General features: G+C 38.5%; 7 protein-coding genes across 15 annotated transcripts in view; 5 read left to right on the top strand and 2 right to left on the bottom strand.

The window, feature by feature from the left end:
- Positions 1–882: 882 nt before the first annotated feature.
- Positions 883–15626, top strand: LOC122279670. Of its 6 annotated transcripts, none has more exons than XR_006229653.1 (8): positions 883–1175; positions 1391–1830; positions 1924–1976; positions 12514–12551; positions 12738–13056; positions 14145–14461; positions 14529–14645; positions 14883–14990. XR_006229653.1 is itself a non-coding variant. In XM_043090447.1 (8 exons), the coding sequence occupies exons 1-8, from the start codon at positions 1153–1155 to the stop codon at positions 15127–15129; spliced, it is 1476 nt and encodes a 491-aa protein (XP_042946381.1). In that variant the 5' UTR covers positions 883–1152; the 3' UTR covers positions 15130–15626. The 6 variants fall into 6 exon arrangements, 5 of the variants coding, with proteins under 5 accessions (XP_042946381.1, XP_042946373.1, XP_042946397.1 ...); XM_043090447.1 differs by having other exon boundaries at positions 1394–1830; positions 14604–14645; positions 14883–15626; XM_043090439.1 differs by having other exon boundaries at positions 14604–14645; positions 14883–15626.
- Positions 15627–17854: 2228 nt separating this feature from the next.
- On the top strand, positions 17855–20902 carry LOC122279664 (O-fucosyltransferase 36-like). Its single transcript, XM_043090424.1, has 3 exons — positions 17855–19341; positions 20038–20287; positions 20461–20902. Exons 1-3 carry the CDS (start codon positions 18131–18133, stop codon positions 20635–20637), a joined length of 1638 nt encoding a protein of 545 aa, XP_042946358.1. The 5' UTR covers positions 17855–18130; the 3' UTR covers positions 20638–20902.
- A 1348-nt stretch (positions 20903–22250) lies between these two features.
- LOC122279649 (uncharacterized protein C23H3.12c) lies at positions 22251–27266 on the top strand. 2 transcript variants are annotated; one of them, XM_043090412.1, is made up of 8 exons: positions 22251–22933; positions 23032–23096; positions 23190–23288; positions 23721–23768; positions 25035–25104; positions 25266–25337; positions 25998–26126; positions 26946–27266. In XM_043090412.1, the coding sequence occupies exons 1-8, from the start codon at positions 22724–22726 to the stop codon at positions 27078–27080; spliced, it is 828 nt and encodes a 275-aa protein (XP_042946346.1). In that variant the 5' UTR covers positions 22251–22723; the 3' UTR covers positions 27081–27266. The 2 variants fall into 2 exon arrangements, with proteins under 2 accessions (XP_042946346.1, XP_042946339.1); XM_043090405.1 differs by having other exon boundaries at positions 22256–22933; positions 26937–27266.
- A 1026-nt stretch (positions 27267–28292) lies between these two features.
- Positions 28293–32953, top strand: LOC122279640 (26S proteasome regulatory subunit 7A-like). The gene is made up of 10 exons (XM_043090394.1): positions 28293–28464; positions 29452–29533; positions 29999–30090; positions 30175–30252; positions 30683–30744; positions 31106–31250; positions 31380–31598; positions 31698–31879; positions 32036–32211; positions 32460–32953. The coding sequence occupies exons 1-10, from the start codon at positions 28378–28380 to the stop codon at positions 32615–32617; spliced, it is 1281 nt and encodes a 426-aa protein (XP_042946328.1). The 5' UTR covers positions 28293–28377; the 3' UTR covers positions 32618–32953.
- A 493-nt stretch (positions 32954–33446) lies between these two features.
- Positions 33447–43758, bottom strand: LOC122279625 (protein STRUBBELIG-RECEPTOR FAMILY 7-like). Of its 3 annotated transcripts, none has more exons than XM_043090374.1 (17): positions 43538–43681; positions 43149–43270; positions 40124–40256; positions 39949–40020; positions 39798–39863; positions 39635–39706; positions 39484–39555; positions 39071–39142; positions 38918–38983; positions 38746–38808; positions 38357–38655; positions 36583–36866; positions 36174–36445; positions 35313–35445; positions 34665–34801; positions 34391–34547; positions 33447–34192 (listed from the first exon to the last, which is right to left on the bottom strand). In XM_043090374.1, exons 3-17 carry the CDS (start codon positions 40237–40239, stop codon positions 34046–34048), a joined length of 2028 nt encoding a protein of 675 aa, XP_042946308.1. In that variant the 5' UTR covers positions 40240–40256; positions 43149–43270; positions 43538–43681; the 3' UTR covers positions 33447–34045. The 3 variants fall into 3 exon arrangements, with proteins under 3 accessions (XP_042946308.1, XP_042946317.1, XP_042946298.1); XM_043090383.1 differs by having other exon boundaries at positions 43149–43273; positions 43538–43676; XM_043090364.1 differs by lacking the exon at positions 43149–43270 and having other exon boundaries at positions 43538–43758.
- Positions 43759–55709: 11951 nt separating this feature from the next.
- Positions 55710–59317, top strand: LOC122279617 (triacylglycerol lipase OBL1). The gene is made up of 6 exons (XM_043090351.1): positions 55710–56050; positions 56207–56702; positions 57133–57380; positions 57522–57555; positions 57684–58450; positions 58915–59317. The coding sequence occupies exons 2-6, from the start codon at positions 56297–56299 to the stop codon at positions 59170–59172; spliced, it is 1713 nt and encodes a 570-aa protein (XP_042946285.1). The 5' UTR covers positions 55710–56050; positions 56207–56296; the 3' UTR covers positions 59173–59317.
- A 162-nt stretch (positions 59318–59479) lies between these two features.
- LOC122279611 (ATPase 10, plasma membrane-type) overlaps positions 59480–60948 on the bottom strand; it is an 11353-nt gene continuing 9884 nt past the window's right edge. The window contains exons 19-22 of the mRNA XM_043090339.1: positions 60809–60948; positions 60475–60657; positions 60195–60358; positions 59480–59995 (exon numbers count right to left, since the gene is read on the bottom strand). The exon at positions 60809–60948 is cut by the window's right edge and continues 34 nt beyond it. Coding sequence (XP_042946273.1) covers positions 59899–59995; positions 60195–60358; positions 60475–60657; positions 60809–60948 — 584 coding nt within the window. The 3' untranslated portion in view covers positions 59480–59898. The remainder of the gene's footprint in view (positions 59996–60194; positions 60359–60474; positions 60658–60808) is intronic.

Genomic DNA, 60948 nt, shown 5'->3' with positions numbered 1-60948 from the left:
TTAATACCAAAACCTTTATGTTGTATTGTAATGAATATATATATATTTTTATTTTATCATTTTGTGTTGATTTAGCAGTGAAAGTTGTACATTAAGCTTTCGACCATGGTTCATGTCTTTGGGTGCTACAATCTATTATTGTTGTAGAAGACAACTTGTTATATTCCAATTTCTTAGACATACAGTTGTTTTAATACAATTGCTATATTTTTCTTTTATACTATTATTTATTTTCATGGAAAAGTTTTACATTTATATTTTGCCTCCACTAGGCAAACGTCCCTTGGACGTTTTAATTCTACTAGTTATATATATATCACTAATACTAACACTAATACTATTAGTAATCAACTATATATAAATAATTATATAAATCACTATTGTATTAGTATAACATATCACTATATAATCAATTACATATCACCGTATCACTATAGTATAATTATACTAACTATATTATCCACTAATACTATACTAAAACTAGAAAAATATGACAGAACCGAATCGGAACCAATAAAATCGAAAATATCGGTTTAAGGGTATAATTAGTGCAGTATCAATTTTTTAAGTCTCAAAACTAATGTATACCGGTTTGATTTAAAATATGTTCAAAACCAGACCGAATTGGATCAGTTATACCCCTAAGTTTAATAATTAAAATCCAAACAATTTATGATTAAAGTGTTTTTAAAATTATTTAAACAAGTCTTAGGTCTGGTTTGTAAAAAAAAAACAATTTCATTTCATTTAATCTAATCATAAAATTTAAAAAAAAAATTTAAAAAAAATTTAAAATTTTAAAATAAAAATAATATTACGAAATTATCTTACAAAATTTTTTATCTTTTGATCTCATATCTATCAAACGAGGCACGAGGCGTTAAGGTTACCTCCGAAGCCCAAACAGATATGTAGTCGGCTGCAGTAGCATCGTTCTAACTTCTTCCGTTATCCGACGCTGCAGGCTGCGTGGCTCGCTCGCAGTGTTTATTCTGTAGAGACCCAGGTCGTCCCAAATTGTCTCTCTCCTGGTAACCATTGTTTCGAAAAGGGATGATGGTTATCCCCTGAAAATGGTCCGCTTTCTTAACAAATGCCGTGCCGTCTCCACGTTTCACTAGCCTATTGACATTAGAGTCTGGATTTGGCTGAATGAGCTCCCATGCCTTTACTGGGTACTCTCTTCTCTCCTCTACTTCTACGAGTTCCTCTTTCTTCTTTACTTTCTCATTTCTTCAATCTCACATTCAGTTCCCTATGAATTCTATTTGAAGTTTTTGTTTTTGTTTTTAAATTAAATAAGAAAAAAGAAAAAATTAAGTGTGGTGTGAGAATGATGAATAAAATTTTTCTATGCTAATCACTGGGACTGTTATTTTGTATCTGTTAGCAGAGATTGCTACTCTGCAGCCTGCCTGCAAAGTCGTTTGTGTGCAATCAGGGCTCAAACCCTTATTCATGGTAAATTTTCATCAAGTCCGTTTACCTCTGCAAACGATAAAAGACTGTCCTGTGCTTGGAAATCTTTGCGACTGCCTAAAGAACTAAACGTAAATGTGAAACCCGTTGAGGTGCAAAGGAGTAGACTCCTGATCAATGCAGTCGCAGCTCTTGAACCCAAGGCCAAGGGTTTAGTTCAGAATAAAAATGGACAAAAGGGTTGCGATGTTACACACTTTGGTATCGATTCAAGTCTCCCGACAATTGAACTCAAGTATTCGAGCGAAGACTCGAAGGAATTGGATGAGAGAGAGAGGTCGAGAAGGCTGAGAATATCAAAAGCAAATAAGGGTAACACACCGTGGAACAAAGGCAGGAAACACAGTGCTGGTAAAAATATATTTATAGATCTTGGCTTCTGGATTTGTCAGTCTGTTTCCAGTATTTGTTTTACATAAGCTCAAATCTCTATATGCTGGGCAGAAACCCTTCAACGGATTAGAGAGAGAACAAAGTTTGCAATGCAGGATCCTAAGGTGATGTCGTGTAAGAATAATTTTACATGTACTTTTGAAATGACCTTAGTTTGTTTAGAATGAAGACGGTTATTTTGATGGAACTTTCAACTTTAAAGTCTTGCTCTTTCAATTGCACCTATTTCATCATATAAATGCTTAACTGGATCATGTACTGATCTCATGGCACATGTGACGCCCCCAAAATCCCCACGCCCGAATACGGGGAAATTGAGACGTCCGGATAGTGACAACCCGGGTCACCATCCCATCGACGGGTGCCGAGTGTGTGCAAGGCAACAGATGTGTACAGAGAAACACGCAGCGGATAACGAAAGTCATAACTAAGTACCAGAATTTTTCTTAACGTAATACAAGCTGTTTAAAACATACATAGATAAAATATTACAAAACACAAATACAGATTTGACAAATAAAAAGATAGCATCAGCAACCCGGTGGAGCCGCATCCTCGGGCTCAGCCTCCTCTTCTTCGTCCTCTAACTCTGCACCAAAAGCTACGGTACCACGAATGGTACCGCAGGTAAGTAAAACCCAAACACTACCAGATAAAAACACATAAAACTCAAACAAGATGCATGAACCATGCCCAATGCCTAAAGCCCAAAAACACCAGTTTTCCACACACGCCAAAAACCCTTTTGGCCCAAAAACACATCCTTTCTGAAAAACACGCCAAAAGTCACATTTGGCCGCCAAAAGTCCATTTGGCCCAACATCTCGCCAGAAGTCCATCTGGCCCAATATCTCGCCAGAAGTCCATCTGGCCCACGCCAAAAGTCTCATTTGGCCTCATAAACCATTATCCAATTTTAACCGTATGCACCATGACCTCCCCTGGGGGTCATCCGCACACCCTGGCTCCAGTGTCACACCGTAGAGTACCACCACGCATGTGACACCTAACGAGCGATGCCCAGTTCCGCGCCCCGCGCGTGCGTAGCCAAGCATCCTCTAGCCCTCGCCAGCGAAGGGCCACGGAGTCGGTGAGTAGGGCGATGCCCGGTTCCGCGCCCGGCGCGTTCGTAGCCAAGCATCCCCTAGCCCCGCTCCCGTCATCTCTCTCGACAACTCAGGGGACATCACTCAGTTTATTCCGCTCCCGAGTGACCAGAGGAGCTCCACCGAGATAATAACTCATCCCGGCTTGGGCTCGTGATACACACGCACCCGTAAAACCACTCACGCCAATACACAGGCTTTTCACACAATTCCACAAACACACGTGCATGCACCATGTAATGCCATAACAATGCATAATAAAATAATCAAACAACATAAAACAATTAAACAGACAACTCCGTCCTCCATCCATCCGACCCCCGAAACTCCTCGGACTCAGTCCGGAATCAATAACCAACAACAGTAAATAATTGAATGAGCAATATATATTAAAATCTGAAAATAGGGTTTGGAAAATACTTACAGCGCTATACGGCAATTTTAGAAAATAAGCGGCGTTGCAAACGACGGAAAAACAACAACGTCACAGTGAAAATTCACTGTGGCCGTGGGTTTGAAAAACCCACTTTTGAACGGGGACAAACTAGGACACGAGATTGATAGGGAATGGTCTAGGGATGGTTGTGAAACTATTGGAAGTGGCGAACGGCCGTGGGTGGCGGCGGAATGGCCGGAAATGGCCGGATTACCCAAAACGGAAACTAAGCTCGTAGGAGCTGTTCCGGTGGTCGTTGGAGGCCGGAAATGGGTGGGTTAGGACGGCAAGGAGTCGGTGATGAAGTGGTGAAGAAATGGTGGCCGGAGGTGGAGCGACGGCGGCGGATCGGAGCAAAATCCGTGCGCCCTTCTTGGAGCTTTTCCGGCCAAACGGCCGGCCGGTTGGGGGTGGGCTTTGGAGGGGTGGTGCACCGGAGGGAGAGGAAGAGAATGGGACCGGTGGGAGGCCAAACGGTGGCCGGACAGCTGCGATATGGTAGAGAGAAGAGGACGCCGGCGTGAGGGAGAGGGAGGAGAGAGAGAGAGAGAGAGAGAGAGAGAGAGAGAGAGAGAGAGAGAGAGAGAGAGAGAGAGAGAGAGAGAGAGAGAGAGAGAGAGAGAGCTCGGGGGGGTCCGGATCGGGGAGAGAGAAAGAAAGAAAAAAAAAAGAAAAAGAAGAAAAAGAAAAAGAAAGGAAAAAGAAAAGAAGGGAAAAAGAAAAAAGGAAAAGAGAAAAAAAGGAAAAAGATGTGAAAAGAGATGAGGTCCAATCCTCACTCCGGGAAAACGAAACAAACCGCCGAAAAAGATTAAAACCACAAAACAACTTAAAGAAATAAAACACAACCTCAAATAAATTAAATTAAATTAAAACCCAATTTTTAAAACGCAAATAAATTAAAATAAAATAACTGATATATTAATTAAAATAAAAACAATTATTTCAGCGAAAATACACTCAAAAGCGGGTCATCACATCCTCCCCTCCTTAAAAACAATTTCGTCCTCGAAATTGCAAATCAACCACCAACTTAAAGCAAGCCACATAAACGCTCATAAACCAACTGAGATCAAGATTAAAATACATACCTTCATCATTCGAACAAATACGGGTACTGCTCCCTCATGTCCGCTGCTCGCTCCCAAGAGAAGTCTTGAGCTAACGGATCTCCCCAAGCCACTTTAACTAAAGGTATCGCCTTGGACCTCAACTGTTACTCCTTCCAATCCAAAATCTGCGACGGAACAACTTCGTAAGTGAGATCCGGTTGCAACTGAATACCTGCTGGGTCGACGAAGCGAGGCTCTTGCTGTCCAAAGCTCTTCTTCAGGGATGATACGTGGAAGACATCATGAACATCCCCAAAATAATCTGGCAAAGCAACTCTATAGGCGACGGACCCTACTCTCTCCAGAATCTGAAAAGGGCCGACGTACCTCGGATCTAATTTCCTTTTCTTACCAAAACGCTTAACACCTCTCATGGGAGAGACTTTAAGATAAACCCAATCACCAACTTCAAATGACAATTCTCTCCTCCTGGTATCAACGTAGCTTTTCTGGCGACTCTGAGCTGCCGCCATTTTGTCTCTGATGATCCGGACTTGGCTTTGCATTTCTTGAATTATTTCGGGTCCAATTACCCTACTCTCCCCAACTTCATCCCAACACAAGGGCGACCTACACTTTCTCCCATAAAGAGCTTCATAGGGAGCCATCTGAATGGTCGCATGGTAGCTGTTATTGTAGGCAAACTCAATGAGCGGCAAATGATTTTCCCAACTCCCTTGGAATTCCAGGACACATGCTCGCAGCATGTCTTCCAGGGTCTGTATGGTGCGCTCTGACTGGCCGTCTGTCTGCGGGTGATAAGCAGTGCTGAACTTCGACTTAGTACCCAAAGCTGCCTGCAAACTCTTCCAGAACTGCGACGTAAACCTCGGGTCTCGATCCGACACTATACTCTTTGGTACGCCGTGTAGTCGCACTATCTCTTTGACATACAAACGGGTCAACTTACCCAAAGAGTCGGTGTTGTTAACAGGCAGAAAATGAGCACTCTTCGTTAACCGGTCCACAATCACCCAAACAGAATTCTTCCCACTAGGTGTTCTCGGCAAACCCACTACGAAGTCCATCGTGATGTCATCCCACTTCCACTCAGGAATAGGGAGGGGTTGGAGCATACCTGCAGGTCTCTGATGCTCGGCCTTTACCTGACGGCACGTGTGGCATTTCTCCACATATAAGGCAACGTCCTTCTTCATTCCATCCCACCAGTAAGTTTTCTTCAAGTCTCGATACATCTTTGTACTGCCGGGATGAACTGAATACGGGGCCGCATGAGCTTCCGCCAAGATCCGTTCTTTGAAATCTGAGTCCTTCGGGACCACTCTGCGATCTCGGAACCGAAGTATCCCATCACTATCCATGCTATAGTGCAACGGCCCTCGAGATTTTCGGACTCTTTTCCTGATGTTCAGCAGCTTCGGATCCTTTCTTTGGAGAGCTTTCAATTCTTCAAAATCTGTTACCCGAATATCAAGAACTGAAGACAAAATCTCTACTTGCTGCGAACTCTCTATAAGGAGCCTTCTCATCCCATAAAGTAACGAATCCATTTCTGACGGTTCGGCTTCATCCTCCAAATGAGACTTCCGGCTCAAAGCATCAGCAACTATATTAGCCTTCCCCGGGTGGTACTTGATCTCACACTGATAGTCACTGATTAGCTCCAGCCAACGCCTCTGCCTCATATTCAGATTTTTCTGGGAAAACAAATGCTTCAAGCTCTTATGATCGGTAAATACCTCGCAAGCTTCCCCATACAAGAAATGCCGCCAGATCTTGAGTGCAAAAACAATCGCAGCCAATTCTAGATCATGCGTCGGATAATTCTTCTCATGGTCCTTAAGCTGACGAGATGCATAGGCTACAACCCGTCCTTCCTGCATAAGGACACAACCTAAACCGAACTTAGACGCATCACTGAAGACTACGAATGGCTTATGCGGTTCTGGGAGTGCTAACACTGGTGCCGTTGTCAACTTGTTCTTCAATTCCTGGAAGCTTCTCTCACACTTCTCTGACCAAACAAATTCTGTATTCTTCCGAGTCAAAGCTATGAGAGGTCCGGATAGGCGAGCAAAACCCTCTACAAACCTTCGGTAGTAACCGGCGAGTCCCAAGAAACTCCTGATCTCGCGTACTGTAGTTGGGCGTGGCCATGACAAAATGGCTTCTACCTTACTAGGATCAACTGCCACTCCACCCCGGGAAATTACATGCCCAAGAAATTTAACTTCTTCCAACCAGAACTCACACTTGCTGAGCTTGGCGTATAGCTGGTGTTCTCTCAATCTCTCTAGTACCAGGCTAAGATGATACACATGCTCTTCAACATCTCGGGAATAAATCAGTATATCATCAATAAATACTACCAAAAAGGAATCCAGGTAAGGTTGAAACACCCTATTCATCAAATCCATGAACGCTGCAGGGGCATTAGCTAACCCAAACGGCATCACCTTAAATTCATAATGCCCATACCTCGACCTGAAAGCAGTTTTAGGCACATCCTGGTCTCTGATTCTCAGCTGGTAGTATCCCGACCTCAGATCAATCTTAGAGAACACGGCTGCTCCTTGAAGTTGGTCAAACAAATCATCAATCCGCGGGAGAGGGTATTTATTTTTGATGGTCACCTTGTTCAATTCCCGATAGTCAATGCACATACGGAGGGTTCCATCTTTCTTCTTAACAAATAAAACTGGTGCACCCCACGGCGACGTACTAGGCTGAATAAATCTCTTCTCTACCAGTTCTTGCAACTGAGTCTTCAACTCTTTCAATTCAGCCGGTGCCATGCGATAAGGAGCTTTATGCACAGGAGCCGCTCCAGGTTCCAAATCTATGACAAACTCCATCTCCCGAACAGGGGGTAGCCCGGGCAAGTCATCCACAAACACATCGGGGAACTCTTCCACAACTGGAATGTCTGCCAAAGACTTCTTCTCAGACGGCGTGGACACCATCTGCACCAAGAATGCATCCGCTCCCCATGCAATCTCTCGTCTTGCCTGAATCGCCGATATAATTATCGGTTTCTCTTTTAACCTACTCCCCACAAATTCCAGACAATCACCATCTGGAAGCTGAAAGCTAATTATCCGACTTCTGCAATTAATACTCGCAGAATATCGGTATAGCCAATCCATCCCGAGGATGATATCAAAACCCAACAGCTTGAACACCACCAAATCCGCATCCAAGAATCTTCCCTCAAAATTTAACGGGCATCCCAAAGCAACCTTGGAACACCACACCATCTCGCCATCGGGTAGCGCCACTACCATAGCCTTCGACAACGGTTCCGTGACCAAGTTACACACCCGAGCAAACGTGGAAGACACAAACGATCGTGAAGCACCGGAATCAAACAAAGTACAAGCATAAAACTCATACAAACGGACTCTTCCTGAACCAAACACACAACCCATGAAATCCAAAAAACAACGAAGAAACCAAATGCACCAAAAATTAAATCCAACTTAAAAAATTAAATTAATCCATACCTGTGATTACTCCAGCATCATGGGTCGCTGGTGCCTCATCATCCACCTCTCCGGGTGTGACAGCATAAACCCGGGCTTGCACTGCTTGTCTCGGGTTGGTTCTTCCACCGTGTCTACCTCCACGGCTTCCTTGAGCTCTAACGGGGCAATCCCGAGCAATATGCCCCACTTGGCCACACCGATAACACTGGGGTCCGCTACTCGTCCGACACTCGCCCTCATGAGCTCTATTACAAACTCCACAAACAGGCATACGTTCTCCTATGCAAACACTTGAGGATGCTTGAGGTCGAGTTTCGGTCCGCTGAACAAACTTCTGAGGCGAACCCGAGCTGCTTCCTTCACCAGAAAAACTCCGTCTCTTTTGCCCTGAAGGGGAGCCCATACTCAGATTATTTTCCCGCTCTATAAGGGTGGCCACATCCACTAACTCCTGAAAAGTGGATATCCGATGGCTGACCACCATACGGCGTATGTCATGACGCAGCCCCTCCTGGAAACGATCTGCTCGCATCTCCTCAGTGGCGACAAGATGAGGAGCAAACCGCTCAAGTTCTATGAATCTCCGGGCGTACAGCTCCACTGTCGCGCCCCCTTGGACTAGATTGGAGAACTCTCTTGCTTTTTGCTTCCTTACCGATGCGGGAAAGAAGCGGTCATTGAACTCCTTCTTGAAACGCTGCCAGGTCACCGTAGCGAAAGATCCCAGTTCAGATTCCAACAGCACTCTCTTGGTATCCCACCAATCAGAAGCGGTACCTTGCAAGAGGTAGCTGGCGTAAAGTACTTGCTGTGCCTCAGTGCACCCACACACCTCAAAAGTCTTCTCCAGATCTTTGATCCATTTTCCAGCCTGAATTGGATCCTCATTTCCAGTGAAGTGTGGAGTCCGATGCGCTAAGAAGCGCTCATAGGTGCATCCGGCTTGCACCATGCTGCTGGACCCTCCTGGATACATCCAAGACCCTCCCTGATATGGCCAAGGACCTCCTGGTTGTGGCCAATACCCTCCTTGTTGCGGACAAGGTTCTCCTGACGGTGGATAAGGTCCTCCTGATGGTGGACAAGGCCCTCCTGATGGTGGCCAAGGACCCCCTTGTGGTGGCCAAGGTCCTTGTGGTGGCCAAGGCCCTGCCTGTTGGGACCTCGCACTCTGTTGCATAAACTCCGTCATCTGCCGAATTGCTTCGGCTATGGAGTCATCTCTGGAGGTATTTTCTTGCGGTTCCTGAGTATTTTTCCTTGGTCTCCCTGGTCTCCCCATATTCCTGTCACAACACTACTCTTGACCCTCCTTTAAGAAAACAAATAAAACCATCAAAACAAAACAGCACTACACAACAAGAAACGAAAGAAACCAGCATGCCAAAACATAACTAAATAATTAAAAACAACCAAACAATCTCACACAAATAAAACAAATAAAACAACTATACTTAACATAATTTTCAAAACACAACTTTAAAAACATTCTGGTACTACCTACGGGATACGTGGTTTTACCCAGAGCCAAACCGCTCTGATACCACCTGTGACGCCCCCAAAATCCCCACGCCCGAACACGGGAAAATTGAGACGTCCGGATGGTGACAACCCGGGTCACCATCCCATCGACGGGTGCGAGTGTGTGCAAGGCAACAGATGTGTACAGAGAAACACGCAGCGGATAACGAAAGTCATAACTAAGTACCAGAATTTTTCTTAACGTAATACAAGCTGTTTAAAACATACATAGATAAAATATTCAAAACACAAATACAGATTTGACAAATAAAAAGATAGCATCAGCAACCCGGCGGAGCTGCATCCTCGGGCTCAGCCTCCTCCTCTTCGTCCTCTAACTCTGCACCAAAAGCTACGGTACCACGAATGGTACCGCAGGTAAGTAAAATCCAAACACTACCAGATAAAAACACATAAAACTCAAACAAGATGCATGAACCATGCCCAATGCCCAAAGCCCAAAAACACCAGTTTTCCACACACGCCAAAAACCCTTTTGGCCCAAAAACACATCCTTTCTGAAAAACACGCCAAAAGTCACATTTGGCCGCCAAAAGTCCATTTGGCCCAATATCTCGCCAGAAGTCCATCTGGCCCACGCCAAAAGTCCCATTTGGCCTCATAAACCATTATCCAATTTTAACCGTATGCACCATGACCTCCCCTGGGGGTCATCCGCACACCCTGGCTCCAGTGTCACACCGTAGAGTACCACCACGCATGTGACACCTAACGAGCGATGCCCAGTTCCGCGCCCCGCGCGTGCGTAGCCAAGCATCCTCTAGCCCTCGCCAGCGAATGGCCACGGAGTCGGTGAGTAGGGCGATGCCCGGTTCCGCGCCCGGCGCGTTCGTAGCCAAGCATCCCCTAGCCCCGCTCCCGTCATCTCTCTCGACAACTCAGGGGACATCACTCAGTTTATTCCGCTCCCGAGTGACCAGAGGAGCTCCACCGAGATAATAACCCATCCCGGCTTGGGCTCGTGATACACACGCACCCGTAAAACCACTCACGCCAATACACAGGCTTTTCACACAATTCCACAAACACACGTGCATGCACCATGTAATGCCATAACAATGCATAATAAAATAATCAAACAACATAAAACAATTAAACAGACAACTCCGTCCTCCATCCATCCGACCCCCGAAACTCCTCGGACTCAGTCCGGAATCAATAACCAATAACAGTAAATAATTGAATGAGCAATATATATTAAAATCTGAAAATAGGGTTTGGAAAATACTTACAGCGCTATACAGCAATTTTAGAAAACAAGCGGCGTTGCAAACGGTGGAAAAACAGCAACGTCACAGTGAAAATTCAATGTGGCCGTGGGTTTGAAAAACCCACTTTTGAACGGGGACAAACTAGGACATGAGATTGATAGGGAATGGTCTAGGGATGGTTGTGAAGCTATTGGAAGTGGCGAACGGCCGTGGGTGGCGGCGGAATGGCCGGAAATGGCCGGATTACCCAAAACGGAAACTAAGCTCGTAGGAGCTGTTCCGGTGGTCGTTGGAGGCCGGAAATGGGTGGGTTAGGACGGCAAGGAGTCGGTGATGAAGTGGTGAAGAAATGGTGGCCGGAGGTGGAGCGACGGCGGCGGATCGGAGCAAAATCCGTGCGCCCTTCTTGGAGCTTTTCCGGCCAAACGGCCGGCCGGTTGGGGGTGGGCTTTGGAGGGGTGGTGCACCGGAGGGAGAGGAAGAGAATGGGACCGGTGGGAGGCCAAACGGTGGCCGGACGGCGGCGGTATGGTAGAGAGAAGAGGACGCCGGCGTGAGGGAAAGGGAGGAGAGAGAGAGCTCGGGGGGGTCCGGATCGGGGAGAGAGAAAGAAAGAAAAAAAAAAGAAAAAGAAGAAAAAGAAAAAGAAAGGAAAAAGAAAAGAGGGGAAAAAGAAAAAAGGAAAAGAGAAAAAAAGGAAAAAGATGTGAAAAGAGATGAGGTCCAATCCTCACTCCGGGAAAACGAAACAAACCGCCGAAAAAGATTAAAACCACAAAACAACTTAAAGAAATAAAACACAACCTCAAATAAATTAAATTAAATTAAAACCCAATTTTTAAAACGCAAATAAATTAAAATAAAATAACTGATATATTAATTAAAATAAAAACAATTATTTCAGCGAAAATACACTCAAAAGCGGGTCATCACAGCACATATGGATGGTGGGTGGTGATTGATCATCAGTACATCATACGTAAAACTCATTTTTTTAATATGCATTGGTAAGTAACCGGCTCACCCTACTTAGAATACAAACTTCAACATGCTAGTATATGAAAATGTTAGGCAATCATGTTGGTGAGGTTGAAAAGCCCCCTTACAACCGTTTGCTTTGCTACCGATTTCAGATATCAGGAGCATGGCCTGTCTTTTGGCCTTAATATCCCTTCAGTTTACCGCTGGTCTACAGAATCTATAATGACATAACATGCTTGTGTCAAAATCTTGCTCATATCCAACAATTTGTTGTTGAATAATTTGAACCTTCTTGCTGCATGCAATGAGATTGTCAGGTTAAGAGTACAACATTATGCTGTATGAACTAATTCTCTAATTCTCTGTCCTGATTTAAGGAGTTGGTGACTGTTCAATACTTAATGCTAGACTAATACCTAACCAGTGTACACACCATGACAGAATCGTAAGCAGATAACTGTCTTAATATTTTTCAGAATATTTTATTTGCCTTTTTTATTTGTGACCTGATAAGCCATCTTGAGTTGGTCCAAATTGACTTTTTATTTTTTCCATCTGTAGTATCCTTGTATCTTTGGAGTAAGCTGTATTTAGTCTGTAGTCTCCTAGACTCCTTGGGTGATCTTTTGACAATAAGTTAGATGGCCAATCCAAAGAGTTGGATATCAATGGCATGATTTATTATGAGGTGTCAAACATATTATGCATTTGTTGAGCATGAGAAAATAGATGTTCGTATTGTCATTACTACAGTCCATTTGGATAGTTTAGAAGTGATTATTCTCTTAACAAAATTTGGTCGTGCAGGTCAGAATGAAATTAAGCAACCTAGGACATGCTCAGAGGTAGGCCTTATAGCATTCTGTTTATTAACTTTTTAGTCTACCACAGACATTTTCCTAACCCAGGCAGCCTCCCCAGTCTTTAATGGCTATGGCAGGGATATCAAGTTCATGAATTTCTATTGTCCTACGCTCCACCATGTCATTTCATAATGTTGTACTTTCTATTTCTTTTAATTGATTGGACAGCACAGAGACAAGGGTGAAAATTGCAGTTGGAGTTCGATTGGGGTGGCAAAGGCGACGTGAGAAGCTGACAGTGCAGGAAGGTTGCTGCTTTGAGTGGCAGAATCTAATTGCAGAAGCAGCAAAACGAAGCTTCGTTGGTGAGGAAGAGCTGCAGTGGAATTCCTACAAGATATTAGATGAACAGCTCAAGAAGGAGTGGTTAGAGAGTTTTGAACAGAGGAAGATGATGGCTGGGCTAAAAGGTAGCAAGAGAGCAACTATGTCCCCTGAGCAAAGGCGGAAAATTTCAGAAGCAATCTCCGCCAAATGGGCTAATCCTGTAAGTAGGTAACATGGTATCTAGAAGAAGTTCCATGATTCATGTTTTCTACATAAACCTTACTTGCCAGTTGCCAGGTCCTATCTTGGAAGTCTTCTATTAGATTATGAGTTATTTGCTCTATCTTAGAATTTTTATGAAGAAATCATTTGCTAAACTGTATCCTCACTTTCTGAAATAGAATTCTGGAAGAGAATGGTTGTCTTATCCATCAAAAATTGGGTTACAAGTGCAAGACTTCGCACATTCCATAACACCTCTATTTCGTTACTAATAAAAAACTAGTCAATAACACCTCACTTCAATATGACTTCTCAAAACAAATGGCTTTGTTATTGCAAATTTGGAATCAACTGATGAGAATTGGTGCATATAGTTCTTATATTAAGTTCTAAGATTTCACCAAGTTCATCTTTTGTTGCTGATCATATAAAACTGAGTTTCATGATGTATATATGTAACATATATTATATAATTATAAAACTTCGTTAAAATAGATACAATCCAAGTGATGCATACAATAGATACACCTAAAGGCTGATTTTCATGACATTGCCCGCGTGTCCAAGCAAAAAAAAAAAAGATCCTTTTAAAGTGTGAAAAAAAATTATAGGAGAAACCTGTATTTTCAAAACCCTTCCCAATTAAAAATATGTTCCCTATCCAACGTCTAGATTGCATTTGAGCTAGACAACTATGAGTTATAGTTTCTTCAAACCTTATGTCCCACTTGAACATCTGTCTTGTGTTCTTCCTTATGTCAATCATCTATAGTAACCAATTGGTTTCAGCTCAAAATTTTGGGATACTCTCAGGTGGGTTGGGTGTTGAGAAGTGTTGAGGAGAGCTGTGAGTAGTAATAAAAAGTAGGTAAAAAGTAAGGAATAGTAGTAAAAGTAGGTGAAAAGTAATAATACAGTAATAAATAGTAGTGAGAAGTAATAATACAGTAATAAATAGAAGCCAAGTTCCCCTTTTTACTGAAACTGATTCTTCTTACCAATGCTACTTCATAGAGTTATGCTTTGTGATTTTTTGTGCACCTGATAAATTTATTCTCAAAGTTGAATTTTCCTTCATTTTATCAGGACTACCGTGATCGGGTCTGCTCTGGCTTGGCTAAACATTATGGGATACCACCTGATGCTGAAAGAAAGCCACAGAGAAGGTCAAGTAGTGGTACACAGACATCTAGAAGGAGCCCCACAAAAAAAAGAGATTGTGCAATGAATAATTCTTCTATGGGTGAGAATAAAATCCAAAATCAACAAATAAGGTTGAGGAAAAGTACCGCACCCCTTTACAAAGATCCCCTGGCGAGTTCTAAGCTGGAGATGATAAAAAACATTAGAGCAGAGAGGGCAGCTGCAGAAACTAAAAAAACAGTAGCTGTTGAACGAGCAAGGTAAGTTCATGTCTCTGTTCTCATACTTAAATTTGGTTAGTAAAGAACTATTTAATTGACCTGTCAGGATGTAGCCTTGCAATCAAAGGATGGGTTTGGGATGAGCTATATACTCAGACATCCTGGGTTTGATTTGCACCAGGAGTTCTCTTGGAATACCTGAGACTATGGCCAGCTCAAATAAGTGAGGAAAAATGGCTTCCAACTCATCACTTAAATGGTTTAATGGTCTGATTACTGATGCCATTACTTTCCTGTCATAGCTTAATTATCATTGCCCTCCCCCTCCCCAAAAAAAATAATGTCAGTCTGAATCAACCCACCTGCATCGAAAGGCAATGTATTTCCATTCTTTGATTGCCATTTGATTAGCTACTTCGAAATTCTTGGAGCTCTAGGTTTAATTTGTGGCAAACTGCAGGCTATTGATTGTTGAAGCTGAGAAGGCTGCCAAGGGCCTTGAGGTTGCTGCAATGAAGAGCTGTATTGCTCGAGCTTCCCTGATGGAAACCAGAAAGCTTATAGCTGAAGCAATCCAATTGATTGAATCCGTAGAGTCTGGTCAGAACACTTCCCATGAGGATGGCGGTTACGCTTCAGTTGCCTCAAAAGGACTAATTGACCAGGTTGAGAAGGATAGGAGTGACAATATTGAAGTTTTTAACTAAGCAGAGCCAAGAGAAGTAATTGGAGCCCCAATGGTGCAACGAAAGGACGAGGACTTTGACTTTAGCAAGTTTGCCTTGCATGATATACTGAACAGTGAGGATGAACTTTTCCCAACCAGCTTGGGTGGCTCTGGTTCGTCTCTTTTCAGTTTTGAGAGTCTAATGAAGCAATCAGGTTCAATAAATCGCCATGAACAACCAGAACTAAACCAGCATAGCGACTATGGAAGACGTCCTCTAGCAAATGGAGACAAAGTTGAGTCTCTGAAAGAGGAAACACGTTCTGAGTCGGTTGCCGTAATAAAAAAATGGGTTCGTGGAAGGCTCATTGAAGTGGAGGCGTAACGACCGGCCCAATAATTTTAAGATTGAAATATTAATAATTTTTATTCAACTTAAATTATATGTAATAGGTCATTTTAGATAAATTTATGATCGATAAATTATTGAGGTTAATTATGAGTTTTAATTAGATTTAATAACTAGGTTAAATCTTATTTATTATTTATTAAATGAGTTAGACTTATTTTAAAATTTAAATATCAGTCATTATAAATTTATTTTAATTTAAAATATCATTAATTGAAGTCTCATATGTAATTTCAGTCACTGTTAATTTTATATTGAATGAACTATTGGATCATGTTTTTAAATATAAATTCTTTTTGAATGATCGTGACTGAGTGTAGCTCGAATTCGAACTCGTTGGCATCTTATTCCAATGTGGATACAACTCTACAAGCTAACTTCACGTTAAAATTCTTTAAATCGAGTTCAATTCAAACTGGTTGTCACTATCTATCAAATCTCTATATAAATATTTGTCTTTCCTTTATTATTTTGAAAAAAAATATGAACCTTCCAGTCCAACACCGTGATTAATTTTGTGTCGAAAATTTTAGAATGCAACATTACAAGGTAAGTAGCTTGATCATAAATAAGAATTAGTATACGTTAGTTAGTTATATATATTATTATTAAAGACAGTTCTTTTGAAACCAGTGCTTACATACCATGCATGTCATGATAATTGCAATCACGTTATTCATCATATTTCATTCCGCATATTATAGTTATGTATGTATTATACATCTTATGCATCTCAAGTTATATAAGACACATAAGCTTTCATAGAATCAAGTATAAGATAAGTTCATAACAGTTTAATTAGATAGTCATTTAGATGTATGATGTCAATGCAGTTTCAGGGTGGACACATAAGCCACAGACTCAAGCGTGGTCTACCGTAGTATACAAGAATATTGCATAATAGGCTTCCTTTGCTGTAACAAGGGAAGTCAGTGCACAACTTTGCACACAGGATTAAGTGTGTTGGCTAGCTATATAAGTCAAATCAATCAGTTAATTCATATAAATCAATCATATGCATAACATAAGAATCAGCATGATCAGAATTAATTTTAAATTCTCAGCATTAAATATTCTATGAAAAATTTCATGTTAAGTATATTTAGGTTATGATGAATTTCTTATTGTGTCATCGATTTATTTTAGTTGTTTTTATTTTTTTAAACCAACATAAGTCATAATATTTACGAACGTAAAGTTATAAGATGAGACTTAATCTAGAGAGGTGTGATAGTGACCGAAATCATATACAGAAATTTTAAGTTATGATTTTTATAGCATAGAGTTTGAAAAATTTTAATAAATATTTTCGTGCACTCTCTTTTATGGTCTCAATATTTTAATAAAAAAATATTTTATTTATAAAATCTTTATACTCAACGCTTTATTTAGAATAAAATAAAATATTTTTTGTCAAGGTTTATTAATAACACTCTGACTCTTGATAATTTTTAAAAATGACTTTATTATTAATTGTAGGAGTCGTGTTATACAAGAAGAGCAGTGTAAACCTCATAAATTATAACACGATTCATATTTCAGTTTGCGGATCATATGAATGTTCAATGCATTGAATGCAAGTCTTGATCTTGGCTGTTTCAACACTACAACCTTCTATCTTATAAAGATGGCCACTGCAGTCTGTAATACTAGTCTAGTTTGGTTGTCAAAGATATTTATTTCCTATAATTATTATAATTTTTTTTAAATTTTATATAAAATATAATAAATAATTTAAATTTTTTAATATGAAAATAAAAATAATATTTTATATCATTTTTAACTTTTACCTTACTCTATCTCATCACATTTTATCTATATAATCAAAAGGAAGAATATTAACATGAACATAGATTAGTTAGAAGCTCAACGCAGCAAGCTGAACGTGTGGAGAGGAATACGAGGATGGGACAAAAGCAAATCCTATACGAGAAAACGATATTTAGAGTCAAGTATACATAACAACACGATACTACCTTAATAACGAGAAATTATATTTATAATTTTAAAATATATAAATTTCATGTATTTATTTTGAAGCAAGTAGGTAATTATGAAATTTATATAAAAATATTAATTTTTAATAATAAATCTTTTTTTTTAAATATATACGAAATTTATACCTCATAAAATTGTAAGTTACATTACTCTTTTTAATATTTTTAATCAACTGGGAGCGTGAATCATGGGAATGATCGGATCCGGATATTTCAGGTATCCGTTCGGAGGGTTTGACCGGTCCGACTACAGTAATATCTTAGTCGGGTCGGGTCTCACGGCCAACAAACGTCGGTTGAAACGTCGTCCAAAAATGGGCTATACATCATTGTGAGGTGGGCCGGTAACGTGTCAATCTCCTCCACCGACACAAAAACTCGGATCATTATTTCTTTCCTTTCTTCCCCATCACTCCTCACCTTCTCGATGAATCCTTGTGCGGAGATATATCAAAGAGTTTTGTGGTCAACTACATCAATTTCGGTGCGTTCAAATGCTTCTGCTTAAATCTCAACGAACACCATTCCCTTTCGCTTTGATTCTCCGGTGATTCTCTAATGCTTTCGTCGTCACTCGGTCAGTGACTTTGGGGGCGGGCGGAGGAAAAAAAAGAAAAAGAAAAGCGAAAGCGAAAATGGAGAGACGTTCGTCGTCGGACGAAGAGGACGACCGCGAGAACCTGATCCCGCAGAACGACGACGTCAAGCACCTCCCTCCCACTACTCGTTCGCCCTTCCACATTGACGATTTCCACTCCACAATGCGCCGGCGATTCCACCTCCACTTCAACAAGAGGTACCTACTTGCCATCCTCCTTCCTCTTCTCATCCTCGTCCTCTACTTCTCCACCCGCAACCTCTTCCCCTCTGGCCTCAGATTCGACCGCATGCGCGAATCCGAATTGCGCGCTCTTTATTTGTTGAGACAACAGCAACTAGGGCTTTTCAGTTTATGGAATAACTCCCAGTTGGAAACCGGGAACCGTTCGTTCGTACAGTCGATCGCATATCTCGACGATCTTAAATCTGCCCTGCTCAAGCAGATTTCCTTGACTAAAGAGATTCAGCAAGTTCTCTTGTCGTCCCATCGATACGGGAACTTGTCCGAGTTCCAATCCAATTTTCAGGACCCCAGTCTAAGCGGTGGTTATGGTTTCGGTAGGTGTGGAAAGGTGGACCAGAAGATGAATGAGCGAAGAACCATTGAGTGGAAGCCGAAATCAAATAAATACTTGTTCGCAATTTGCCTGTCCGGGCAGATGTCAAACCATTTGATTTGCTTGGAGAAGCACATGTTCTTTGCGGCTCTGCTTGACCGGCTTTTGGTCATTCCGAGCTCCAAAGTGGATTACCAGTACAATAGGGTTTTGGATATTGATCATATTAATGAATGCTTTGGGAGAAAGGTTGTTGTTTCGTTTGAGGAGTTTTCCGAGGCTAAGAAGAATCATATGCACATAGATAGTTTTAAATGTTATTTTTCGCTGCCTCAGCCTTGTTATGTGGATGAGGAGCACATTAAGAAGCTAAAATCGTTGGGAATTTCGATGGGGAACCCTGAGCCTGCTTGGGTTGAGGATATTAAGAAGCCAAACAAGAGAACTGTTCAAGATGTTCAGTCCAAGTTCTCTTCGGATGACGATGTTCTTGCAATTGGAGACATTTTCTATGCGGATGTGGAGCAAGATTGGGTGATGCAGCCTGGTGGGCCGCTTGCTCACAAATGCAAGACGCTAATCGAACCAAGTCGTCTTATTTTACTTACAGCACAGCGTTTTATTCAGACATTCTTGGGAAAGAACTTCGTAGCACTTCACTTTCGGAGACACGGCTTCTTAAAGTTCTGGTATGTCTACGTTTTCCCTGTCCAGTGTCCAAATGGTGATGTGCATTTGTCATAGTATGTTTGACGATTGGCATCGTTGAAGTATGTGGCTTTCTTACAGCTTTGCATATGTTGCAATTGTTTGGTAACAAAAAACTGTTTAATTGTGAAAATTCAATTTGTTTACCTCCCTTTTTTACCTACTTGCACAACAAATATAGCGTTTTAATTTCTCATCTTTGCCTACTAGCTATGGTTATTCTTTATATGCACAGTATGTGCCAGTTACTCCTAGCTTGCGAGGCTCTGAGGAAAGGCAGATGTACAATATGTAAGCATTTGCTAGTGATTTGCATCGTGTTATATCATATATGCATATCTTCACTGTAGATATTGCCATCCCTTCCTTAGGTCGGATGTACCCTTTATCCTTTCTTGAGGGAGATAGAAATTCCGGGTTCGAGTTACTTATGCAATCGTATGACAAGTAGAATTCTCTCTTTTTATATGATAAGCAATATTACTTATCAAAAAAATAATGTAGAAGCAATATTTGCTCATGCTCCAATTTTAAGTCACATTTTGAATGCTTGGAGGTAGGACTAGCTTTTGAGCAAATGTGACTTTTTATTTGCATGCTGTATATGGATGCGTTTATGTATGCTAGTAAGAAAAATTTTAGCATCTCAGTACCTGTAATCTTGTTTAATTTTCCAGCAATGCTAAAAGGCCCAGTTGCTTTTTCCCCATTCCTCAAGCTGCGGATTGCATCACTCGAATAGTTGAAAAAGCAAATGCACCAGTCGTTTATCTTTCAACTGATGCAGCTGAAAGTGAAACTAGTTTGTTGCAGTCACTAGTTGTGCTTGGAGGGAAGGCTGTACCACTTGTTAAAAGGCCTCCTCATAGTTCAGCTGAAAAATGGGATGCTTTGTTGTACAGACATGGCCTTGAGGATGACTCTCAGGTGAATTAAGCTTCTTTTTTACTTATTAAAGAAATTATACTTCCTTTCTTTTCCTGTTTGTATATTTCTATAGCTAGGTTGCGAAGAAATTGTCTGAACCTAATGATCTTAGCAGTCATGGTTGTCACTGAAATCCATGTATTACATCCATTTTCTGGGTTTTCATACTGAAGGTGGAAGCTATGCTGGATAAGACAATCTGCGCAATGTCTAGTGTATTTATTGGAGCCCCTGGATCAACATTCACGGAGGACATCTTGCGATTGCGGAAAGACTGGGGTTCAGCATCTCTGTGTGATGAGTACCTTTGCCAAGGTGAAGATCCAAACTTTGTGGCAGAAAACGAATGAAAGAAGATACAGAAATGGTGTGAGATTGAGTCTTAAAAAGAGGCTATTTCCGTATGTGCCTCTGCACGATAAGTTGGTTTACCCCGAAATTTGTTATCATTTTTTCTAGTGTATGATAATAGCATTCTTTTTTTCATTTTTCTTGTTCCATTTGATGATACGATAGCCTCGGCTGAGTATGATATGTGCGTGGGCAAATGGTGTTTGTAAATCTACCCTCTGTACCTCCTCCTTTTCACCCAGAAATCGATATTTGGGTTGCTCAGACTGCTGTTTCATTGCTTGAAATAATAGTTTTCTGGGTTATGTTTCCTGGATATTGGAAGCGAAAAGAATCATAATGGTGATGTAAAACGCAGCAGTTACTAAGGCCGAAGTGGTTCATCATCACCATTTCAAAAAAAAAAAAGTGGTTCATCATCACAATTTCGACTTTAAAAATTATGAGTTCTATAACTTACAAATCGTTCAGATATATTATTTTTTATCAAACTCAATACGGGAAAAATTAAAATGTTAAAACTTTTTAAGTTAATTGATATATAAAGATGGGCTAATATAAGATTGTGCATAATTAATACTTGTAATTAAGAGAAAACCTTATGGGCGTTTTTCAGCAACATCGGTATAATAAAGTTATCATATTCTCAATTAAGCAACAAGACTTGATTTGTAAGACTCATGTTTTAAAATTTACACTTCAAATCAAATTATGCTGTGTATAAGTATTTCACTATATATGCTCTACACATCTACTTAAAAATAGCATTTTTAGATATAATAATATAAAATAATTTTACTTATCATCCCCACACACTACACTTATTTTATTTTATTTTTTCATTTTTCCTATAACAAGTATGTGATGCATGGATGATAAGTAGAACAATTGAATTAGTTTAACAAGAATAAAAGAAAAATAATAAAAAATACTTTTAAAATATGTAAAGTGTGTAGTGTGGGATGATGAGTAGCATTCATTGATAATATATAGTTAATTAACCATTTTGGTTTGATATAATACATGAGGTATGCTACTCATCATCTCACACCATACACTTTACATATTTTAATATCATTTTGTTATTTTTATTATTTTTATTAAACTAATTAAGTTGTTCTATTTATCATCCATACATCATGTATTTTTTTATAGAAAAAATAAAAAAATAAAAATAGATATAGTATGTGTTGTGTAGAGATGATAAATAAAATTATTCATAATACGAGTGATGTTAAGCACTTAGGCTGCCACCTTGCAATGACTGTTGGGCGTGCCTCCTAGCACAAATTTGGCTTTTTATTTTTTTTCTAATTTTTCTTTTTATATTTTCTTAACATATTTAAATATTTTAAAAAAATAAAAAATTATATCAATATACTAAAAGTTACTTTTTTAATTATTGAATAAAAAAATTAAAAAAAAAATAATAGTACATAACCTCCCAATTTCCACACATCATTTTTTTTAATATATTTGTTTTTAGTTTTTTTTTTCAAATTAATTAAATCTTTGCATTCATTATCCATAACTTAAATATTTGATATAAAAAGAGCGAATAGTAAGAAGGTGCGTATCATTTTTCGTAAAGTAAAGAATAGGGTCGGCTTTGGTAAATGTCCGTTGGGTTGGAGAAAGCAAAGAGTTGGTAGACAGAGAGACAACCCCCACGTGGAACTGACTCATCGAACACACGACACCCACTGGACCCGTAATTAGATTGGTCCACCGCTTCTTAACTTCCCTCCACCGGTAGCCGCGTCACTCACACACTGACACTCTCGCTCGCCGCTTCGTCCACCCCCAACCCCCTCTCTATCTCTCCTTGGTTTCCTTCCTGTATTCTTCGCGGCTGTACCGAACGTCTCAAGAAGCCAGAGCCTTTGTGGGTTTTTATTATTGACTTGGAATATACCATATACAGATCCTTTCCTTTTGATTCTATTTCAATTATTAATTATATCAAAGGGGAATCGGAATTTTGAATGATACTATTGAAAATACGTTAGGTTCCGAGGTTAGGGTTTAAGTGGACTATAACAGGGAAAATCAGGAGAAAGAGAGAGAAAAAGCAAAAAACAAAGCATGAGAGCGAGATTGGTGGTGTTCCCGATAAGAGGGAGGGACTGGTGCTTCTCTAGATCCATTAATCATTCTCTTGATTCTTCTTCTTCTTCCGGTTCCACTTTTTCTCAAACACCTTCCACATTGAAAGATCTGTGGCGGGATATCTCCTCCAATCCCAAGCCCTTCAATGCTAATGCCGAACTCCTCGTCGATTTCGTCTCTCTCAAGGTCTTCTCCTCTCTTTTATCTCTTCCATCTTTGTCTGCTAGTGATGCGAAATACTGATTATTATTATTATTATTATTTTTTGCTGGATTCTAATGAAGATGAATAGAGCTTGGGCTGGTCTGGAGAAAGCGCCTCAAGGAACCATCAAGAACAAGATTCACGGGTGAGCTTCTGTCCTTTTCTTCCATCCCTTTTACCGCGCTTGCGATTAATGTTTTGTTTTTCTTCGCTCACTGTTGATCAGTATATGATTTAGATTGGGACTGCGGCTTTTGGCGCGAGTTAAGCCCTCTGAGATTTTCTTCAAATCTATTACAAAGGACGTCACAAATGTTGAAGTTACCTACCCGTTAAGGTTTCGCCTTTTCCTTTTTTTTCGCGTTGCCTTAACTTTTTTAATTCAACAAAAGCTTATCGCTTTACTCTTATCTTCACTCTGTTTTTAGATGGTCTGCTCTAGCATTGTAAGCTATAGTTCGTTACTCACTCAAACCAGTCATTTGCGTTTGTTGCTCTATCAGAAGGATTTAAAAAAGAAAAAGAAAAAGAAATTAAACCAGCCATTTGCATTTGTTTTCATATCAGAAAGATGAATAAATCTTATTTTTTCCTATCCAATTTTACATTTTTGTCATTGTTTTGATTCTTCACTATTTCATCACTGGCTGACATCTCATCTGAAGAAGGATGTAACTTGGAAAAAGTAAGTTGGCCTAGGGCTTCGTTTTTGCCACCCTTTTTATTTTCTGTAATTCTGCCATGTTGACAATATTTTTCATTCTTGCAGTTTAAATGCACGGCTTGTGCGGCGAAGATTACGACATATTGCCATGAGGTAATTTCTTTTCCTTCTTTTTCTTCTCCATCTAATAAGTACAAAGTTTAAATTCTCTTTTACCAGCTATACTTGTTCACCCCTTAGTTTTTCCATTGCTGGAAAATCTGACAATGAAGCAGGGCTGACCTTGGATCTTCTGAATGAATATGCTATGATGGCTCTCGCTCTGATGACTTTGTCCTCCCTCCCCCTCTCCCTCCCCAGAATATTTCCCAAATTGAGTCTTTAGGGAAGACTAGGAAAGTTGTTGCAAAAGATCAAGCAAAAAAGATGATTATGTCGGCAGGAGATAATCTTTACACATACGCCAAACTAAGATGTAGCATTACTTTTTTTGCAGTATGTCTCAAACCATTCAAAGTGTTTTACAACACTCATCATATGTGAAAAGTCATATTGTAGAGCAATGAAATGGAATTGGGTAGAACAGCCAAAAAAAAGTGTGCATAACCCACCTATAAAGTAGCTTGAGGCATTATTTTCTCAGGGGCTTTTTTTCTTTTATCGGTAAACAAAATTTTATTGATCATAAGAATAGGCAAAATTCCAAGTATATGGGACATATACAAGAGTGTCGCCTTGGCTTGCTAGTTCAGCGATACAAGAAATTCATGGAAACTCATTCCATTGGAATCAATTACAACTGGCCAATGAAGTAAAGTATTGAAAGACAATTTCCAAAGCTCTTCCATTGATCACTCTTGATCTTTGAGGCTTCTTTCATTCCTTTCCCTCCAAATGGACCACCATAAGGATATTGGGACAATCTTCCATGTTGCTGCAATATGGAAGATTGCAGCATATTATTTTCTTAGAGGCTTCTGTGATTTTTTCAAAATTCTGGCCATCATGTCTAATGGCATAGTTTTGTGTCTGAAGATGACTATATTAATATTTCTTGAGCTCTCTTCAGGACATATTCCTCCTGAAGTGGTCTGGTTTTCATGTAATAATGTTTGGAAGGGGGGAGATCTATGATTATTTATTTTCTATTTGCTTGCTTACCCCAAAAAATATCCAATGGCATGGATGATAGGAGTGAAACAAATGTGCTGGATGATGAGCCTTATGTACAAGGAACAACATGAAAATCCATTAGTAAAGCTTCTATGATAATGACCCTCAGAACTAACAAAAAGCTCATTGATGCTTAGATACATTCATATTTATCTCTTGTAGGTCTGTTTAAGCTGTATTTGATTTCTATTGAATTTTATTGGCGAGTGGGAGAACATTGATATTGAAATGCTATCTGATTTACAGGGGAGCTATCATCCACAAGAAGTACTTTTATGGTTCAGTTACATTGCTTCCTGTGACAACTGTGTTTACTGTACGTATGTGTTTCACTTCAAAATGTCAACTCTGCTTCACTGTGATTTGGATTCTCAAGTTTTGAAGCTATATGCATTGATATAGCTTGATATCCAAATCAATTTTCCCATTGTATCACAATGCCTTTTTTACTTATTCTACTTCTTGTTTCTGTTATAGGTTTTACCATTGCCCAACATTCCATTCTTTTGGGTTTTGTTCCGCACTTATTCTCACTGGCGAGCTCTTCAGGTGTGTACATGCTACTTATATTGCAACTTGGAATCTGATTTTTTTTATGATATGTGAACATTGTAAAACTAAGCTTTGGACAATCTAAAATGTGAAATTGGAGTTAATGAATGCACTCGGGGCAGAACCAGAAAATGTAATTTTTGGTAAAACTATAAAAAGACTTCTTTTTTTGGGGGGGATTTTTTTTAATGGAATCTACCTTCACAAAAAACCTTTGAAAATTAAGTTTTAAGATATACTTATTTTTCCAATTTTGAAGGCCCCCCTCCCCCCCCCCCCCCCCCCCCCCAAAAAAAAAACCCAAAAAAAAAAGCCGATGCTTGGGTCCTCCCCTGAAATGCTCTAGTAAAGATAGCCATATGTTTCAAGTTGATTGGCAGAGGACTTAAAAGAATGTAGTTTGAATCGGCATTAAAAAAAAAAAAAGAAAAAAAAAGAAAACTATGGTTTTGTTCTTTTTAACGATATATGTAAGTGACTTTGTTGTATCTTTAGATGGTGACTTTCTGGTTTATATTATTTGCCTTGCCTATAGTTTTGTCTTTCCCTGTAGGATGGTGTTGTTGGCCCTAGCATCAGCTTTTTTTGTGTCCTGCCACTGTATTATCTATTCAATTTTCATCCCATTTTCTTTGTTTCTTAATACTGATGTTTTAGGGAAGTGAGAAGCTCCTTCAGCTTGTCTCAGATAGTTCTTCAACTATGAACTCTACTACAGGGAACGGGAATGAGGACAAGCATGGTGACTCTCTTCATGGGATCCATAATTCACTTGGTTTTCCATGCGTAAGTTCAATTACACATTCTGATATGGTGAAGATGACCAGGTTGCTATTTTGATTGGTATCTGAGATCAGTCATAGCAAAGAACTCTACATTTGTCTTTCATGATCTGAGCCTCCCCACCCCCACCCCAAAGAAAAAACAGAAATCCAAGCTCCACAGCCCCCAACCAAAAAAAAAAAAGTAGTTTTGACAGTAGTTTACTGTCAAAAACTGCCTCGTAGTTTTGAGCCTGTGGATATGGAGTTTTACATATTGATAGATTATAACAAATATACTGAGTTATCTTGTCATCAACTTAGTATATTCAAATACGATTGCATGAGGAAATGGTGCTTTTTGGTATTCAGTGGGGCTATTAATTTAACAGAATACAATTGCATGAAGAACTTCTCCGGCACTTGTAATGGTACTAAGGACTAGTATTTACACCAGTTATCCCCACCTTTCTCTGTGTGAACCGTTATTTTGTTGCTTTGACCATGGTCATGGATATGTTGAGCTTATCTTTTTGTACAAAACATTGACTTAACCAAACCAAAGGGGCTCTTGATAGGCCAACTATGCCTGTTTGGTTTGGATTTTCAAAGTGGAAAATCTTAAAAACTGATTAAACCCATCATTTTGCACATATCTTGGATTTAACCAAACCAAACGAGCTCTTTTTAAGCCAACTAAAGTTGAGTAATTGCATTTTCTAGTTTTCTTGAATAGGACAATTCTGCTACACACACACATAATTGGAAAGATTCAACCGGTGTGGATTTTTGTTGGGGCGGTATAAACGATGTTTTTATGTTTCTTTGTAATTAGGTTTTGCAGCCGTCAAAGGAACTTGAGGAACTTGTTCATCGTGGAGATGGGCATGACGGTCTCAGCAAATGTACCATTTCGGACATCTGCAAGGTCTTTGATTTGAACACAAATGATGTTCTAAAATACAGGGTGTTTATGTAATTAACGTTGTCATATCTACCATCTGAAATGTAACATGTTCAGAGTCCATTTGGTGAAACGAAGTACGTTGTCCTAATTTTATTTTTTTGGCCCTTTTCAATATTGGGTAGTAAAATAACTGTGCCCCATATTTTAAACTATGAGCGATTGAATAGATTTTGAATATACAAGGCACCTTGGATCAAAGCGTCCTAATACCGACATTATTACTGGAAAAAGAAGGAATTAATACGTCTTTATTAATTTTGAAAAATATAATTATAATTGAGATATTATTAGTAGAATTTCCCTCTTACATATGATCAGCTAAATAGAGCTCTCTCTGGGTTTTTTGGTCGTATAGATTGTGAATAAGATTATAGTCTCGGGTATAAAAAGGGTCCAACAACCAAAAAATTGATGGGGAAATTTAGTTAAAAGTTTTATCTTTTACACATCCAATACATTATTGATGTGGAAGTTTTTTACATCGATTATGTTAAAAAATGATTGGGATTTGAGTAAAAAAATATAATGGATCTTAAGATAAGTGGTGTGTCAATATACCACCTTGAGTAGTGTTATATGTACTTATATTTTACTTATAATATTTAATTTTTTAATTTTTAATTTCATGATTTTTAGTAGTATATCAATAACTGAAATTATTTTTTTATAAATTTTTCTTAAATACATTTACCAATTTATATATGACAAAACTCTAGAGCATAGACTTGGCCTAGTCAAATACTAGTAAAATTTGAAATATAGTTTAGTGATACTTAAATGAACTACATTGAACTAGCTAAAGTCCTTTAGGTGAAACTTTGAGCTACATTAAATGGAAATAGAAGTCAAAACTTGGCTAGTCACTCTTCACAGATCAAATCCATATTTAATTTCCAAACTTTTGATTGTTTGCATTTTAATGTTAACACTAATTATATGTTTATTAAGAATTTCATAATTTATAAAATTATTAATTAATAATTAGAGTAATGCTATACTTCTATCTTATTTTCATTATCATTTAATAATAAATATGTCATATTTTACATAATAAAATCAGAATAAAATAATAATATGGTGTATAAAATTTTCCTAATAGAATATTAGGTACGCCCTTTTACTTACAAAAAAAAAAAATGTTATTAATAGAAAGAGGAAAGACCAAAACCGACCCGGATGCACCCTCCGGATCGCCCTTTATAAGTAGCAATGGGTATGACTCAGCTAAGACCAGAAAACATATTTGCCCTCTCGTTTTAACTATTCTTCACTCGCAAGAAAAGCACAGAGACAGCATCGGCAGATCCGTATGGCGCCAGAGCCCGAAGATGATTTGAAGGACGAGAAGAACCCTCGTCCACTTGACGAGGATGATATTGCTCTTCTTAAAACTTATGTATGACTTTTCTTTTCTATTTCTCCCTCAAACCCTAAGTTGTGTCTTTTTCTAACTTTCTCTGATTCATAGGCTCTCTGGTTTAACTTTGGGTCTTGGTTTTCTTTTAATTTAGGTAGTACAGTTACTTAGTTTTGTCGAAGCTGAATCCAGCTGTTCTCAATATTGCTCCGTCACTTTTCTGTTGACATTCTACATAGGATCGTTATCGTCTATTTTGGTTTTTTCGATAATTGAAATTTTTCCTCGTTGCTTCTATTGTTTTTTGGTTATGAAGATTATTCGGTAAAAATAATCCAAAATTAGGCTACCTGTTATCGATCCATGTTAAAGAACGGGTTTGATTTGTTTTCTTTATCTGTCTGGTTGATATAAGAGTTCTTGATTTTACTGATAAAAAAAAGATATACGAGTTCTTGATTTGAATGTATGATTTCTCAGTAGAATACTTATTGTTTTGGATTGATTCACGCTGACAAAGAATGCTCTTCAGAACGGAAGATTTTTGGACTCTACGATAGATTTTGTTCTCTGTCTCACTGTACGGTTTACCTGGTTTTAATCACTAGTAACACGTATTCGCTGGCAATAAACTTGCTAATTTTTCTTTCATCTGAAAAGTTGATAGTGAAGGAATTGGGCTGTTTGCGTTTAATATCCTCCAGGTTGGTTAAATGCAATCTTACCGAGGATAATAGTTTGCAACCTTTTAACCCAAGACCAACATAACCCTGTCTTGAGAGCATCTATCTTAATTTCTTCAACTGTTGAGTCTATTCAGGGGCTTCCTTCCTTCTGTTTCCTTTTAAAATGTGCATACCTCAGTTTAATTATGTATGGGCTGATTTTGTACGTAATCCCCCCCTCCCCCCCTTCTCTCCCACCCACTCACACCCCCTTTTTCATCCATTACGGTCCAGTATTTCAGATGATTGAATTTGGTTATATTTGTTTAGACTATTTTACCAATCTTAATGCTCTGTGCAGGGTTTAGGTCCCTACTCTACAGGTATCAAGAAAGTAGAGAAAGAAATTAAGGAAATGGCTAAGAAGGTCAACGATCTATGTGGTATGCTTCCCCCCCCCCCCCCTCTCCCCTCTCTCTCTCTCTCTCTCTTCTTTTGTGTAATTGACTTGTGAAGGGATTGGTATAGAGGTGATAATTTAAAATGTTGTGTAGCATAATCTTGCATGTGCACATAAGTTATCCAATTTGATAAGTATATGCGAAAAAGATGTGGAATATTAAAAATTGATTGATGAGTTACTTTCAGGTTTACTTACGTGCATCATAGTACCTTTTGATGATTCCTAGTATCAGCCTACTTGGTTAGTGATTTTAAAAATTGTTAGTTTAACATTAAACTCCTTTCAGTTATCAAAATGTGCTACATATGCATTATTCTATATGTTGTATGTGCGTTAGAACTTGATATATGTTCTTCTTTCTGTTCATTGTCTTTACTGCACAGCCTAGCTGTTGCAAAATATCTGAATACTTAAATTTGTAATGTTGATCTGCATTATTTTATAGGCATTAAGGAGTCTGACACTGGTCTAGCTGCACCAAGCCAGTGGGATCTAGTGTCCGATAAGCAAATGATGCAGGAGGAGCAGCCTCTGCAGGTGTGTCTTTCACTTCAGGTTCTGTTTAGCAGTGAGATTTTGTATGTATATAATCTGCAAGCATTGCCATGGTTTGTCAATCAGGTGGCAAGATGCACAAAGATCATCAATCCAAACACTGAAGATGCCAAGTACGTTATAAATGTTAAGCAAATTGCAAAGGTATACTTTTATTCTTAATTCTTCCTTTACTTGGCATGGTACATTGTAAATTATCTGTTAGGTTTAAAATGTGAGATTTTTCTTAATAAACCATAAGGAAATCCATCATTTCACGTTGTCCTATCGTTGAAGTTTTTCTTTTCTAAGCTTGAATTTACCCTGAATTTGAATTAGGATGATCTCTTCTATCTCTCTCTCTCTTTCTTTTTTTTTTTTTTTCCCTTCTAAATATGTACAATATATTTTTTTGATTTAGAACGGTTGATTTTTTTAATGATTCCTGGTCTTTCTGAAATTGCTTTCTGTCTCTTATATTTTATTCCTGGAAAACATGCCAGAACACAAGTTTTTATGGATTATCTCTAACATTTTACCCTGAGCATGCTTTTAACAATGGGACTTGATTTGATTTCCACTTTCGCAACTGCAGTTTGTTGTTGGGCTGGGTGACAAGGTTTCCCCAACTGACATAGAAGAAGGCATGCGTGTGGGGTAGGTTTATTATTTGTTAACTTCACAGAATTTGCTTCAAAATTTGTGTTATGCATGTTTTAATAATCTCTTTTCAGAATATCCATTTTTCTCCTTATTTTGCATTCTTACAACGGTACTATCATGGAGTTTGCTGCCAAGGAGAGATGGTTCATTACTCTTATTTTTTTCATATTTGTATTGCAATTTGTACTTAAGGACAGAAATATAGATTTAAGATGGATGTCTGTGGCGTTGACTTCCAAAATTTTGGCTTTCTTTTTCTGTGAGATGGATAAAGAAAGAGAACATGTGCTCTGTTGTGTTTGTGGAATATAATGTTTGTCTTCTTGTTGAATTGACTTCCATTCTGTCATTGCAGGGTTGATCGTAATAAATATCAGATCCAAATTCCCTTGCCTCCAAAAATTGACCCGAGTGTGACCATGATGACAGTGGAGGAAAAGCCCGATGTGACATATAATGATGTTGGTGGCTGCAAGGAGCAGATTGAAAAGATGCGGGAAGTGCGTAGCCCATGTTATTTTTCATTGATATATTTCTTTCTTATCGAGAGAATCAATATCATTACATGCAACCTAATTAGTCACCTTAGATTGTTTGCTTTCATGCATTACTGACGTTGGTTTCTTTAGGTTGTCGAGCTGCCCATGCTTCATCCTGAGAAATTTGTGAAGCTTGGAATTGATCCTCCTAAGGGTGTCCTCTGCTATGGTCCTCCAGGTACGGGCAAAACACTTTTAGCTAGAGCAGTGGCTAATAGAACTGATGCTTGTTTCATCCGTGTTATTGGGAGTGAGCTTGTTCAGAAATATGTTGGTGAGGGAGCTCGGATGGTTCGAGAACTTTTCCAGGTTACCAATTGTGCAAGCTCAGTAGTTTCAAACTCCTCTTCATTACTCATATTGTTTGAATTGTCAGTCATTTAACGAGTACTGCTATATCTGCTGCAGATGGCACGTTCAAAAAAGGCTTGCATTGTATTTTTTGATGAAGTTGATGCCATAGGGGGCGCACGATTTGATGATGGTGTTGGGGGAGACAATGAGGTTCAGCGTACAATGCTTGAAATTGTGAATCAGCTTGATGGGTTTGATGCACGTGGAAACATCAAAGTTCTAATGGCTACAAATAGGTTGGTTAAGTAGTACCTATTGTTGCAGCACTTCTGGCTGGCAGTGAACTGTGTTCTCTTCTGAAATGGAACTAGTTCTCTCTTGGGATGCATTCACACAAGCTTCTAACAATAGCCTGGCTCATGTTTTGGATTTTGCTTTTCCCTTTTTTTCAGGCCTGACACCCTAGATCCAGCACTTCTACGTCCTGGACGATTAGACCGTAAGGTTGAGTTTGGCCTTCCTGATCTGGAGAGTAGGACACAGATATTTAAGATCCATACACGAACAATGAACTGCGAAAGAGATGTCCGATTTGAATTGTTGGCTCGGCTTTGCCCAAACTCAACTGGTCAGAATTACTTTCTTGTTATGGTTGAAATTCAATTGTCCGTGTTATAAAATGCTTTTCGTTTGTCATGGATTTTGCTTAATATGATGGGATATCTCTACTTTGCAACTTGCATTTGTTGGGTGAGGTTCAATTTCCAATTGTCACCTTCGTGATGTAATTTACCAGGGCTCTGCCTGTTTGTTATTTTTCCAGTAGGCTAGGTATATGTTTGGACATTGGCATTCTGACATGGATATCTCTTTCAGGAGCTGACATAAGGAGCGTCTGCACAGAAGCTGGAATGTATGCCATCCGAGCACGAAGGAAGACTGTGACGGAGAAAGACTTCCTTGATGCAGTGAACAAAGTCATCAAGGGATACCAGAAGTTCAGTGCGACTCCCAAGTACATGGTCTACAACTGAGCCCAGCTGTTTTGCTTCCTTTCCCAAGAAAATGTTGAAAGCACTTTCACATCTTTTAAAGTTGGGATGGCATGAGCCACTTGGGTTCATTTGAGGGCTGCTGTTGACAACATCTTAGTTATCATTTGAACTTGCTTCTACTCGGATTAATATTTGCTGGATCACGTGCCGCATAACTCATAGACCACTTGTGCTGCTGTGAGTTTCGCTTTGTCAAAGTTAATGAAAGTGTTTGAAGCCATGTTTTATCATCTTATGCTGTGAATGTTTTGTTCCTTGGTTGTGGAATCGCTGCAACCTAGAACTACGAGAAATATGTAAGCTTTTTCTAGCCCATTGATCTGTGATCTGACCATTTTAAATTCGTCCGCACCATTTCATATGGGGCATCGGCAAAAAATGAAACCCCTGCATGGTAAATGTCAAAATCGAATCCCACAAAGGATTTTAAACAGATAGAACCCCCACAGAAAAATCAAGAGTAAAAAAATCTAACTGGAAACCGGCATGGAGGGTGAAATAGAAAAAGTTGAAACCCGCGGCCAAGAACCAACAATGTGGCAAAATTTCGTCGACCATGCTCAATCTAGGTGCAGTAGGGCTGCATAAGTAATCTTGAGCATAACTTACATGGAAATACCCTCGATTTGTCGCCTTGAGAAAGACGTAAAACACTCAACTCCTATGAACATGATTAGATACAGTTTACTGTTTAGTACTTTACCCTTGTCCAGTTTTGGTTAGATGTCTTTTTCACTTCAACATGGCAACTAAGGAAGTAGTACGCGACTTTCTTATAAAAAATAAGAAAAAAATATTGCCCATATCATTTTATGGATAACCAAGCTATATAATCTAATTGTGGTGTCCAGACTCCATATCACTTTTGGATTGCAACATTGACGGGTACAAGTTCGGCTCAACTGTGCGTTGGATTGATGAACGAAAAAGCTAGCCACTCAAATTGTAAGAAGGGCGAGAAAGCAACCATTCAGATGGTACTGTAATGTTTTCAGCCATAAGTTGGTACCACTTTGCTCATGTTGTAGAGTCCAAGCATGGCTTCCAAAATCTGTCTGTCCCCTTCGGAAATGCCATATTTATGCTGGACTCACTCACTCAGGACTGCAGGTCTTTCCATTTGCACGATTAACATCGCAGTCAGTTTCAGCACCCGGTTCCATTTTTTAAAACTTTTCAGTAATTGATATAATGCTTAACCATATATAATGTCAACAAACATATAGCACAGGCTTCTACTTCAGGTAACAAATGGTGCAGGTGCAGCAGGCTAAATAACTAGTATGTACAAGCTACATTCAGGGAGTAGAAAGCAAAAAAGAAGGAAAAAGAAGAAAAACCAAGAAACTTTGCTGTTTCTGCTCTGTTTTATCAAAGAAAAATTTTGCAGACATTGGAGGTATGGATTCACTCGTGCGTGTCTGGGTTGATGGCTCTTTGGGAGGATGCTCCTAGGTCATTTCCAATTGTTCTCTTACTCATGTTCGTTCGTTGCACTAAACGAACAAGCGCTTGAACCACTTCTGACATAGGCGGTCGGAACTCAGGCTCCAGCTGCCCCATAAAAACAAAAAATTTAAAGATTAAAAGTTGAATATCAGTGCAGATTCGTGATTATTCTTATATCAATTCCATTAGCTAGACATACAATATAATCCTCCAGAATATGCTGGCAAAGTAAAGACATTTTTGCATAATTCCTGCTACCAATGAGCTTTGAACATGCACTCCAAATTCTAATTTATTCATTACCTGGACGCAAAGTGCGATGACATCAGCAAACCGTGAGAGAGATTTAACAGGGTAGAGCCCTTCAAGGGCCGGATCAGCCATTTTTCCAAGAGCATCAATATCATGGAGCTGAGGTGTTGCCCACCGAACCAAGGACTGCTCAGATCTTGGCCTCGTGCTGTCAAAAAATGTTCATATAAAAACCAGAAAGATCACAATTAACCATACTCTAAAACCTTGAGAAACAGATACTTCAACTTTGATGATATCACACTACGGTATCTTTATGCTTTACCTATCGAATGGTTTACGCCCGCTAAGAAGCTCCAACATCACCACTCCAAAACTGTAAACATCACTCTTAAGAGTAGACTGACCAGACATGTCAACCTCAGGTGCACTGTATCCAGATCCTGCATTCCGGCTCAAAATCTGCAAGTGAAACAAATACATTTGATCACTGTTCTGCACAATTGGCTATCAATTCAAATATGAACCAAGTGAACATGCAATATGCACGCTTCAAAATGTTCCAATACTGAACAGTTGGTTAATTATCTTAATTTGTTACACTCATATCATGAAGTTTCTTTTACAGTAATATAGTTGGAAAGACCAAAAAATGGTAAGCATCAATATATGAACAGGACAGTCAATACTTTCAGCTATTAGATATCTAGAATTAACCTAACAAACATATAGTATACCATCAACATAAAGAAAAATCTCATGCAGAGGGCTTCTACTGTTGGTGAGTAGCAACAATTGAGTGAAGAAACAAACAGAGGCAGACATAGCAGATGATATCATAACCCATCTTGTCTTCAAAAATCATTTGCGCCAGGAGAAGTCAGATCATGAGAAGTTCCTATAGAGTTGTATAATGATACTGGAACATAAAATTATTCACATCAACAATTTGTAAACTAGGCTCATAACTTACCTGATCTGCATTTGGGAAAAGGCTTCCCAGGCCAGAGTCTGACAGGTGAGGATTCAGTTCTGCATCCAGCAAAATGTTGGCTGACTTGATATTCTTGTGAACTACAGATGGAGAGCAAACTTCATGTAGGTACCTGAACAGTTCATGAGTATCAGGCAACTCATTAGCAAGTGTCACAGAGAATAAATGTACAATGTTCTGTAAAAAACTAGGTTGCCCCAGTTTCTCTTTTCAGCATGGCCAAGTGTAACGAATTAACTATTAAATCTCACATAGCATAGTCTGGCTGTATCTTTGTACAGTGAAAACCGGATGTGCCATTGCCACATAGTGCAACTAACTAAAAATGCTAAAAGCAGAAGGATATGACTCTCCTTCCAAATACGATACAAATATGAGTCACCCAAAAAATGCCTAAGAATTGTTGGCAATTCGCTAAACTTCATAATAGCAACAAGTAATGCTCTAATTTGGATCACCTGCCAAAAAATAATAATAAATGGTTTTTCCGGTAATGAAACGGCGAGTCCCATAAGCAGCAATAGATGTCAATGTTGGTAGATGTACCATTACACAATAAATATCCACATTTTTTCCTTTTCCATCTATGATACAGCTATTAAGTTATTATTCATTCAAATGGTGATGCTGAAGCCATATATTTCCAATTGGGATTAAAAAAAAAAAAAAAAAGTGAGAGAGAGAGAGAGAGAGAGAGAAAAGAAAAGAGGTTGGGGGATGAAAGGGGGCATATATGATAGTGAGATCAAGGAACAAGTGAATTAATTGAATTTTTTTTTTTCTTTGCAGTTCTAATGGAAATCATGATTTCTTTTGGCCATTTAACCACAATTAACTTACTCCAATGCACGTGCAGTCCCCAAAGCAATCTTGACGCGGGAGTTCCATGTCAACGGTTTGCTGTAATCATAATATAGATGCAGGCAGTCATGAAGTGAGCCACATTTATGGAACTCATAAACTAGCAGATGCTGCCCATGCTCTGAACAATAACCAACTAGCTCTGTTATATTTTGATGATGCAGCTGGGAGATGTTTGAAACCATCTCTGTGAATTCTTCTGACAATTCAGCAGGAAGGGCAGATGAATCTATTTTCTTCACAGCAAGAATCTTTAACATTTTAAAAAACAAGTAGAGATCAGTACCATCGTAATAGAGTACCTACAACTTCTCAGCTTGAAACATAAATAAGGATGCAACACTGAACCATTGACATGGCAAACGAACTTAGCATTTGAGAACTATACCTTCCCATCATCAAATCGACCTCGATAAACACGTCCAAAAGACCCCTCACCCAGAAGGTTTTCTACACTGAAGCTGTCAGTAGCCATCTGCAGGTCTGCTACTGAATATGATGTTGCATTTATAGGAGCTATGTTAGCTTTCTTGGCAACAATGGGCTTCTGTGGGAAACAATCTTCATCAAATGATTTGTGACGATCGATGGGTGGGGGTCTAAGATTTATTGAGGCATTAGTATCAAAAGAATGTGTCTTGATTACGGAAGAAGTTTGTACCACCTTCATTTCTGTAATAAAATGTTGAAGACAATTTATTGATAAGAATAAAATGTTAAAGTCAGTTAATTTCTTGTTATGACTGAATCCTCATTAATTGTCTCTAACAATATAATGTTAATGTTAAAGACAGTTAAGGAGCATTCAAAGTCAGAACAAGAAGAGACCAAAGCCATCGAAGCAGAACTGCTTGAATGTGAAAAGCATAGGCAATGGCACTGACTATGATATAAGCGAGATTAGTAAAGAGTATTTACCTAGCAGGCAATGAGTTTTAAATTTTGGATGCCTAAATAGGTTTAACCAAGAAACAGGTAAATCAACACAACATAGTTGTTCCCGACTATTAGATATTGTTTGACTTCTTCAGCTATAAATTCTTTTTTCACTGATACAAGTTTTATGGTAATATAGTCAATGGAGAATTGAATGAACTGCATGTACAGACAACAAAATGGATCAGACCATGAAGTTAAGCAAGCATAGTTCCTTGAACTCTGTAGTCGAGCAATTACTTGGCATCTGTGATATCTTCCAATCTCGGGTCAGTATATTTAAAATCTAAATTTCAATTTGGTGTCAAATGGTTTGCAACAGAAATAATAAGTTTTAATAACTTTCCTTTTCTGCTTTTAAAGGTGATCAAGAATTTCACTAAAAAACTCAAAAGGCATAGCCGGCTATATACAAGATAAACCCCTAGTTGGATAGACTCCAATAAAATATCAAATAGTGGAAATAACTCGAGTAGTCATAAGAAAGAAGGTACAGAAGTTAGCAGTAAATAACACTGCCCCATCCATTTTTTGTCTGTCCATCTTCTTATACCTGACTTTAAGAGGATACATACTCATATAAAAGCCATAACTTTCAGAAGCTGACTCTCTAATATTTCAAACCACCTCTATTGTTCATTTATATGCCAAAATAAGTAAAATATGAATCAATGAAAATTTTTTTCAAAGTGCACATCTATATGCAACATCCCATAAAAGAAATAAGAAAAGGTGAAATGGGACGAAAGGGTTAACAGTATTCATCTCTCTATTTCCAATCAGGATAGTCAACAACTGTGTGCACCATAAAACAACCTAAGGAAACAGCATTAACAGCAAGCTGAATCAAATGATAGGACTGAATTTCTAATGATGCTTAACTCATCAGAAATCAGTAAGCATCATGAGAATTTTAGCTCAGCATTTCTACTGATGCTTAACTGTTCTTTGTTAATACCATATCTATATATATAAAAAAAAATAAAAAATAAAAAAAATAAAAGAAAGAGAGCGAACTGCTACATACATAAAGAGATTACACAAAAGTAAACCCACAAAGCAATGTGGTTTCATGGGATCCGTTAGATTTACTTTACAATAAAAGTAAATTCAGTTTGTAGGTTTGCTTTTGTGTAATCCTTTTGTGTCCAAAGTATTTCCAACAAAAAAAAAAAAAAAATGAATACCTAACAATGCTCAACAGAAATGTATGATGCCAATGTTACCTTGGACTGCAATTGAAGCAAGAGGAGCAAAGGGCTGATTATCAAGCTTCTCAATATCTGACAATGGCCTCCTAGATCTTCTCTTCATTAAAAAGAATGCAACTATTGCCCCAACAATAAAGATGGATATGACTATTCCTGCTATGCCACCGCCTCCTATTCCTGGTTTGTTGCCACCTCCCGAACCATCTGATGGGCTTTCATTGCCACCAGATTTGTGATTTGGTCTTTTTCTGGCTGGAGGTGTACCAGGTGGAGGTGGGGGTGCAGGCTCTGAGCTCCATGAATTTCCATTTTTCCTGTCATGAAGATTGTTCAGATTCAAATTGTAGGTTCTTTGTTTTCAAATGAAGAATGTAATACAATTGATGATACTGTGCGATACTTACTGCAGATTAATGTTTTGCAATTGTTTAGGAATCCAGCCAGTGAAATGGTTATTTTCAATATTCCTACGAAACAAAAACACAATTACTTGAACAGATGAAATAAAGGTTGCACCAAGGAAAGAGAAATATGTGAGCGTCCTGCTAAACTGAACTTAAAACACTAATTACTCACAGATTCTCCAGGAGAAGATTGGCAAGGACATCAATATTGCCTGTAAACTGGTTGTTTTGCAAATACCTGTGTAAAGGTAGATAAATTAACCAGTAGAGGATCAGGCTCTTTACCAAGTACCCTTAGAACAGTAGATAATCATTCAAAACTTACATTGAGGTCATACTTGAGAGGGAGCTGAAACTCTGTGGGAGGTTGCCAGGCAGAGAATTGAACGAGAGATCCCTGAAGAAGGAAATAGACATTGTCACAGGCTCTTTCAAGCAAAACCAACTTGAAATATCACAATACCTCACCACACACACTGAGGTGACCGGAACTCATAAAAACTTCAGAAAATATTAAGATAAAAATTATACATGAAAAAAGAACCAATTACACAAGAATGTGGTCAAAATTCACTGAACGCATACTAAAAATATGGTGCAACTTGCAATGAGAGACAGACAGACAGACAGACAGACAGAGGGAGTGAGTTTGCTTGCAGCTTGTCAGTTCAGTCAAAGTAGAAAAAATCTAGATTGCTTTGTTAATTTATTTCATAGGAGGGAGAAAGGAGATCTCACAATGTAGAGAGGGAAGAAAGTTGTCCAAAGGCGTCAAACAGTTGTTCCTGTAGTTGATTGTGACTGATGTTTCTACACCCCCAAAAATGCATGTTTAGTTTGAATGTCGGGAAAAGTTGCCTCAAAAAATGAACAAGAAAAAATTACCCACAGGTATTTAAGAGAAGCCATCTGAGAAATGGAATAAGGGATGCCTTTATTAAATGTATTATAAGCAAGATTCCTGCAGGCAAGAGAACAGCTTCCTAAATCAACATAATCGGACAGGAAAGAGTAAACAAGAGGACAATAAACAAGTGGCATATGAAGCATACAGTTGTGACACATTTGGAGGAAGTGAATATGGTATCTCGCCTCCAAGATTATTATTGCTCATGTCTCTGCCAAATTTTCAAATCACCCAATCAAAACAATTAAGTTTAGAAAAGAATGAGTCAATATGACAAATGAGACTTTTGATCTTACAGGCTGATTAACGAGGTCAAACTTGAGAGACTGTACCCCATCGATCCAGAAAGTCCAAGCCCAGACAATTTACTGACATAAAATTAGAAAAAGAGCACCTATGAAAAGATTATCACTCATATTGATGCCTAAGGACAAACTCTATCAAGGGATGAAAGGGGCAATAGAGAATCACATTTCTGTCACTCGGGATCCTGTGCAAGTAACGCCTTTCCAAGACTGGCCACATGGGTCATCACCAGTTGAACTCCATTGGGTTAGCTGAGGAGGAGAATTTAAACTGCTATACATGACCCTCAGAGCAGCAGCTGTTGATCAAACATGCCACAAGTTGAATAAGAATATAATATAACCTCAAGTCTGAATCAAATTTCTAGACTAGTCAAAAATTGCCATGGCATAGGTGTATACCATGTGCAAGAATAGCTGAACCTACTAAACAATTAATATTATACATAACTAAGCATACTTGAGTATCCATAGAAAAAAAAGCTAGCATACTTGAGTCATTTGATGATAATTGAATTCTATTAAAAAAACGTATGAATGTTAGCCCATTGATTTCTGAAAATTGGTTGAGCTTCTTGATCTTCTCTCCCCTCATTCTCCTTATTTCCATGTTGGTGATGAAAAATATCATGATGTTTGAGTAATTACTTATAGGCTCTTTAGCTTTCTTGAAAAATCAATAAGTTTTATGAATTTACTGCTTATGAAACTGAAAAAACATGTGTTGTGAAAACCAAAAAGCATGAGTTAAAATGCTCTTCAATGAAAATTACCAATGTAATCAGCTATATTATTTTTCGTTTATTAACTTTTGATGTAATTACATATACTATTTACTTTTCATTTAATGAAATATGCACTGAGGGTGAATGATGGAAAGAAAACCATAAGGTCTTTATAGGCAAATAAAATAAAATTAGCAAATCATAATATTTATGAGGGGAATGTGATGACATGACTCAACGGGAGCAAAGCTCTCGTTTCAACAGTTATATATGCTATAGTAGCACAATATCATCTCAAGGTTAAAATGATGTAGGCTGCATACTTATGACACATAGATAATGCATGATAGCCTATCCCATCAGTAGATATGGCTTCATTCTTTGTACTGTAATGTCTGTCCTCCTATCTATAACATTGCATACCCCCCATAGAATGGTCAACAAGTCAATTTTGCTTATAAAAAAATAAAAATAAAATGTACGAGTCAATGTCATCTGTCACCATCTACTCAGATATTTTCTAGAGAGACATATTCCCAGAAAAAAGTTGACCAGCCTTTTCTCAGATCAGCTTTCTAGGGTACGGGTGCAACAGATTTCCCTTTCTTACTAATAATCATCAGCCTTTGCAATAAGGGGGAGACAGATCCATGAATACGATTAATTACCCCACCAAATATCAGTGAAACTACACTGCCTTGTCTCAGAAGTCATGACAGATATAAACCATGCAAGTGCCTTTATTGAGCCTTATCTTCTTACAGAACCAGAAAGCCAGTGGAAGCAAAAGAGTATATATTCACAATAAATGAAAGAAAAAGCATTTGTTAATAAGAAAGTAGTTAGCTGCCATGGATGCCATTGACATGAAAGTGGGTAGAACTATGGACTGGTACAATACAAGTATGCCTTCTGACTGGAATAATCAGAAAATTGAAGTCTTCTCACTTTCTAGGTCAATGTTCATGCATAAGATGTAGCTTTGTATTTGGGATAGAAACTCTTTTAGAAATGTCATTCGTTACTCAATTCGAGTAACTAATGATAGCTGATCGGTTGTTCTGCTTGGCTAAAATTTTTAAATTTTGCATGCACACGAGCCTTCCGTTTTTCTCTTTCCATTAGTGCGCTTTTACTCATTCAAGGAAAATGGAGAAGAACATGTTTTGGGGATAATAAAGTGAAAGGGTCCAAAAAGCAACTCCAACAAACTTGTAGAGCATAGAAGGATCAATCAACATTGTTGGGTTTTGTGGAGCCTAGTTGATTGTTGCGGTGGCCCAACTTGATGATCCGGCCCGATAATGATTCGTTACGGTTTTTTAAGTGGATTTTCGATAAGGCTTGTGCCATGGAGCGTATCGGGCCAAGCCGAAGCCAAGACAAAAAGTTCACTAGATTAGACAAGTTCACTCGAGTCTCGCTCGACTTGGCGCTCGAGCAAAAACTAGACAAAGAGTTTGCTCGATGTGCACTCAACACTCTGCTCGAGTGAATATTGTAGAAAAGTGAAAATTAGTGTTTCCGCCGTGTAACCCTAAAAATATGCTTATTTTGTACAGTATGGCTGTTTTTTAACAATGAAAAATTGTCCCAAAGTGTATCTTGTGACTCCTCTACATAATAAAATCCTCTAAAACTCCGTGAATATAGGCACGTTGCCGAATCACGTAAATTTATGTCATGTGATTGATTGTTTGATTATTTCTTGTTTACTTTTACTTTATTGTCAACGTTTTTTGCAACAAACATAACAATTGTTATTTGACTTCAAAAGGATTAACCAACATATTATCTATCAGTTAGCAGTTTAGGATCATCAAGCTATCAGCAAGTATCAGCAAGAGTATCCCCTGAATGTTTAACATTTCCAACTCTGAAAGGCAAAGGAAAAAAGCTTGGCAATCTTCAATTCAATTTTTATGGAAATCATTTGAAGCGTCATTCACAGTTGTGTGCTTTGGGTTAGCAATTTCATATGACAAAGTATCCCAATTGAATTAAATAGCCCGTTCTAAACCCTGACTATTGTACTCAATACCAATGTGCAGTAGTCATATTGCATGAAGATATATAGCTATAGACAAATCTCCACCTCTCTGTCGAAGACCCACCAAATGGTCCCCCAAAAGACAAAAATTGCAATCCCAAGTCCTCTATTCCATGAGTAAAGTGGTTGCAGTTCTGGGAAATACCCACACCATTCAGATGGGCATGATGTAGCTACATATATTAAATTAATCAATACAAAAATCGAGAATGCCAAGGCTAGCAATTGCATTGTAACAAAACATACTTCGTTGAAATTTTATGAAATTTAGCAAAAGAATTCCTTCCCAACTACTATGTGTAACAGATAAAAAGTTGTCACCACAAGCATAGCCTACCAATCATATCAATACCCAGAACTGACAGCAACTAAAACACTTGCAAATAAAAAGTGAATGATGCAGACAACAATCTCACATCACCAAAGGTAGGCCATAAAGCAAGTGGCTTTGCACTTCTACTACAAGGAAGCAAGTTTCATCATTAGATAACTCCTCTCCAAATTCTTAAGCCCACAATCTGCTCCCAAATTTGCACTTCTACTACAAGGAAGCAAGTTTCATCATTAGATAACTCCTCTCCAAATTCTTAAGCCCACTATCTGCTCCCAAAATCAGTATAGACCGTTTCTAACATGCAAATATGAAAGGAAAGGTTGAACTACAAGAAATCAGTTTAATACTAACTATCAAGCCAGAAATAGTAGAAGACAAATAGAAGCCAGGAGAAGCAAGCAGAGAAGCACCAAGAGAATGCAGGTTTGATTTAAGATTAGCCATGGAGTGGAGATGGGTTGAGGCACTGACCTTCTGATGGGTCTGTGACAGCATCAACGGAACTGGGCCTCGGTCCCAAAATGCAGAGGCTGAAGACCGCCGCCGCCACTCTCCAATCCTTCAACATCTCTCTCTCTCAGCCCAGAATTATCCCACCCAAATGCTTTCTCTTTTTCCTTTCCTTTTACCTCTACTTTAAGACAGATTGTACCTTGTAATCCTACATTTGCAGCCCGTGCCCGAGAAAAGCTGGCAGGCACAACTTTCAGAATAATCCAAAGCCACATAAAGCATTAATGTTTATCACTGTTTACATTTTTTCTTAATTTTACACAATATTTCCCACAACATATTTCATAATTATATTTTAAAATAAGTGATATCATTATAGAATATAATATAAAAATAGCAGCATTTTACGAAAATATTTTCATTTTATATCATATATTGTAAAAATTATTGTGTGTATCATTATTACTTTTTTTTTTATTCCCAATTTGACAATTGACCACTAGTATTTTTTTTCCCCTGGCGTCGAATATTTTATCTCCCATATGCTACAAGACGATATCATTTTCATTATTTTTTTTAAGAAATTATTTTCATTATCTTTGTAACGAAGGAATCAAATAAGATAAAACCATAGGAATTGCCCCAAAAAAAAAAAAAACGAAATTATTTATCGGAATTATTAGCTTTCGTAGCTTTCCAAAGTTCATTTATTTTGTTAATAAATGAATGGCTACGGCAACCTACCCGTAGCTCTCATGACGTAGTCAGATATTACTTCGAAGCCATGACCTATATATATCTTTTCTTTCTTCGGGAGGAGAGTGATGTTGAAGAAATTAAAAATAATCGATTTTTTTCCACCGTGAAGAAGACATGACAGTGAACGCAAGCGAACATGATGTTAGATCTTTTAACTACTGCCACTCTGCCCAAACCAAACTCTTTACTTGCATACCAAATCCGATAGTTTTGGTAATAAAATCTTCCCTTTTCTTGTCTTTATTTCCAAATGATTACGATGATAGATTAGATCAAATAATGATACACATCATTAAATAAAAAAACAAACAATAGAAAAGAAACAGGCTGATCGACAGGTGTTTCTATGGGTGGGACACATGATGTTGTCAATGAGAAATATACCAAACAACCAAAATCTGGTTATAATAAGAGTGATGCCATTTAGATACGAAAATTGAAAGAGGAAAAGAAAGGATTTTTGTTGACAAATATGGAGTGATTGCGAAGAGAGGACCCACGGCTGGGCCACCATTACGGTCAATTAGACCTGTCGGTAGTCGGTGGCCCGTTCCTTGCCTCGGCTTTCTCTCTCTGTCCAAACCAAACAAGTTTGATATGCGTAGTCACGGACAAGGCGTCCTCTGCTGTACAGAACGGATAGATGATGAATATTGCTAAGAAAAATCTAGTTATAAATTATTACGCGTATTAATATATGTATCTATTCAATATAATTAGTCATAAAATAGATTTTATTAAAAATAATATTAATTAAATTTTAAATATGAAAAATTAGTATTAATACACAGATTTATATGTAAATTTACTTTACGTTAGAACTGTTCATCTAAGCTCGATTTTTATTTGGCTCGTTTCGAAACCTGGATATCTGAATTTCGGCCTAGATATAATACGAGTCGGAACCTATATTATGATAACCGGATTTATCCGATCTAGATTCGGGTATGAAACCCAGATTCCATATTCAAAACCCGATTAATTGGATTTGTATATAAGGGACCGAAAAAAAAAAAAAAAAAAAACCTAGCTCTTGCCTCTCATCTCTGTCTCAGAATCTCATCTCCCCCGTCTCTCTCTCTCTCAACAAATGAAACCTTAGCCGCACTTGCACTTTACACTTGGTTTACTCCATCTACACACCCAGTTGGACGGGAATCTCACATCAGCATACAACTCGATGATAAGACAAACACCAATATTGTCAACTATGACCTCTTGCCTCATCCGCTTTTCCTTCTCCTCCACTTTCTCTTCTTGAAGATTCTGACTATGAGACAACTATGGTCTCGAATGGTCGTGATTATTTGCTCAAACCTGCGATCTCGTCGTGGTCTCATTGGAGTAGAAGGTTGTGATTTTTTCTAGATAAATCAACAGATTTGGTGAAAAACTTGGGTTGATTTTGGATTTTGTTGTTCTTTTTTGGTTGTGTTTCAATGTGAGTGGGCGGGCGGGCGGGGTGGTGCAAATGGCCATGGGGTCAATTTGTCCCTCGACATCTGATCGAGGGCACCAACACATGGGGCCAAGGCCAATCTATCCATTGGGTGGGTTCTTTCTAAAGAGAAAAAAATTAGGAGATAGGGAAAATCTAAAATTGTTAGTAGTGAAAATATAACCATTTGTCTCTCAGATTTTTATTCTTTTGTTTTTTATAAAAAAAAATAAAATACTGGATATACATTTAGGCAAGTTTTTTTTTATTATTTTAAGGAAAAAAAATACCCGAGTTCAATCTGAAACTCGGAATCCAAGTTTTGACAAACCCGGATTTCAGCCCGTTTCTAACCCGGTATAACTCGGTCCTAGTTTCAATTTGGGTCTACTCAGATGAACAGGCCTACTTTACATAGCAAAACTATTACTACTATAACTACAAATATCCGTGCAACACCAATCTATCATTTTTTGGAATAGATTTAAATTTTTATTAGTTTATTATTACTTTTCATATTTTTTTTAGTATTATTCCCAATTTCTCTCCCTCTACCATATCTCCATATCTCGATGGATTTTCCTCAACTATTTGTATTATTAATCAATCAAAAGTTAAGAAACGACATTTTAAATTCATATCAACCATTCTAAATCAAATAAAAAAGGGTGTCATGATCAGGCACAACTTCGGTAGGGGCTCCTCCCTCCACTGGTGGGTGTGGAAAGGAAATCAGTTCCTTGACCATTGTTTTTTTTTTTTTTTTTAATTGCGTATTTACTTTTTGGGGTCTTTAATTTTGTAACATTTAAAAATTATTTACATTTTTGCTGTACTTTTATGGGATGACTGACATGGAACTAATTGATACGTGTACGTACATGTTTGTGTTACATGACAAATTTGTTAAAAAATTCTAACGTCTTAGATTGACTGAAGTATCTAATTCCAAACTTAATTCATTAAACCCAACTGCAAGCTGTAAATCTCGAAAATAAAATATTTATAGATTTATAAATTTGTTTTTTTAGAAATGAAAAGTACTCAGATCGAGTAGGGAAAATTATTGATAACGCGGTTTCCTTTTGAAACAATCATTTCTTATTGCTTAAGAATTGTGTCGAATTAGATGCCTTGTATTAGAAATAATTTTAAAAGAATCTTAATTAATTCGTCAATGTAGGACGTTACATCACATGAATTATACATAAGATATCACCCACCACATGTCCACAAAGCCAACCGATATGCTAATAATTCTTATAATATTGGGTTTGCATTGATTAATACAAAATTCATCAACTGTTCTTGACTTTTTCATGCGAGTTGGTTTGGGTTATGACGTAGAACAAATAGCCTTTACTTGCATGGTGAAAAATCGAGTGAAACTTGTTAGAAAATGAGGAAAGAGAGAAGCCCAATTCCAAGGGATGTTCGCCCAAAATGTACTGTTCATGAATTGAACAAAAGTCAGGCCTTCGTGGGCCTGGGCCTGAGTATTACATATTGCTCTTCTGCAATGGAGATTTTTCTGCATTCACCAATCTGTTTATAAGCTCTTGACCCATGATCATGTTAACCGCGCGTGCAGGTGCCATGCCATCTTAGGTGTATTTCTATTAGTACTGGCCGGCTGTCTTTGCTGTTTACTGTGTTATGAGTGGAGACAAAAATAGTAAATAGTGAAACATGCACCGTTTATTTCCTTAGCATATTAGGCGCCACTTGCAGACACGCACAGTGTCTGCAGCAAGTGATGCCTCAAATTTTTCCATAAAATGTTGCACCGAAAAAAAAACATTGCAGGCTGCTCTCTCCTATAAATAGGAGAGAGCTCAATTGTGTGGAGGTGGACTGAGTGCAGCAGAGAAGTGCATCAGAGTGAGTCAGAGAGAGTTTTTCTGTAAAAATTATTTTCATAATGAAATTACAGCATCTGTGGACGTAGGCAATTGCCGAACCACGTTAAATTTCGTTTCTCCTTTATTTAGATTCGTCTCTGTGTCAGAACAGCTCCCAACAACTGGTATCAGAGCACTGGTTCGAGCTGTTCGAAAATTCAAGTTGTTCAAAATCAATTTTTGACAACTCCACGGTGTTCCTCGTGTCGAGACGAATCCGTTGCCACAAACGGAATCGAAAACGGAGGTCGGACGAGCCTACACGCACCCCTAGAAGATCGACGTGTGAGTCTGTTGCAACCCACGCTCCCCCACGCGCTCCAGAGGTTGAAGACGCATGCACCACACGCACCCTCACACGCTCCAGAGGTTGAAGACGCGTCAAGGACACGCGCCCACGCGCCCCCAAGCGCCCTTCAGAGGTTTGGCGCGTGTGTCACACGCGCCTCACTCTCCCCCCACGCGCACACAGTACTGTAGCGCGTGTATTACATGCGCCCGCGCGTTTGCCCACGCGCACTGTGCAGCGCGTGTATCCACGAGCCAGACAGATCAGGACCGTCTGTTTTTCAGATCTATTTTTGGCTAAATCTAAGCCATTCGGAGTCCGATTTTGACGATCAAATAATGCTTTTTAACTATTTGGATCATTCCGGACTCATCCGTACAGTCGAAATTTTGAGATTCGGCATCAGTACATTGGATCTGAACCATCCACGTGCTGCAGATCATTTTGGGCTAGATCACGCCAGTTGGAGTTCCATCGCGACGATCAAATAGTGCTGACAAACTATTTGGATCATTCCAGACTTGTTTCCAGCTAATTCGAGTGTTTCGGACGCAACGGTGATCTTTGTTTGTTTGAATTTGAACTCATTTGTAAAGTTATGGCTGGAGAAGAAGTTAAAGGTGTTGGTATCGAGAAATTTGACGGTACAGACTTTGCCTACTGGAGAATGCAGATAGAGGATTATCTCTATGGGAAGAAACTACATCTTCCACTCCTAGGAAGAAAGCCAGATGACATGAGCAATGAAGATTGGAGTTTCCTTGATAGACAAGTGTTGGGAGTTATTCGACTAACACTGTCAAGATCAGTTGCACACAATGTGGGAAAGGAGAAGACCACAACGGATTTGATGAAAGCTCTATCGGACATGTATGAGCAGCCATCAGCCAATAACAAAGTGCATTTGATGTACAAGCTATTCTACTTGAGAATGGCAGAAGGAACTCCAGTTATTCAGCATCTGAATGAGTTCAACACCATCATCAATCAATTAGTTTCAGTGGGGATTGAATTTGATGATGAAGTACGTGCACTGATTGCTCTAACTCAATTGCCAAAAAGCTGGGAGGCCATGAGAACAGCTGTTAGCAATTCTTATGGCAAAATAAAGATGAAGTATCAAGATATCCGGGACCATATTCTTAGTGAGGAAGTTCGCAGAAGAAATACATGAGAAGCATCAACTTCCAGTTCTGTCTTAAAACTCGAGACGAGAGGTAGAGGAGCTAGTAGAAGTTCAAATCGGGGCAGATCAAAGTCCCGAAGAGGCAGAAGTAATTCTAGGTCCGGAAAACAAGTACAGTGCTGGAATTGTGGCAAGATTGGCCACTTCAAAAATAATTGCAAGGAAGCAAAGAAGAAGAATGAGCATGACTCTGTTAATACCACAACAGAAGAGCTCCGAGATGCCTTACTCCTTTCAGTCGACAACCAAATTGAATCTTGGGTGTTAGATTCAGGAGCCTTGTTCCACACTACAGCACACCGAGAAATCATGCAGAACTATGTCATTGGTGATTTCGAGAAGGTGTACTTAGCAGATGGTGAAGCGTTAGAAATCGAAGGCATGGGAGATGTACCAATCAATCTGCCCAATGGAAGTGCATGGTTGCTACAGAAGGTGCGACATGTTCCCAAACTCATGAGGAACCTAATTTCTGTAGGACAACTTGATGCTGATGGGCATTCGGTACTATTTACCGGTGGCACGTAGAAGATAACAAAATGAGCTATGGTAGTAGCTCGAGGCACAAAAATAGGTACTCTATATATGACTTCAAGCATTAGAGATACTATTGCAATTGCTGATGCAAATGCCAACCTATGGCATCAAAGGCTTGGTCACATGAGTGAGAAAGGAATGAAAGTACTATTATCCAAGGGGAAGTTACCAAAGTTGGAATCAACTGATTTCGAAATGTGTGAAGGTTACATTTTTGGGAAACAGAAAAATGTTAGTTTCTTGAAAAATGGTAAAACTCCAAAATCTACAAAGTTGGAGTTGGTGCACACAGATTTGTGGGGGCCATCTCCAGTCGCTTCTCTTGGAGGATCGCAGTACTATGTTTCATTTATTGATGACTCAAGCAGGAAAGTATGAGTTTATTTTTTGAAAAATAAATCTGACACAGTTGATACTTTCAAGAAGTGGAGAGCCATGGTTGAAAATGAAACAGGCTTGAAGTTAAAATGTCTGAGGTCAGACAATGGAGGAGAGTACATCGACGGAGGGTTCAAAGAATTCTGTGCTGCAAATGGGATTAGATTTCAGAAGACTATTCCCGGGACACCACAGCAGAATGGCGTAGTTGAACGCATGAACAGAACTCTCAACGAACGTGCTAGAAGCATGAGGCTGAATTCAGGATTGCCTGAATGTTTTTAGGCTGATGCAATTAACACTGCAGCCTATTTGATTAATAGGGGACCTTCAGTTCCCTTAAAGTTCGATCTACCAGAGGAAGTCTGGAGCGGAAAGAAGGTAAATCTTTCCCATTTGAAAGTTTTTGGCTGTTTATCATATGTTCACATAGATTCTACTGATCGTAACAAGTTAGAAGCCAAATCTAGAAAATGTTTTTTCATCGGTTATGATGATGAAGAATTTGGCTATCGATTTTGGGATGATAAAAATCGCAAAATCATCAGAAGTAGAAATGTGATATTTAATGAGCAGATTCTGTACAAAACTAAGTCACAAGCTGAATCTGAGGAACAACCAAAGAAACCTGAGGTTGTTGATTTTGATGTTACTCGAGTCAACACTGATCAGAACGAGGATCAAGAAAATGATGATACACAGATCGAACAACGTACACCACTCACTGTTATTCGAAGATCTTCAAGAACAATTAGGCCACCACAGCGGTTCTCACCATCTCTATACTACATCTTGCTAACAGATAGTGGTGAATCGGAAAGTTATGATGAAACTATACGAATTGAAGATTCGATCAAGTGGGAGAAAGCTATGCAAGATGAGATGGAGTCACTGATGTCAAATCAGACATGAGAGCTAACTAAGCTTCCAAAAGGCAAGAAGGCTTTGCACAATAAATGGGTGTACAGAATTAAGGAAGAGCACAATGGTAGCAAGCGCTACAAAGTCAGAATGGTCGTGAAGGGGTTTCAACAAAAAGAAGGTGTCGACTACACAGACATTTTCTCCCCAGTTGTAAAATTGACTACGATCAGGCTAGTGTTGGCAATTGTGGCTGCAGAGAATCTACATCTTGAGCAGTTAGATGTGAAGACTGCATTCCTTCATGGTGATTTGGAGGAAGACATCTATATGCACCAGCCACAAGGATTCTCAGTGAAGGGAAAAGAGAATCTAGTTTGCAAACTGAAGAAGAGCTTGTATGGCCTAAAAATAGCTCCACGACAATGGTACCGAAAGTTTGACAACTTCATGTGCAGTAATGGATTTACAAGACTGCAGGCTGACCATTGTTGCTATATGAAGAACTTTGACAAGTCTTATATTATCCTACTGTTGTATGTGGATGATATGCTCGTTGCAGGGTCAAGCATCGAGGAAATCAATGAACTGAAGAAGCAGTTGTCAAAGCGGTTTGAGATGAAGGATTTGGGTGCTGCAAAACAAATCATTGGTATGAGAATTATTAGAGACAGGCCTAATGATACTCTCAAGCTCTCCCAGGAGGAGTATGTAAAGAAGGTGCTCAGAAGGTTTAACATGGACAAGGCGAAACCAGTGAGCACACCCTTAGCTAGTCACTTTCGACTAACTAAGGATCAATCGCCAAAGACGGAAGAAGAGCAAGAATGCATGGACAGAATACCCTATGCATCTGCTATTGGTAGTCTTATGTACGCCATGGTCTGTACAAGGCCAGATATTGCACAAGCAGTGGGAGCTGTGAGCAGGTACATGAGTAATCCAGGAAAGCAGCATTGAGAAGCAGTCAAGTGGATTTTAAGATATCAACAAGGCTCTTCAGATATGTCACTATGCTTTACAAAAGCAAGTTTAAAACTACAGGGATATGTAGATGCTGATTTGGCAGGTGACGTTGACAGCAGAAAAAGTACTACTGGATTTGTGTATACGCTGGGTGGTACAGCTGTATCGTGGGCTTCTAAGTTACAGAAGATTGTTGCTCTCTCAACTACAGAAGCGGAATACGTTGCTATAACTGAAGCAGGGAAGGAAATGGTTTGGTTGCAGTCATTCTTGGAGGAATTGGGAAAGAAGAATGAAAAAGGCATTCTGCACAGTGATAGTGAGAGTGCTATTTTTCTTGCAAAAAATCCAGCCTTTCATTCCAGAACAAAACACATACAGTTGCGATACCATTTTATCCGATCTCTTCTCGATAGTGGACAGCTGATACTTGAGAAGATTCGAGAAACAGAGAACCCAGCAGACATGTTCACAAAAGTAGTTACTGCTGACAAACTGAAACTGTGTATAACTTCAATTGGACTTCGTACTTAAAGGCATGACTTGAAGTTGCTGTGATAGTTGCTATGAAGATATGTAGACTCATTTGTCTCCAAGTGGGAGATTGTTATGAGTGGAGACAAAAACAGTGAACAGTAAAACATGCACCGTTTATTTCCTTAGCATATTAGGCGCCACTTGCAGACACTTACAGTGTCTGCAGCAAGTGACGCCTCAAATTTTTCCGTAAAATGCTGCACCGAAAAAAAAACATTGTAGGCTGCTCTCTCCTATAAATAGGAGAGAGCTCAATTGTGTGGAGGTGGACTGAGTGCAGCAGAGAAGTGCATCAGAGTGAGTCAGAGAGAGTTTTTCTGTAAAAATTATTTTCATAGTGAAATTACAGCATCTGTGGACGTAGGCAATTGTAGAACCACGTTAAATTTCATCCGTCTTTTATTTAGATTCGTCTTTGTGTCAGAACAGCTCCCAACATATTGTGGCTATAGGTATGACAAAGCAGAAAAAGAAAACTAAACAAAGGTCGAAAAGTTTTTGGAAGACTATAGAAATTGTAAGCCCGCAAGATACTCGTAAGAATGCTGATATTAAAAGAATAATCAATATATTAGCTGATAAATTAGGCCAACGAGCCTATGGCAGTGTTAACTCAAAGGAAAGCTTTACAATGAAATCTATGTCGCAGTAAAGATTCTGACCAATTCTATAGGAAATGGGGAAGAATTCATAAATGAAGTTGGAACAATGGGCGTGATCCACCACATGCATGTTAATGTTGTCCGATGGCCACTTGGTTGATTTTTCGTGTGCTGATGGATTAAGACGAGCTAACTCTAGTTTATGAGTTTTTACCGAATCATTCACTGGAGAGATTCATATCTTCAACAGGTTAATAATTCCAAGAGTCGTTTTCTTGGTAATTGGGACAAACTGCAAGATATTGCTCTCTCGATCGGTATATATAGCAAAAGGAATTAATTTATGCTTTTGACTATTCATATACTTAGTACTGTTAGATATAAGATTCGTTATTCAAGAATCAATTGTCAAACTATAATAAAAAATAAATAAAAAATCTTGCATATTTATTTAAATAATTGGAGGAAAATTGTAATTTAAAATACTCCTTGAAATAATTTAGAAGCGATAATTTTGATTAATTAGGATTTAGGGGGGAAGAATTACTTGGAATTTGTGAAGCATGTCATGGCCAGGGTGGCGCATCCATTAAAACTAGTTTTAATGTTGAAAGACTACTCCATGCATATAATTGTTCGATCCATGTGAGCTTCCCAGCCTATCATGAAGATATATGGTTGATCAATCACATGAGAACATATCGAGAAGTGCATTGCCAAACGTTAGAAAAGAATTTGAACAAGACGGACGGACGTACGTATTGAAATGTCATCTTCCTGATGATCACAAGAATATCATGAGATTCAGCCGGCCGGTGAAGGTTGTTTTGTCAAACCTGGGATTCAATATTTGCCAGCTTGTGGTTGCATGGGTGCGTGGCACCTCCGCCTCGCATACATGCATGCCAACCGAAGGACAGAACCGTGAGCGTGAAGATGCGAGGCTGCATGTTAATGTAATAATATTGCTTCGACGGTGCTCGGAATAGGCAGTTAATTACCTTGTGTTGATTAATCGTGATTGGTGCATGCCTTCCCCAGGGCTAGCTACTCGATCGGATGAACTCTGGGCAAACTGCAGCTTGTTCGTCCGAGTTCCGTATAAATTAACTAGTACTAAGGCTAAATACAATCATTAATTATGCAAATATCGTATGTTTTTTTTAAAAATTAATTTTTTCATATCAATTTTGTATTTATTTATTTATAAAAAATAGATAAGAATGTAATGTCTCGAATGGTAAACACGCGGTAACATCTGAGGCAGACGTGGGACACGTGGGCCGCACAGTGTAAACAAGGACAGCTGCACACGACAACAACTAATGGGCTACATCACAAACGCGTGGACTCGACTGCGTCGCTACGCTACGACGCTTGGGCGAACTAAAATGAGGAAACGGCAGTTGATCGCTGACATTCATCGAACGGTTGATGTGCGCGCCACGAATTTCTAGTGCACATCTACCGGCTAACTCAGATTGTGCAGAGAGATCATATGCTAGTTACGGAGATGACTTCAAATCAAAAGTTTCGAAAGCGAATCAGACTACAATTACCGGTTAAAACTGAAAGGGTAGTGAGAGGATTTCTACTTTATTACTACCTATTTATTATTTATAAAAAATTTAAAATTTTTTATTTTTTTTATCTTTTTTTTTTTTAAGTTTCTTTTTTAACATCTTTAAAAAAATTAAAATATATATATATATAATTTTATTAATAGTCATTATCTTAATTATTAAGTAAAATAAAAAGTTAAAAAAATTAAATACAGAAAAAATAGTAAATAAATAGTAAAAGAATCGTAACCTTATCAATTTTTAAACTGAAAATCCGGTTGTGAATCGAACCGAAAGTGATAATTCGCCGATGAGTTCAGTTACAAATTTACAATTGCTTTCTTCTTTTCCGTTTCGTATGCAAGTGATGGAATAGAAAATTCTTAATAAGACTTTCAGTTTTAAATAATTTTACATATAATCATAAAATGTATAAATATTACGTAATTATTTTGAAAAAAAATTTATTATTAAAAAATTAATTTTTTTGACGTAAATCTCATGTTTTATTCAATTTTTTCAAAATAATTACGTAACGGTTACATAATTTACGGTTGTAAATATATTTTCTCTTTTTATATATTTTTTGTGTACTATATTAATATGATTAGCTGAGTTATTTTTTTAATATAAAATAATTATTTTAATCAATTACATTAATAAAATATATAAAAAATATACAAAAATAATTATATATAATATAATTATTTTTTACGGAGCTTGGAACCACGAATGGTATAATCGTAGACTTATCCTTCTAGTTTGTAACGAAAATTGTCTCATCCTACCCACTTATCCTCAGATTCTACATTTTCGAAGTTAAATACTTCCATGCATTCTCAGCTGAAAGACGCAATCTTTTCATCATTATGCATCTTAAACTCATTCTTAAAGATTATGGATCCGAGCATTTTGCAATGAGTATTTTTTTAAATTTAAAATAATAGAAACAAAGGAAAAATCAGAAAAATAAAAATAAAAATTAATTATTATTATTATTTTTCTTTTTTGTACCTTCTCGGTAGATCGTCGGGCTACATATCTCGCTACTCAATTCTTAATGCAACCTACTGACTTATATTGATTTTGTCTTTTCTATTTTGTCTTTTCTGTCCCGTCATCTCAGATACCGTTGTCTGCACATTTACAGTCGGCCTTACTTCCCTGCAAAACCTAAACTGACGGCTGTATTTCGCATGTCCCATTTTAAGGTGAAGATTCCGGCGAGCACTCGATTAGTTAAGCTCCATGAGATGTTTGTGATAATTTTTTCCTCTTTCTGGTTGGAATTGTTGCGTAGAAGTAAGAAAAAGGAGTAAAGTACTGGTGGGTTAGCTCACTAGCCTCAGTGGGGGAGGGGCCGCTGCAGAGAGTTATGATGACGAATGCTCTTGAACCGAAATATACCATATTATCATTACGTCCCAGAATCTACAAACTTAAAATCCGTGCAATGCGGTTGCATTATCCGCGTAACCTTTAGCTCTCTGAACCGAAAAAGGTATAACCATTAAATAAAGAAAAAAACAATGTTACATACAGTCATTTTTACATATTTTCTATGCACTCTACTGATATGATTGGTTGGATTAATTTTTTTTTAATATCCAACCAATCATATCACTAGAGTACACAAAAAATACACAAAAATGACTGCACATATAATTTTTGTAAAGAAAAAGCCCCAACCTTTTAAGCCTATATAATCTCTACAGAGTGAGAAAGAGTTTAAGAGAGAGCGAGAGAGTCATTTAAGCATCCATGGATACCAAATCTGATAGCCGTAACAACTACGAACAGAGTGAGATTACTGGTGATGTATATGAGTCGTCGAGCTCTTTAAACGGTGGTGGCGGTGGCCAAGATGGTGGTCTTCTAAGCTACTTGATCATACGGCCGGAGAAGGGTGGAATCGGGGACTTGTATCGGTACATGGTGCGGGCTGACATAGCGAGCGGGCTGAGGTTCCTGGAGGGTTCGGACGAGGGACTGGTGGGTAAGGTGGCGGCCGACCACAGATGGGTCATACTGGTTTCCATCATTATGCGCAGGATCATTGCCTTCTTTGGCAAGCCCATGCAGTGGACTGGCTGTGCCGTCGATTTCTTTCTTAATCTCCTCTCTCTCAATGGCAACCTCCCTGGTTTACTCTACAACCTTTTACGTGGTAAATTAGTATGAAATGTTTTGTATACTGTACATCCCTCTTGCCTGAGTTGCCTCCCTAGTCGAGTATTGGAATCTCTTCATTTCTTTCGATCGTTTGCATAACCAAACAACTCATTGATAATCAAACCTTTTCACGTGACTTCTCATAAAATTTTAGAGGACAGATTCAATGAGATTATATGAACTCACAAATTGATGTAACTTTAGATGATATGTTAGATTTATTTATAATTTTATAATTAAGGTATGTATCAAGTCATATCAATTTGAAAATTTAATTTTATACAATTCTTTGATGACTAAAGTATTTTTCAAAATTTAATTACGTGTAGACCAACTACCATTGCCAAATGTCGAGTTGCTCACTGATATCCGTGTTTCCTAAATTTAGAGATGTGATTTTTACCGTAATGCAATGGGAGATGCAGGAAAATTCGTCCTGCCACAGCGGGATACAGAAACTTTCATAAGTACAATAGGGCATTTAGATGGGCGGATTGACCTGTACAAGGGCCAAAGCTTACTACAAGAGGAGGTGGGTGACGCTGTTTTCAGAGAGAGAAGCATGAGGGTAGAAATTGAGAATCGAAATCTCATGGACCTTTGCATCATGGCCTCCAAGTTAGCCTATGAGAATGCCGAAGTCGTTAAAAATATTGTACTCAACCACTGGAAGGCAAGTCACCCCATATTTATTTTCCTCTCTCTCTCTCTCTCTCTCTTCCACCACCCCCCCCCCCCCCCCCCCCCCCCAACTGCATACTTGTTCTCTTATATTCAATGATAAATGAGATTCTGAACGTCTTTAAAAAAGCAGATGCACTTTGTAAAGTTCTACGACTGCTGGAATGGTAAGGGATATATTTTCCACATGATTTGAGTTTATTGATACTCCTTAGAACTTCTAGCTTTATTTACATAATGAACGTTCCCATTTGTTCATTTTCCTTCCCTGTTGGGAAAAAAAATGATTTGATAGATTTCCAAAAGGAGATGTCGACCCAAGTGTTCATACTCTGTGACAAGCCTAAAGACGCAAATTTGATATTGATCAGCTTCAGGGGCACAGAACCTTTTGATGCTGATGATTGGAGTACCGATTTTGACTACTCTTGGTATGAGATCCCTGAATTAGGGAAAGTCCACATGGGGTTCTTAGAGGCCTTGGGTTTGGGCAACAGGGCTGATGTTGTCTCCTTCCAGAATCACCTTCAGGTGAAAGACACAAACTTCTCCTCTTCAAATGGTGGAGATGTTTGCAGAAATCCTTCAGAAGGCACAGAATCAATATCTTCGAACACTGATTCTGACCTTCGTGGATTGGATCAGTCCTCTGACCCTGAGAGCCCTAAGAAGATTCCAACAGATATGGTGGAGATGACTGCATACTATTCTGTGAAGAGTAAACTCAAGAGCTTACTCAAGGAACACAAGAATGCAAAATTCGTGGTGACAGGGCATAGCTTAGGTGGGGCTCTTGCCATATTATTCCCGACAGTGCTTGTGCTGCATGAGGAGATGGAGACAATGCAAAGGTTGTTTTGTATATACACATTTGGACAGCCCAGGGTTGGGAACAAGGAGCTGTGTAGGTTTATGGAAGCCCATCTGAATTACCCAGTCCCCAAGTACTTCAGGGTGGTCTACTGCAACGACCTTGTGCCAAGGTTGCCTTACGATGACAAAACCTTCTTGTATAAACATTTTGGAGCGTGCCTTTACTATGACAGCCTATATACTGAGAAGGTATGTATTGGTGCCTCTCTGCCTACAGTTCATTTTTAAAACCGTAAAGCCAAAATCATCATGAATCTTGAGCATCTTATCCTGCAGTTCTCAATGATATGGAATTGTCCTCATGTAACATACAATTGGCAGGGTTGATCAATTCATCCCGATTTTAATCGGGATCTTTTTCAACCTTGTAGGCAAGTGATTTTGTTTATTGAGGAAATAAGCACGAGGAAATCACAAAAAGATATTTCATTTATTGGCTAGAAGTTTTGTATTGAAATATCAAGGAAAATGGAAAACATATCCAACTGTGTTTGCAATTATTGTGTTTAATGATTGCTTAAGTACTTTAGGTAGCATTAAATAACTAGAATTATCGTGATGCTATAATAGCACCTTTTAATTCTTTTCGTCGATATTTCATCTTCTTTAACAGTACTGAGTCGGTTTCTTCTTTGACGTATGCATATTTGAAGAACGTGGACGAGGAGCCAAACAGAAATTACTTCGGACTGAGATACGTTATACCAGCGTATCTGAATGCTGTTTGGGAGTTAATCCGAAGTTTAACGATGGGGTACACCCACGGGCCAGAGTATAAGGAGGGCTGGTTTTCTACATTGCTCAGGGTAATAGGATTGGCACTTCCTGGTATTTCTGCACATTGCCCCACAGATTATGTCAACTCTGTAAGGCTTGGAAAGGAACGTATCATGCAGATGTCCTCATTCTAAGAAAATTTTCTTCTGCAAACAATGCTTGTCATAGCGTAGAATAAACACGCAGTCATCAAGTAAAGAGGCCAGAATAATGTTACTTTCTCGAGTTAGGTTTTTGCACTAAGAATGCAGTCTCAACTATTTCTATTTTGTGTGGAAACCCTCAGTGTATACCACTCAGAAATTGATCGTGGTGTATCGGTCAGGTACTTTTCCCTATCATACCACCCAGCTAGCGTTTTTCATTACCAACCCATTTCCAATTTCATGCATTGACTTGGTGTGACAAGTGACAACCACTGCACAAGCAACAACGATCTTCTTACAGGAAACTATTTCCTCCAAACCATATGAGATAAATAAATTCTGATTGAAAAAATGTATCTGAGTAGCCTTATTTGTCTGGGAGTTGCCTAACTATTACATTAAAGCTCCACAAATAAAAATAAGAATATCCAAAGCTGAAGACAGATAATCCTTTCTTTATCGAAAAAAATTGCAATCATACTAAGAAATGGCATGATTTATTTAGCTCAAAGACCTCTTCTGAGATGTAATGCTGACCTCTCGAGCCCAAAAATTGAGAACGACGCATAGATCACCATGGCCATTTCTAAAACCTCTCGCATGATAAATGTTGTTTTCTTTTGCTTATTACACTCAACAATTAATCATGTGAGCAACGGCTACCATGTTTGCCTTCATTGAAAAACTGAACGATATTAAATCTCCATTATCGCATCAGACTGTATGAGCCGATTGGATCAAATCCAAGTCCAACTTTTTAAGCCTTACTACAGACTCTACATGACCTCTCAGAGTATGTATCTCCCCTAGCCTGCGAAATTCAAGGTTTATTATGATTAGTGCATTTCAGTTAATATTCAATGCCAAACTATCCAGCTGATTGAAAATTTAGGTATATCAAGGCATTAGAATAAGCTAATGAATCAGGATGGTAAAGAATCTCTGAAAGCTAAGTAATTTCAAAGGGATCAAACCAAACTCAAAGAGACTTCAGTAAAACTTTGTGGTACCTGGCTATTTCAGCACGCCGCCTGGCCTGTTCAGCAATCAAAGATGATCGCTTCCCATTAGTCTCCAATTCTGGAGACATCAATCCTTGTAGACTTCTTTGAGAAAGTATCCACTTCGCCTCCCGATCTTCCTTCCCATAATCTTTCTTAGAAGTAAAAGCTGTCTGCTCAAAACAAAAATAAAGATGAAGTAAGAAGAAGCATTTCAAGCAATGGTTGAGAGATTATAGTGGTTGAGAGATTGTAGTACAAACTATGGAGCAATGAACACGCCACTAACCTTTCTATCGAACACAAGATTCCATGCTTCTCCACTCAATGCGTAGCGCACTATGAACTTAATTATATCCAGTGGTATGTAGAAGATCAAACTATATAACCATATAACACCTGCCCATCCCCATCCAATGCCACTAATGGAAGCAAAGCTTATATTTGCATAGACAGCAATTACAGTGGCGACCTGAATGCATAGAAACCAAAGTCTCAGCAAATGCTACGAGACTCTGCTTGTCTTGATTTAGAAAATTTATAAGCAACTTTTATGCATGACATCATAATAGTTAGTTTTGTTGGACTTATTCAAAGAGGAGTCGTTTTTGCATAAACTTTACCAGTTGTGCCACCACAAAAGCAATCATCAAGAGAGTTCCTGGCCTCTCTAGAAATGACCACCCCTGACTGCGTGTAACAAATATGAGAGCCTGGCTGATGATGCTAACTTGCAAATATACAGCTGATGAAACTTCCTCAG

The sequence above is a fragment of the Carya illinoinensis genome, chromosome 1, assembly GCF_018687715.1.
Source record: "Carya illinoinensis cultivar Pawnee chromosome 1, C.illinoinensisPawnee_v1, whole genome shotgun sequence".
In the NCBI taxonomy this organism is placed as follows: domain Eukaryota; kingdom Viridiplantae; phylum Streptophyta; class Magnoliopsida; order Fagales; family Juglandaceae; genus Carya; species Carya illinoinensis.
This window is presented reverse-complemented; position numbering and strand designations above follow the sequence as displayed.

Bases quoted from the DNA above. Each gene is read 5' to 3' on its own strand.
- LOC122279625 (XM_043090364.1), bottom strand. From the start codon at position 43,634: ATGTTGAAGGATTGGAGAGTGGCGGCGGCGGTCTTCAGCCTCTGCATT. The intron at 40,021-40,123 runs GTGATTCTCTAT...ATTTTATGTCAG, and splicing joins GGATCCCGAGTGACAGAAAT to TAAATTGTCTGGGCTTGGAC. The intron at 38,809-38,917 runs GTGAGTAATTAG...TTTGTTTCGTAG, and splicing joins AATCTTCTCCTGGAGAATCT to GAATATTGAAAATAACCATT.
- LOC122279664 (XM_043090424.1), top strand. From the start codon at position 18,131: ATGGAGAGACGTTCGTCGTCGGACGAAGAGGACGACCGCGAGAACCTG. The intron at 19,342-20,037 runs GTATGTCTACGT...TTAATTTTCCAG, and splicing joins CACGGCTTCTTAAAGTTCTG to CAATGCTAAAAGGCCCAGTT. The intron at 20,288-20,460 runs GTGAATTAAGCT...TTCATACTGAAG, and splicing joins GCCTTGAGGATGACTCTCAG to GTGGAAGCTATGCTGGATAA.
- LOC122279617 (XM_043090351.1), top strand. From the start codon at position 56,297: ATGGATACCAAATCTGATAGCCGTAACAACTACGAACAGAGTGAGATT. The intron at 57,381-57,521 runs GCAAGTCACCCC...TTAAAAAAGCAG, and splicing joins TTGTACTCAACCACTGGAAG to ATGCACTTTGTAAAGTTCTA. The intron at 57,556-57,683 runs GTAAGGGATATA...ATGATTTGATAG, and splicing joins GTTCTACGACTGCTGGAATG to ATTTCCAAAAGGAGATGTCG.
- LOC122279640 (XM_043090394.1), top strand. From the start codon at position 28,378: ATGGCGCCAGAGCCCGAAGATGATTTGAAGGACGAGAAGAACCCTCGT. The intron at 29,534-29,998 runs GTATGCTTCCCC...ATTATTTTATAG, and splicing joins GAAGGTCAACGATCTATGTG to GCATTAAGGAGTCTGACACT. The intron at 31,251-31,379 runs GTGCGTAGCCCA...TGGTTTCTTTAG, and splicing joins AGATTGAAAAGATGCGGGAA to GTTGTCGAGCTGCCCATGCT.
- LOC122279649 (XM_043090405.1), top strand. From the start codon at position 22,724: ATGAGAGCGAGATTGGTGGTGTTCCCGATAAGAGGGAGGGACTGGTGC. The intron at 23,097-23,189 runs GTGAGCTTCTGT...TATATGATTTAG, and splicing joins ATCAAGAACAAGATTCACGG to ATTGGGACTGCGGCTTTTGG. The intron at 23,769-25,034 runs GTAATTTCTTTT...TCTGATTTACAG, and splicing joins TTACGACATATTGCCATGAG to GGGAGCTATCATCCACAAGA.
- LOC122279670 (XM_043090439.1), top strand. From the start codon at position 1,153: ATGAGCTCCCATGCCTTTACTGG. The intron at 1,977-12,513 runs GTGATGTCGTGT...TTGGTCGTGCAG, and splicing joins TTGCAATGCAGGATCCTAAG to GTCAGAATGAAATTAAGCAA. The intron at 13,057-14,144 runs GTAAGTAGGTAA...TCATTTTATCAG, and splicing joins CCGCCAAATGGGCTAATCCT to GACTACCGTGATCGGGTCTG.